Source organism: Quercus suber, unplaced genomic scaffold, assembly GCF_002906115.3.
Source record: "Quercus suber isolate HL8 unplaced genomic scaffold, Cork oak 2.0 scaffold_195, whole genome shotgun sequence".
Classification (NCBI taxonomy): Eukaryota; Viridiplantae; Streptophyta; class Magnoliopsida; order Fagales; family Fagaceae; genus Quercus; species Quercus suber.
The window spans coordinates 1,061,614-1,117,070 of NW_027069653.1; the positions used below are offsets into that span (position 1 = coordinate 1,061,614).

The window sequence follows — 55,457 nt, forward strand, 5'->3', positions numbered from 1 at the left end:
TTTTTTTTTTTTTTTTTTTTTTTTTTTTTTTTTTTTTTTTAAGTGTGAAAAAATAACCAGAGCCGAGAATGTTCTTGATGTCTTCAGCAGAAGGGGTGGTGTTCCCTCCCAACACAGCAAGCAAATACGCAGCGATCACCTTCATCTTTCTCTACTCAACAACTCACAAACCCTAGCAATCCAAATTTTTAGAGGCTACAATTTAAAATAAAGGCCGAGAAAAGAGGGTTTTATATGTGTGTAGAAGAGACCTAGGGCTTTTGTAGTACGACGTGGAGTACAAGAAACGTGTCTGTTTGGTTCGGGTCCAAATTCCAAATCGGGTCTGGGCTTAACATGCAGGCCTATCACGTGATCTCACGGTCGTCTTCTTCTTCTTCATCTTTTTTTTTTTTTTTAAACGTTTTTTTTACTCACCCTTTTATTTTTAATTTTCCTAATTTTAATATTCAAAACTCTTCAAATATTTGATAGTTTCTTGTGTAGTCCCTTGTTTCTCATACACAAGTAATTACAATGATTTTTTTTTAGGAGTGGCCCTGCGCATTCACATTAGGAATGCCATATATAGGCAAAATTTAGCATGAAGGCCCAAAAAAATCCCCACATATGGACTTGTAAAAACAAGCATTGCAAAAAAAAAATTGCAATACTGCTACAGTGCAATTCTAAAGGTAGAATTGCACTGTAGCATTATTGTAAAAAAAAAAAAAAAAACTAATATTTTATTCAGTTTTTACTTTATCAATTCCTCTCTCTCACCAGTCACACTCTCATCTTTTTTTTTTTTCTAGTTCACTCATTCTATCCCTCCCCTCTCTTGTCTTTTCCAGTTCACTCATTCAATCCCTCCCCTCTCTCGTCCCTCTCTTCCTTTTCATTTTTGATGTGGTGGAGCTCATGGGTTTGATGTGGTGTAGGGTTTCCGTGATGGTGGGGACGGGTGATTGAGGGTGACGATGTGGGTTGTGGGCGTGGGTCAAGTGACAGTGTGGTTCGTGGGTTTGCTGGCGTGGAGGTGGGTTGTGGCGAGGTCGTGCGTGGCGAGTTGGGTTCTAGCGTGAAAAAAAAAAAAAAAAAAAAAAAAACTATTGGGGTTTGCCTTGCTTTCATAATGTTTATGATTAACTTCGCAAATTTAGAGATAAATTATCAATATTTGAATTTGAGTTTAAATTGGACTTGTTAGAGAGATAGAGTTTCACTCATTATAAAGTTTGGATTAAACAAAAATATTTAAAGATATGATGACTTCGAGTTTAAGTTGAACTTATTAGAGATAAAGAGTTTATTTTTTATTAAGTTTAAACTAAACAAAAATAATTTTGTCGGCTTTATATATATATATATAGATAAACTTTTTAAATTTATTTTTTTGGTTTTAATAGGTATCATTAGTCCTATAGTATTATTTAAATTTTTTCATCTTTTTTTTCCCATGGAATTTTCTTTGAAGTTGATCATTCTTCGTGCCGCATCAATGGCTAGTGGGGTCTGCCATGGTCTTTTACTTTTTGAATAACAAGAAGTTCCATTCTAAATGCTAAATAGCACATAAACAATAGTATACGATGTGCTCGATAATCGGCACGTAGACATTGGCACGTAGACATCTTGTCGTTGTCCAAATCCAATATCGCTTGAATTTGTTGAGCAACAACCGTTGTTATGCAAACTTTATTATGGACTGTCGCTTGAATTTGTTGAGCAACAGCCGTTGTTATGCAAACTTTATTATAGACTAATAATGATAATGATGAGTTTGAATTTAAATTGGACTTGTTAGAGAGATAGAGTTTCACTTTTTATTAAGTTTGAACTAAACAACAAAAATAATTTTGTTTAACAAAATGATAATGATGAGTTTAAGTTTAAGTTGGACTTATTAGAAAGATAGAGTTTCACTCATTGTTAAATTTGGACAAAACAAAAATAATTTTATTTAAATATTATGCTGACATGAAAATTTATGATAGTTTCAGAGGTTTAGATTTTATATATTTAAATTTGGACAAAATAAAAAATAATTTTATTTAAATATTGTGCTGACGTGAAAAATTATGAGAATTTCAGAAGTTTCGGCTTATATATATATATATATATATAAATAAGAGGAAATATATTTTTTATTATTTTGTGTAATTATTTTTATTGTTAATAATATTTTTTTGGTATAAGTTGCTTCTTCTTTTTTTTGATAAGGTATAAGTTGCTTCTTGAAGTCACGTTGTCCCACAAATATAATTAATTTCTGATACTAATGTATAATGTCTCGTACATTGTTTAAATGATATTATAGTAATATTTTGTGCCAAGAAAAAAAAACACATATAAATATACAATTTTCCCTGCTCCAGTACTTGACGACTAGTTAGAAATTATAGACTAAGAGTTTCGAACCCCACCTCCCATTTTATAAAGAAACCTTTTTGTTTTTCCTCTTTGGCATAGCATTAACCTGACGTAGATAAAATATTAATAATAACCTGACGAGATTCACGTTGCCTTATTAACAGAGAAAATAGCAAATCTCAGGTCTCATCCAAAACCATGACCATTGTGCGAAAGTGTGAAACCATTTCCACGAGAAAGGGTAATAAAAATCAGATTATTATATATCATTAAAATTATTTAACCACGCTAAGAAGGCCACTAATGTAAATAATAAAAACTATTCATGTAAATAATAAAAAAAGAGTTTCAGTTAATTTAATTGGTAAAATTTTTTATGATTAAATAAGAGATTTGGAATTTAATTCTCGTCTACATAAAAAACCGATTGATATTTTCGTTTGATAATAAATAAAGCAATTATCAGAAGCGGACACGGGACAAGATAGGTTGAAACTTTATTATTAAAAAAAAAACTTTATAAAATAAAATGTAAACAATAAAATTATTATGTCAATGTCATTGGAATTATGGATGTATTTACTCATCCATATATTCTAATACTATTTAGGTCAACAAATCCCAAACACGTGAACCGATCACTGTCCCTAAAAGTCTTAACAATGCTAGTGAGGAAAATATTGTGAAACTTACAAAAAAGGTAAAGGTAATGACTAAAACTACCACTATATGCTATAGCGCCATTAATAACGACCGGAAGACTAATTTTTGCCTCTAATTGAAGAAAAGGTTCTGAGAGAATTTGCATTACTGGCTAGGTCAGAGTTTGTGTTCAATTAGAGTATATATTCCCTATTATAGAATTATTAACTTAAGTGTTAAAAAGTTAAGGCTACCTTAAAGTTAAAACCGTTTTATAATAATATTTTTTTAATCAAATCTCTAATTGATTTTTGGTATAGTTGGAATTTTTGAACCTCGTGTCTTTTATTGAGTGACAAATTTTTTTACCATATTACTTGACTTCTCACTAGCTACACAATCTTATAGGTGGTATCCTTCATCATTTGGAAGTACACCCTCAATTCAAGCGGGTTGCTGGAGGATATTCATAATGGTATTACCAAAAAGCAATTCTAAGAAATTATCCTATTATCTTTTACCTTTTAAGGTCTCATGATATAGGTCCATGAGATCATATATATTTAAAATTACTTGCATAGTGTACGTGGGATGGGAGAACTATATATACACCTAAGAAAATAATTAGTATTCTAAGAGCTCTAAATACCTATGTTAACAAATAAACAAATGAAACTATGAAGAAGCGTTTGAAATAGCCCTTGGCTATGGAATGTAGGATTGAATTGAGTTTAGACTCTAGCATCTAAACCTCCCTTTTATTGAGGCAACATGGTTTAGTTATGAAGGTATATATCATTATATCTATCGAGGGAGAAAATAAATAATTACTTCTAAATAATTCTAATGGTGAACTCTAGACTCATCCATAAGAGTCGTCCAGGTCAAGAAGACAAAAGCAGCTATGCTTAATGATACAGTCGTCCATAGGCTTATGATCGTCTGTGGAGGATTGTACTAGGACAATCCTCAGGACTTGGAAAAATTCCAGATGAGTTTTACATAAACTAGTAAATTGAACCACGTGTTATTGTTCCAAGGCATGAATAAGGCCCCGGTTCATCACTATAATTTCCTACGGAATACTTAACTGCCAATAACAGTTATAGAAAATGAAATATAATAACTCCCATAGCGGTTGCGGAAATTATCTTTGTACCCTCGGACTTTCTCAAATATAGGGGAAGTTACGAGTCAAATATTCGCTCCAAGAGCATGCTATATAAAGACCCCATTCGGACTAGATAGAGGTAAGTTTGAAACATTTCCCAAAAAGTTGGAACTCCAGAATTTGAAAGAAACTAACTTAAGCATCAGAGGGTTCTTGGCCGGTCACCATCGGTCTCCTTTGATTGTGTTTTTTTTTTTCAGGTCTTCTAAATCATTCAGCCTATTGATTTCCTATGCATCATCAAATTCAATTTGAGTGGTACCTCTAAACATCACCCATAGGAGACATCTGGGGTTCTATCCACCACAATAGAACTCTTGATGTAGAAAAGAAAAAGTTAAATAATTCATTACATTTCTTATGTGCCGTTTACAATGAGCTATCTTTACGTTGCACATCTTTGAATTTTTTTTTTTTGGTCAACACAAGAACTAATTAATTATTGACCTTAACAATTACTACAAGCATGCATGTTTTTAGTCCTTTTAATGCTTCTTCAAACTTTTTTAGAGAATTTCAACCTACGACGTCTGTTCCTGATGATAGTTCTTTATTATCAGACCAAGGCACCAATTGGTTTTTAGTGTAGGTAGAAAATGAACATTAAATCTCTTATTCAATCATCAGAAACTTTACTAGTTGAGCTAACTGGAACCCACTAATGCTTCTTCAGACCTTAAAATGGAAAATGAGTTTCATTTTCTATTTCAAGTTAAAACTTGTTTAAAGGAAGCTAGAGAAAAATAAAGACGATAGAGAGAGAAAAAAGGGTGCCTGTGGAGGGATTTAGGATTAATAATTTAAAAAAAAAAAAATTCAATGACCCAAAGATTATTTCAAGTATATGTAAGGACCATCATGATATGGTTGATACTAGCTGGATCAATCAATCACTATTATAGAGAATTCTCTCACTTTGAAAACAGTTTGTCTTATACAATAAAAACCATTTATCATGAAATGGAGATTCAAATCCTAATATATATATATATATATATATATATTCTATGTTGTCCACAACCTAGCTACACGGGAAGCTTCTTCTCATATCAAGTGACCTAATCTTATTAGTTATTCCTTTCATGTCTTCTCGGGTCTTTGTTAGAGGTAAGGAAGCTAGGCTAGTTCCCTGTGAATTGGTCTTTGTTTTTTGGTTTCTTTTTTCTTTGTCGTCTGATGAAGTATTCTTATTTGGGGGAAAAAAAGAGAGATATTCTTGGTAAAGTAATTATGCATTCAAGCACATAAAAGACTTTTACTATACTTGATGTACTTTTTTCAATTAACTGAGGGCACGCCGGCCACCTCTCTTTTATTGTTGTTTTTCCATCTTTGTTGCATTATTATCAATGTAACCCACTGTAATTGATGCCATTTATATGATATATCCACTCAAATGGTTTGTCACCACAATTTTCTTGCCCAAAAATTCTAATGTCACATAAAATGCTACAATTATATATATAATAGATGGTGAATTGTAGAGAAAAAGTGATAAGTTTATGTAAAAATAATAGACTGTCAATCATTATATAATATATGAGATAATTATGGTAAAAGTTATGACATTATATGTGGTACTAGAAATATTTGACGAGAGATTTATCGAAAAAGGAGAAAAAAAAAAAAAAAAGCCTAGAGGAGGTTATTTAAAATTTAAAGCAATCTATAGGAGTAAATCATTTTTATTTTTTGAAAGAAAAAATCAGAGGAAAACATTAAAGATTAAATATAAGTCTTTATATCTTCCACATGAACACCGACACCGTTGATTGATTCAAAAAGTGCATAGCATACTCAAATGACACTCTTTCTTAGTCTTTCTTAATTTTGAAAGGTCAAATGCAAATGTAGGTAAAAGTAAAACACGTACTTACCCTTTTTTTTTTTTCTGATGGAACACGTACTTACCCTTATTCGTATATTACTCTGTTTTAAGACGAGGCTTTTTTAAGGGAACAAAAAACCATTGAAAATATTATTTTAATAAGGTGTGTTTGGATAATACTTATTTTGTTGAAATTGAAAACTTATTACTGAAAGTACCGTAGATAAATGTAAAAGTTAGTTAAAATGATACAGTAGAGCTTATGAATAGTACCAAAAAGTGCAGTGAAGCTTATAAATAGTAGCAAAACTAAGCTAAAAAGTAAAATAATTTTAATTTTCTGTTCCAATCCAAATGCACACTAAATTCTGTTTTTGTTTTCTGGGTAAAAGAAAAGGTTTACTAAAATGTAAAATCACAACAAAAACGGAATTATCATGTTTAAACTTTTTAAAATCTTCTTCATGTTCTTTGAAAAAAACAGTTCGTAAAAAATTTTATTTTCTTAAGATACAATTAAAGAATCTGATAAACAAAGTGGTCTCAAGGTGCCAGCTATGACCAAACAAATTTTGCTTTTGTTTTCACAAAGTCATATTGATTATATGACTTTGACTTCGTTTGCACAAAGTCTTTGGATAAACTCGTCGGGGACTTCGAAGAAGGAGGGATACATTACATGTTCTTTGAATTCCTTTTTATTTTTGTTTGTTTTTACTTTTTAAATTAAAGAAGAGTATTAGCTTGGACAGTGTTTGGTTTGAAAAAATAAAAAGGTGTTTTGTTTATATTCACTTTCAGTTTTTTGTGAGATCGATAATATTTAGTTTTCATTTTTTGTATTCTAAAATTTAGATTTGAAAAAAAAAAAAATATATATATATATATATATTCTGCTTTTTCATTTTAAGTGAAAACAAGTAAAGTGAAATTTTCGTTAATTTCTTAACTAAAATTTAGATTTGAAAAAAAAAAAAAATATATATATATATATATTCTGCTTTTTCATTTTAAGTGAAAACAAGTAAAGTGAAATTTTCGTTAATTTCTTAAAAATAATTAGGACCCATCAACTATTAAGTCCCAGCAAGTCACAACTGACCAGTTGAAAAAAATGTGATTTTCCTAAAATAGAGAATAATAGCCCAACCGAAAAAGGGTATATTTCGTACACAGAATTATGTATTCAAAACAAATTTCTAAATAAACTCAAATTTGAAAATGTGTCATTTTTTTTTTTTTCTATATTCAAATTGAATAATAAAACACTATTTATTTTGTAGAACCAAATATCAACTCGCAGTCTCCACAATTGACTCGATAGAGTTTTGTTCTCCAGAAGAAAAAAAAAAGTGCAAATGATGTGTCTGTGATATCACTCGTGACTTTTGGACCCAACTGTACGTTGTACTACGCGTACGTTAGGAATAATTAATTATTTTTATTATTGATTTATTTTATTTAAAAAGAAAATTAGATAAAAGTATATCTATACAAAAAAATAAGTGAATTTTGATTCTTTTGAAAAGGTTGTATTTTAAAAACAACCTTTTATGAAAGTACATAGGATATACTATTGAAAAAGGTTGAAGGTGAGTTACTTAGGGTGCGTTAAACAAATATTATTATTTTTAATTTATTTTATTATTTAGTTTATTTTTGTTATTATTTATGAATCTTACTACATTTTTTGATATTATTTATGTATTTCATTGTACTATTTCAACTAACTTTTACTTTTATCTATGATACTTTTAATAATTTTTTTTTTTTTTAATTTCAATAAGATAAGCGCATCTCAAATAGACTTTTAATGTGTGTCTTTGCCTTTTCGGTGCATTTGGATGTGGCTAGCTTTTGATTCGGTCAATGCGTATAAATTGATACGGATAAGTACTTCATACCCCATATCTTGATGAATACAGAATAGAGATATTTTATCTTATTTTTAAAATTTGAAGGTGAACCCCAAAATTTGACTAAGAAGTCAACTATGGAATCAATGGGCCATGCATCATTTTATCCCTACTTTATAAATCCTTTTGAAAAGCCATTTGAAGTTATCAGCTTATCTAAGCTCAAAAGGATGCTTAGGTTTTAAATATTTCTCAAACTCTTGAGGATGTCGAGGTTTAAAGTTTAAACATCCAACAACAAGGTAACATGGTGAGACATAAATAAATCTTTATAAGATGGATTTATTTGAATGATGATCCTTTTATACGAGAAATTAAAAAAATATAATGTCAAGATTTTTCTAACTCAATCTCGAATTACATTTTCCTTTTTGTTGTAATTGGTAAGAAAAATATCATTTTATGTTTCCTTTTGATGATAATCATGATATATATATATATATATATTGACTGTACAGTCCTTTTGTGGCCATATGCATTTATAGATATCAAACCAAACACATTTTAGTCTAGTACATGCTCTTCTCCAAAATGTTATTTGCTTTGTCATCTGAAATGAAATTCATAAGGGTGTTTGGTAGAGTAGTTTGAGATGAGATTTTTATAGTTTTTTGAAATTTGTGTAGGTAAAAAAGCGTGTAGAAATGTGTGTAAAATTGTTTAAAATGTAAAAATATGAGTTTGAGATTGTGTAAGAAGTCTTTCTATAAAAAAAGAAAAGAAAAGAAAAGAAAAAGTGCACTAGTACATCATCTACTACAATTATCTCTACTACTAATCAGCCCAATTCTTTAAGTAGTTTTCAACTGTAAATTTAATTACAGAAAATGTACAGGAGCATTCTTCTGTGGACTAATTGTGTGACATTGAGTCAACAAAATAATTATACTTTTTGATCATGATAGTTATTTGATTATTTCAACACTTTTGACTCCTTCAAGCTTAATTTTTTATTTTTAGAGATAATTACAATATACTGCTAGTTTGCAGTTTAAATTTTTTTTTCTCTTAAATTTCTAAACATTTTATATGTGAGGAAGTGTCAATTTAGTTACAAAACTTTTGACAATCCTTAGCTTAACTCATGTGAAAAAAGAATCTATTTTCATTGATTTACTAAGTTCAAAATCAAATTGGGCAAAAGATATAAATTGTACCTAAAACACAAGGAGAAATGATATGTCCATAACATTTTTATAACAAATCATAAGTGGCAGGTTATTACTGATTGTTATTATTATGACAAAAAGATAATCTTAGTGTTAGGTTTAAATTCGAATCAATAACAACTAACTATTTATAATTTATTATAAAAATATTATAAATGTAACACCTCTTAAAACATGAGGCAAGCACTTAAGTAGATCTTACTTCTTACACTAAAATCCAGGGCCATATCTTAACCTCCTTGAACGTAATCAAACTCAGCAAAAAAAAAAAAAAAACCCAATATTACCTTTTTAATATTAAATCATTTTTCTATTAATTTCTTTCTAGTTTTGTCATTTTAATTTTCAATCTCTGGCCATTATTTCACGGTTTCTTACATTTCCACATGGCTCATGCCTTGGAAAAGCCAAAGCAATGACCCTCCAATAATGCTTTAACTCTCACTAGTGTACCACGTCAACGATGCACAAAGTCAAAGTCTTTCTTATTTGGTTTTCATTCTTCGCAAAACACCAACTTGTCAAAGTAGCTTTTTCATTCAGGTCTCTCTTCTAGCTGCTTAACAATTTCAGTTCTTTTAACAAGACAAAAATGTTGCCTTTATATTTTAGAGAGTATTTGTATCGTGTGTAATAGAAAAAAATGTGACTTTTACAACTAAGTCCCAAAATTATTCACATCAACAAAGTTAAAATGTGTAAATTTACATAATTATTATAGTAATTATGTAAATATACAAAATTATTGTAATTTTGTATATTATTATTTTAATTTTTTTCTCTCACCTTTTGTCTTATCAAATTTCTCAATCTTTTACTCTTTTTTTTCACTTTAAGAAGATAATAATAAATAAAAATAAAAAATAATTATTTGATTAAAATAAAATATAAAATAGATAATTTGATATGGATTTCTTTTTCACTTTATGAAGATAATAATAAATAAAAAATGAAAAATGATTATTTGATTAAAAAAGATAATTTGATGTAAATAATTTTAAAAAATAATTTGTATAAAATAAAAAAATAGGTTTTTATCCAAAAAAAAAAAAAAAAGTTCTTATTCTAAAATAGGTTCTTATTCTCAGGGTTTCGGCTCAACAAGTCGTTTCTGTCTGCAACAGCGAGTAGCCTTAGCTCTACAAAAAAGCGCGTAACAAAACCGCTACTTCCAAAAACAGAGAAAGGGAAAAACATTAATATAAATTGACAGGTGGGTTTCCCGGTGAAACCATATATATAGTATCAGACACTCCGAAACTCAATGCTTGTCTCCGAAAAATTATTATTCATTTGATTCCAAAGAATTTGAGGTTCTCTGTGTCTCTTTCTTTGTGTTCTTGTTTGGTCTTTGTTTATAGCATATAATCAGAGACTCTTCATAGCTCATTATTTTGACACGGTCTTTGAGTTTTGAAATTAATGAAGGTTCAAGTTCAAAGCTTGGAGCTCCAGTCAAAGCCAGCTTCTTCTTCTTCTTCATTTCCTTACTCTCTCGACGAAATGGGTGTGTCATCTTCGTCGTCTTCGGGTCTCATTCACCCGGACTTTCGGAGCTCCGACCCGCCTGACTCACCCTCCTCCACCACCGACGAGTCACTGAAGAAGAAGAAGAAGAAGACGATGTCTGACGTGGAGTCCACGCTCGCAGTGGTGGAGGAGGAGGAGGAGAAGTCTGAGGCTCACGCGCCGGGAAGCGCGGGTCCCGCGTCCGACGCGGCGGTGAGGTTGCAGAAAGTGTACCGGAGTTACCGTACGAGGCGTAGGTTAGCGGACTCCGCGGTTGTCGCTGAAGAGCTCTGGTGGGTGCACCATATCTCTGTGCTATATATATATATATTAGTTGTTGTTGAATTGAGTATTTGACTGAAGGATGAGACTATTATGAGAGTGTGATTTTGTGTGTAACTGTGTGTGTAGGTGGCAAGTGATAGACTTTGCTAGACAGAGCCACAATACGATATCTTTCTTTAATTTCTCCAAGCCAGAAACTTTGGCTTCCAAGTGGAATCGGATTAGTTTGAATGCTGCAAGGGTAATTTGTTTTTGTTTTTTTTTTTTTGTTTTTGAATAAAGGTTTAATTTTTAAGTTTTCTTATTGGATCAGAAAAGAACAAGTTTTGTAGATACTGTAGGGAATACTTGGCATGTGCTTGATAGTAATTTGGGATAAAGACGATTTGGGTGCGAGTGAAGTGAGTTCAATTTAATTAAAATTTGGACTTTTATTGGGCAGGTTGGCAAGGGTTTGTCCAAAGATGCCAGAGCACAGAAATTGGCTTTTCAGCATTGGATTGAAGCTGTAAGTACTATTTACTTTCATCTCTCTAAAGCCTCTGCAATTTATCTGATAATTAGAGTTTTGTTTTTGTTTTATAATTTGTATTCACTTATGTTAATGTTATTACTTGAAATTGTAGATTGATCCGAGGCATCGATATGGGCATAGCTTGCATTATTACTATGAAGAGTGGTGCAAAGCCGATGCCGGTCAGCCATTTTTCTACTGGTAAGCAAATTTTTTTTCCAAAATAAGTTGGCATTGCAAAAAGTTATTCTTTTATGGTATTGGGATTCATGATATTGATGCTTTGAGTCAAAATGAGCATAATTCTTAGAAGTCAAACAAATTCGTCAAGCTTTACGGAGCGGGTTGTCTTACATGGACAAATTTGTCCTAGTATGCATTCTGGGTATATAATGTTTCTGATGCCTTTGTAACATATGGCGTGGATATGGCAAGAATATCTTATGTACCTTAAAAGAAGAATATTTTGCTAAAAAAATATTCTATTTTTATATTGGATTGTGCTAGATATTGATAAGGTGCTCTTCAGTTATCACAAACTATGTAATTATTTGACGGTAGTCTTGTGAGTTTTGTGTCTCTCATTTATTTATCATATGTAATGACAGCTCAATGTCATGGAAAGGTTCTTCATCCATTTTGTTGATGTTGGTTTCTAGTTTATTGCCCAAGTAGGATTATATTCAATCAGAAGGTTATGGTCATACAGTATCTCCATGCCATATATGTTTCATATGATCTGAAAGTCACATATTCCCTTAAAATGTTCTAGAGATGATAGATAAATAGAGCTTTTATAGAGTTACATTAGGGAAAATTTGGGGAAAAGGTTTTGGGGGGGGGGGGTTTAGAAAACTTACAAAATGTGTGGGGGAGTAATTACTTTTTACCTGTTGTTGACTTCTTGATACAGCCTTCATGTGGAAAAAACTGTTTTTTACTAGTTGTAAAGGCGAATAGTTGCTGAAAGTTTTGTTGTTTTAACTTTCTGCAGGTTGGATGCTGGAGAAGGCAAAGAACTTGATCTCAAAGAATGCCCAAGATCAAAGCTGCGACAACAATGCATCAAGTATCTTGGACCTGTATGTGTTTGCATGAATTGAATTAAATTAGAAGTGATTTTAATGCAATTTGCTGCGTAATAACTGAAATTGTTAAGGATCTAGCATTTTTTATTATTATTATTATTGTTTCTCCTTCCTTTCCCTTATAATTTTTCTGCCTTTCTCCTGGTGGCTTTTATTTGCTGAAATTAGCAAGAGAGGGAACATTATGAATACATCATTATTGAAAGGAAAATAATTCACAAGCAAACTGGAGATCTCCTTGATACTACCCAAGATTCACAATCAGCCAAGTGGATATTTGTCATGAGCACCTCCAAGAAACTGTATGTTGGTCAGGTAAGAGATTTAAAAAACTGGGAACCTATTTCTTTTTGACAAGTTATATACTTCCATTGCTCTGATAATATTCCAGAACAAACTAATACATTGTTAATCCTCTACAGAAAAAGAAAGGAGTATTTCATCATTCTAGCTTCTTAGCTGGAGGAGCTACGTTAGCTGCCGGAAGGCTAGTGGCAGAGCAAGGAATTCTTAAGGTAAATTTCCTACAGATTTATACAAGGCATAAGTTGTCAGCACTGGAATGGGTACTGATTTTTACAACAAAATTCTGAGCAGTAGTTGTCTACATAGGGATACCTTTGGAAGACTGCTCCAGGTGTCCTTTTTTAGAGCTTATACATGGCTCTACTCATTGATAGTATGCTTAATTTTTATATTTGAACTGTGGCTGCGATATTCAGAAATTCTAAACTAAGTGCTCATATTTGTTGTTTATACCTGGAAAACAGTGTAATTCACAATAACTGTACACTGATGCATTGTTGGATATAGTAGGTGGCTGTCTTCTTCTTTTCCTACACACATGCGCACAAAAGTTACATGTTAAAATGCCAAATCAAAGTTCTGGTTCTGGTAAGATGTGCTCATCTTGCATCTGATCGTTTGCTTTAATTTTCAGTCTGTATCTCCATACAGTGGACATTACCGACCAACAGATGACAGCCTTGACAGCTTTTTATCCCTTCTCAAGGAAAATGGGCTGAACCTTGATGAAATTCAGGTAATTGTTCATTTGTCTGACCACATTGCTCATAATTGTCATTCTAAAAAAGCTTGGTGCTTACTTGGCAAAGAAAAGTTTGGATAGTGTAAAAGATTTTTTGTTTGGGGGGGGGGGGTTGTGGGATAAGAAAAATCAAATCAACCTAATACCAGGAAAGAAGATTTTCAAAAACGATGCAAAAAACATGGCATTTCAATGGGCTGAGTGTTCTTTGTTGTTAAATTTCAGATTACAGAGCAGTCAAATGGATTGGTTTTTTATTTTTGATAATTAAACTGTTACAATGGGGGAGGGAGGGTTTAAAATCTGGATGTCTCTTTTGGAAACACTAGGAGGTGCGGATTGAGCTACAACTGTACTAGAACTGGAGTGTATCTTTTCTGATCACATTACTTGTATGTGGTCTGGTTATTTCTAAGTTAAATTGCCTGACAAAACTTTCGGAACCTTGATTTCAGGTATGCAAAGCCAATGAAGATTCGGATGCCTATGATGAGGGCAAACTCAATGGGAATGGGACTTCAGTTGAAGGTTCGATGAAATCAAAAACTCAAGAACTCGAAATTCCAGATGAAGAACAGAAACCCCCATCCCCAGAATCAACTGAATTTCCTCAAACTGAAACCAAAAACATTTACGAAAGGACACTGTCTGGTGGTCTTCAAAGCCCGAGAGCTGAGGTTCCCAAGACTGCAATATTGCAACGAATCAATTCCAAGAAGGCAGCAAAATCATACCAATTAGGCAATCAGCTCTCATGCAAGTGGTCAAGTGGAGCTGGACCCAGAATTGGTTGTGTTGCTGACTACCCCGTAGAACTGAGGCATCATGCCTTGGAGTTTGTTAGCCTGTCTCCAAGAACTCCACCCACACCATCAGCCTTCAGGCGAATGGCTGGTCTTGCATCACCTACTGCATCATCTATACCTCACCACGAGTTGGATATCCGTAATGGGGATGGGACCTCTGCTGATTAAATTCATATATCACATAGTTTTTGCATCCTGCCTATCGAATGCTTAGTGTACACATCTGTTCTTTATGTCACCTAAAACTCTTTTGAATGGTTAGAGAATAATGCTTTTTAGGTCTTAATCATGTTCCATAATCTTTGCTTATTCTCTGTTTAACCCACTATATTGGAATTCCAATTGGTGGTCAAAAATTTGAGGCAAATCGTAGGGCGTAGAAGCTGTATAATCTCCTGTTGAATCCAACTACTATATTCAAGAGTTCACTGCCCATAGAAAGAGAAAACGTGCCCTTTTATCTTAGCCATACGTTGAAGGTGTTCCTTCTAGTGCTCTCTCATCATGTGAATTATCTCGCTTGGCCTATTTTGTCACATCTTGACATCCTAGATTGTGTATAAGTATATTTTGTCACATCTTGACTTTCCTAGTGTGTATAGCACATGGCAAACACAAGCAAATAAAACATCAAAAAGGTGATGATGAAATTATCTTATTTTTTGTAAAATCAACAGAGTATGATTTTGGATAGAGTAGAGTGACAAAAAAATTAAAGTGATTGACCTTGATTAATTTGTTGAAGATTTATAACTGGCCTCAAAATTTTTGAACTAACCATTTTTGAACTATAGGTTGGTTGTTGTTTGTAAAATCAAAATCACCATGGGTACAGAATTTGTAGGATAGTCCTAACTCCTAATGGCATTGGAGGGTCGTGGTTGCTTCTGAAGGGAAAGAAAATTGGTGGCAACATCCAAACCAAACACATTAATAGCCCAATTCATTCCCGTTCCCACTCTAGTTAATTAAACCCTTACCCAATTCATTATAGTACAGGTTGGGTTAGGATTGAAAATAGAAATCTACTAATGAAGGGTTACAATGATTTTAATTGTTCATAAAATATGAATTAAATAACTAACTGAAAAAAATGTTATTAAGAAAATCAATATAACTGAACTCTCATTTAGAAATGAAGCATTGTTAAATTCTTGATGCTCTCATCTACAAAGTGGCCTTCCTCACTTAACACGTTGTATTTTATTATGTTATGCTGCGTGTGTGAGGATAGAGACAACGACTAAATGCCACAAGGCACCATTGGACAAGACTAAGCATTAGTCAACTCTATGTGCTTCTATAACCAAAAACACAAAGATGACTTTGAAGGAGGAATTCCACTTATTCACAAACACGACTTTGAAGGGGCAAGTCCACCCATTATCATTTTAATAGTTTTTCTTAGGAGGCATTTAAACTCGAAAGTTCATCAAAATATTATTGCATACTCCCAGTATATTATATCTTGCTCTCTCACATGAAGTGTGTGTCACATGTGTGGAATTTGCAGATGAGATCCACTTTTATATAAAACAAGAGCATAATATACTGAATAATTTCAAGATAATGGCTTTACATTTATCTTCAATAATCAAATTGCATACAAAAACTTAATTCATATCTCAAATAGAGAATGTATAGTCATGTACACCTATGGATATTGAGGGGGTGTTACATTGAGAAACCATGAAACAAATTTAGTTTGGATCTAAACTTATTTGACCAAATTTACCAAATTAAAAGTATTAAAAATCAGGATACATTGTTCCTAACTGATCAAGTTTTGTAATTGTTCACCCTTAAATCTTATTTCATTAGAGATGTCTAATTTTTTTTTTCTTTTGCAAAATTTTTGATGTGACTGACACTGACTACATTATTCTTCTTTTGTAAATTCAGATTCTAGCCCTTTTTAATTTTTTTTCCCTTAGGTATGTATGTGTCAATGATAAAGGCAGTTGAATATTTCTTTGCTCTTTACCATTTGAAGCTAAAGATTCCTCTTTGGTCACTCACAATCCACTGAGTCTTGCCGCGAAGGATACTAGTGAGAATGTGCTTTGGAAGTGGACCACGTGAAAACTAAGGAATAAATAAATTTATCTTATATTTTCTCATACTATAAATTGACATGTTAGATTTCCCGCTAAAGCCACAACTGAACCAAAGTACTTAGCTCTCTCAACTCTCAACGACACAAAATGGCCATTGATTCTCTGCAGGCTGCAACTCACGCAGCTGTGAAGTTGCAGAACATGTATAGGAGTTTTCGTGACCGGCGCAAGTTAGCTGACACCCTTATAGCCGAGCTCTGGTATTTCTCTCTCTCTCTCTCTCTCTATATATCATATGTTCTTGGAATATCTTTGCTTATTGTTTATCTTGCTATCTGGTTTTTTACTTGAATGTTGGACTGAAAAAATGGTGTTGATTATGAAGGGGACATGCAATAGACTTTGCTATACTGAACATCAGTACGACTTTCTTCTTCGAGTGCTTGAATGAGAGGAGTTCCAATACTCGCTGGACTCGGATTGGCTTTAATGCTTCTATGGTTTGAATATCAATTCTTGGAAATCTTTCTTTTATTATTGTGCCTATTGTTTTGATTTTACTTTTTTTTTGGTTAGGATTTGAAGAATGGAAAATTATAACTGTTTGTATATATATAGTATCTACTTGATTCGAGGAAGATTCTGTTGCCCAAAGCCAATCCTATAGAATAGTGAATGTGAGCACTATTTATGAAAAATTCTTATATGAGACAGTCTCATGAGACCGTCTTATACAATACTTACTCCTTATCCACTTACGGGTTTTCACCTATGGTAAAAGACAGGTTTTTATCTTGAGAAGAAAAATAAGTCATAGTTACTTTTGGGGTTTAATGGATTTTCTTATGTTATTTTTGGGATTTGATTTTCTTAGGATTTTTTTATTTTTTTTTTATTTTTAATTGTCTTTCCCCTCATCTCCCTTTTTGAGAAGTGGGGTAAAGTGTTCATGGGTCCATCAAGTGGCACGCAGTCAGGCAGGTTTGAGTTGACACTCAACCCTCCACTCGATTCGAGAACATCAATGAGTTTAAAAACTACACCTATTGCTAACGGATACCAATTAGAGTGTTGACCTAACATAACCTCTAAGTTCTCGGTTGAATATTGTGATTATTATTTTGATTTTAAATTTTTTGGTTAGGATTTGAAGAACAAAAAATTTATAACCATTGTATCTTGTGACTCCCTCAGACCCTCACAACATGTGAACCTTATTCACCTATGGGTTCACCTATTGTGAATGGTAAGATACTACCTTTAGAAGTACAAAAGAGCAAATCATGGTTACTTTTCGGATATAATAGATTTTCTAAAGTGATTGTTGAGATTTGATATCAACTTAAAAATGACAACTCAATTAACAATGGGAGAAAGGGAAAAGGTTGACCAAACATCATAGTCAATGGCAAGGAAGGGATGGCAAGAAGGGGAGAACGGATGCTTGATCTGGCCTCCCGTGGATGTATCTCAATAGATTTTTGGCCTCCTTCGACCATAATCATGATTGGTCAATCGGGTCTATAAGTTCTCTTACCTAAACCCGATATTCGACCAAATTAGATCGGAGATCGGGTTTGATGAGAAGTAATCCAATATTAACCAAACCATTGATTGAAATAGCCCAAAATAGAATGGATTGGCCCGATTGAATGAGTGGATTGGATGCTTGAGCAACCCTAATTGCCTTTACAAGTACATTTGGTTAAAACGAGTGATATTTTAATTGGATAAGAAATAAGAGTCTTTCTCTCATATATATAATGTGCAAAGGGTATACTATTAAATAAGTTGGATTTTATTAGATATTCATCTGTTGTGAAGTCAAATTTTTTTAAAGGAGACTAAGGAAACTTAAATATGAGAGATACTATCGTTAAATTACATATTTAGATGAGAGGGGTTGCTAAACATGTCATAAGCTAATTCAATCCATCTAGCTATGTGAAGTGGAGGAAGTGGTAGTGGAATATTACAAGGACTTGTTCACTATGAGTCATCCAACAGAGTTCTCAGAGATGATCCAGAAAAAAAAAAGCTACGTGAAGTGGGGAAGGTTATTTGTAGAAAGTTTTGATTACATTTTCTCCCTTCAATTATGGTACAAATTAAATAGAGAGATGCTACGTCTACAACAATTTTACAATATTTTTACAATAAATCACAAGTAAATATCCTCTCTAAAGTTTAAAATTTGGTAATATCCTCCTTTAATTGTTGCTAATAAACACTTTATATTGTTAGGAGCGTCAAATTTAACATAAATGTTTTCCCAAAAAAGGCATCTAATAGAAAAATAAATTTTTAGTTTATTTTGAAATTCCACAGATGCAAAATACTTATTGTAAATAGTTATGGAGGTAATTGTTCACACTTTATTTATTTATTTATTTTATCTAATATAGAATTCTACTTTAACATAAACTAAGTGTATATGTGTGTGACTACTGTATACCCTTGGTGCGATGGTTATTTCACAAGTATTAGTGTTTGTGGGGTGTGAAGAGTAAGAGTCAGGATTTAAGTCTCCAAAAGAGAACTTTCACATACATATACACTTAAATTAGGTTAAAGTAGAATTTCCATCTTTTATTAAAAAAATGTATATGTGTGTGAAGTTTAAGAGCATTAGTATTGGTGATACTAAAAAGTTATATTGCTATTTTTTTAACACCACCAAATGCAAATTTATGGCTAAAGTGGTTGTTCACCGTAGCTCATAGGTAAAAAAAAAGGTATTATTAAATTATGTGTTCACATTACTTTATATTAAATATATTATTTTATTCATATGTTTACACGTAATGGATATACTAAAAAGTTATATTGGTTTTTTTTTTTTAACACCACCAAATGCAAATTTATGGCTAAATGGTTGTTCACCGTATCTTATGGGTAAAAATAAAGTATTGTTAAATTATATGTTCACATTACTTTATATTAAATATATTATTTTATTTATATGTTTACATGTAAAAGATATATTATTTTATTATACTATTTATATTATTTTATTGTGTTGAAAGATAAAATAAAAATACCGATATTGGATGTTTTATAAAGTGAGAATGTAAAATAAATAAAATAGTTTTTTGTGGAGCCATATTATTAAGTTTATAGCTCTACCAATGTGGATACTCTTAAAGACTTAAATCTTGACCCTTCTCTTCCTCAAAAAAAAAAAAAAAAAAAAAAAATCTTGACCCTTCTTGCCCATTTCCTCTACCTCACTCAGACAAACGTAAGCAACTCCCATAACGATGCCGTGGATCAATCTATGTGGTTCAAAATACAATGAAGAGTAAAGTTAAAGACATAAAATGATAATAATAATAAAAATAGGATACAGTTAAAATTAGCAAAAAAATCAAATTAACAAGATATATTATTAAGCAGAAAGGTTTTGGAGAAGAAGCTAGTACTGCTTCAATCCAATGCTGAAAAGCCAATATTTGTGCTTCGTCGTCTTCCGAGAAACCTCTGCCCACCTGCCCAAGAAGTTAAATTTTCCGTGTTAGCAAAACTTAAATTAGATTTCTCATGATGGTTATTTGTTATATGTGAAAAGTTGATAAAAGTATAGTTGTATTTTAAAAAAAAAATCAAAAGTTTTAAAAAGTTGTTTATAACCAAATAAAATAACAATAAAAAAAGCCATCTAAACACATTTTAAATCGGTTTTTGTTTGAAAATAAAATATGCGCATTTTAAATTAAGACATCTTGAAATCAATTATGAACTGTACTATATATGAGTTTTAAAATTTTCATCAATTGATCATTTTTTACATAATTTTCTGATAATTTTATGACATCTCTACCCTATATAATAATTAAAAAAGACTGAAAAAGTCTACTTCAAATTCAAAGAAGGGTACCGTTTCAAAATATATCACTTCCTATACTTTAAATATAAATTCAAAGAAAGTGCTTCTTTATGAAAGCTTCCCTCCATGTAATGAGTTATTATTTGAATTATGAAAAGAAAAAAAGGAATAAGATAAACTTCTAAAAAATGTTGTGGTTATGATTGAAAAAATGACTACATAGACGACAAAAAAGGTTGTGTTACCATTATAACGTTGTTTTGGAACAGGTTGAACTTTTTAAGTCTTAATGATATTGGTAGGGCCCCTTGGTTTTCTCTTTTTTCCTTTTTCTTTTTTTTTTTTTTTTTTGGGCTTTTCATTGTTGAAAGGAAAATGTACTCTCTTTTTTTCGCTGAACTTGCAATATTTCCTCAACTTCAAAAGGGAACTGTGAACACTAACTATGCCATGATAATCACTTTACAAGTATAAGTTCTTGTGAGGTAGAGGAAATGGGCAAGAAGGGTCAAGATTTTTTTTTTTTTTTTTTTTTTTTTGAGGAAGAGAAGGGTCAAGATTTAAGTCTTTAAGAGTATCNAAGACATTAAACATGAATCATATATAAAACAAAGGAAAAAAAAAATAGTAATTGCAAAAGAAGTGATTGAAGAAAGCACATGAAATGAGAAGCGAAGAGACAAACCTTTTCCCACGAGACTCATAACCAGACCCATTTTGGTAGAAGGATAGAAATATAATCAGGTCCAACAATAAGGTGCGTATATATATTAAGAGAGAAAGAGAGAGTTATAAAAAAAGAGATAGGAATGACTTGCAGTGTGCTTGCATAGACTAAGCAAGGTATCAAGGATTTGATGATATGTTTTCCTTAAGAAAATCAGATTCTTGGCTTGGAACTACCCTGTTGTTTTAGAACCATTACGTGGGGTTGGATTCCATTTATTTCACGTCATATTTCAAATATATTTTCGTGAGTTACTGTATTTCATATTTGATTGAAAAATTGTATTTACAAAAATGTATTAAAAATACTGTATTTTTTGCTACAGAAACTGCATGTCGTTTTCTATAATACCTCATGGTTCATTTCACTTCTGGAAATAGTAAGGCTTTAATTACAGCTATTCATTTTAAATTATGAAAGTATTTGTAATGAGCAACTAATCTTCAAAAATTATCAATTCCAACATTTTAATTCAAGATTAATTTGTAATATCCATCACACTATCCTCATGGTCCATTCCATCTCTCTAATTTCATGAAAAGAATACCATGGGTTCTCTTCCAAAATTTTAACTCAAACTTCTCAAAACCTCTGATTGTATGGCTAATGAATGGTGAACAACTAGATAATATAACAGGAATAAAAAATTTCTTTGCGCATCCCGGAAGGAAAAAACAATAACAAACTTTGTTCCAAAATTTTAGGGTCAGATATGGATCCTCAATATAGGATCAAAAGGAAAAAGAAGAGAAAAAGAAAAGGAAAATTAAATAAAAAGAAAGTTCTATACAACTCTTAATATCAAGAGATAATAATTCATTTGTCTGAGACACTTGTGCTATGGCCCTTAAATAAAATCATAGGCATGGCATCTTCATCCTCTGTTGCTTTTTGATCTATGTACAGATATTTCTGAAAATTTTCTTGAAGAAACCAAGATTCATGGAATTTTATGTGACGGAAACTTGTATTAGCTTGTGCTTTGCCCAAGCCTACCTCAGAATCAATTCAACCCTCCCCCTGTAATTTTAATAATTTGTCCTTTCATGTGCTTCTTCAACTGATCCAGTGTTAAATTTATAGCCTCCAAATGTGGATTCAGCCTCTCTCCAGCTAGAAACTCCCTGACTCTACCATCAACCTCAATAATGCTACATGCTACCTCTTTATTTGCTCCATTCTTTCTCATCAACCCCTTAATTTCCTCTACATCTCTCCACCTTTCCTCTGTTGCATACAAATTTCTTAACATGACATAGTTTCCATCATTGTGTGGCTCCATTTTGACTGCCTTGTTTAGTACTCGCTCAGCCCTCACAGTATCCTTAGAGCATCCACATGCAAATAGAAAAGAACTCAAGATTGTCCCATTAGCCTTGTAAGGCATTCTCTCAATCAACTGCTCAGCTTCCTCCAAGCATCCAGCCCTTCCCAGAAGATCTACCATACAACCATAATGCTCAATCTTTGGGATAAGCCTAAATTCCTCCATCGCTTTAAACCATTTCTTCCCTTCCTCCACCAGACCACTATGGTTACAAGCAGACAAAACACCAAGCATGGTTATGTCATTTGGTTTATATCTTTCATGTTGCATCTTTGAGAATATATCCAATGCTTCCTTGGCACAGCCATTGACTGCAAATCCATATATCAGAGCATTCCATGAAGCTGTTTCTTTTTCAGGCATCTCGTCAAAAAGTCTTCTGGCTTTGGTAACTTCGCCACATTTCGCATACACATCAACAAGCGCAGTGCATACATTAGTTGCTCTATCAAGCTTCTTCCTCCGGATAAACCGGTGAACCCAGCCACCTAAATCCAGAGCACCCAGATCAGCAATAGCCGGAAGAATGCATACGATTGTTACTTCATCCGGTTCCAATGATGTGGTTGATTGCATTTCCTGAAATAATCTCAATGCTTCATATGGTTGTTTGTTTTGGCAATATCCACCCATCATTGCATTCCATGAAAATAGGTTCTTCTCTGGCATGGTGTCAAAAAGCAACCTAGCAGATTCAACATCACCACTGTGGCAATATCCATAAATCATAGTAGTCCAAGACACCACATTCCTATCCGGCATCTCATCAAACAAACTTCGAGCTGAGCCCATATCTCCCAATTTGACATAACCATCAATCATTGCATTAAACGCTGCTGAGTCCTTATAAGGCATCCTATCAAAAAGCAACCTTGCATTACTCATATCACCAGACCTCACGTATCCACAAATAAGAGCAGTCCACGACACTTCACTTCTTTGCGACATTTCATCAAACAGCATTCTTGCATAACCCATCTTTCCAAACTTTGCATACATATCAACCAGTGCAGTTGATACGTGCAAATCTAAGCAAAACCCAATTTTCACAACATGGCCATGTACCTCTTGGCCTTCCAAAATTGCCAAACTCAAACCACAAGACTTGCCCAACGTCGTGAACGTGTAGCTATCGGGAACAAAACCCGTGTTTCTCCTAAGATCTCTATAAAGGGTGAATGAATCAACGAACTGGCGCATACCCACATGGCATTTGATCATGGAGTTACAAAGGAACGTGTCGTCTCTGTGGGGACGATTATCGAACACACTACGAGCATGGTGGATGCCAGCAAGGGACGCGCAGGTTGTGATGAATTTTGTAAGGAGATTAACATTGGTTTCAAGCGCGTTTCTGAGCATAAAAGCGTGGATTTGGAGGACAGAAGCTAAGGTGTTTCTTTGTTGGAGGAGGTATAAGCATTTTCTTTCTATAGAGTTCCAAAGGAATAGCTGCTCTAGCTCTCTCATTGATAGATGTCAAGATTTTCTGTCACTCTCGTTGCTAAATTGTATTATTTTTGGCGCTATTGTTAGTTATGTCTTTTTTATTTATTTATAATTTTTTAATATAATTTTTAAACTAGCTGCAAATCACGATTGCATGGGAATACTGATTATTTTTTAACAAAATATAAAATACAATTTATATTCTAATATATTCAAAAACTCATATATTGGGATTGGGACGGCGTGTTTGACGGTGATGGTGATGGTGGTGGTGGTGATAGTTATGTGTTTGATGGTGATGGCTTAACTTTCCTCATAGATGGCATTAAACTGATGAAATAAAAAATCATCAGTTAAGTCATTCGATTAATTTTGAGCTTTTGACGGGTTTTGAAGATCTGCAAGAATAAAAAAGTTATTCAAAGAGTCTCAGTAGGGGAGTCTTTAATGCTTGAATCAGTATCAACTCATATATTTTGCATATAAATTATATTTTGTAGTCTTCTTTATATATACCTTAGTAAGTGAGTCCGATTGTCCATTTTATAGTTGATTTGGGTAGCTATTGTACATAATTGGAGGTAATTATTACCCATGTGTAACGGTTATCATACTGATGAGAGTTTAAGGTCGATGAGTAATGGTTGTGGCTTTTAATGTGATGAATGTGCTTGAACAATTGTTTTTTTTGATGGCTTACTAACAACAAGAGGTCATCCATTAATGAATGGCCTTAATGATTTTTCTGGACTCATCAGGATGCAACCATTCTCTTCTATATTCATCCTTTTTTGGATCACATGTTTAGCTAGGATTGTCTGCACGCTAAGTAGTTTAAAAGTCTTTCTTGACTCTTGACTTTTCACAATTTTGTCTGCCACAAAATGTATTTGACAAAATAGTCTGTCTGTTTGATTGCCCGAAGAGGCCAACATGGTGTTGTTTCTCTTCTATTTCCTTCCTTTTTTTGGATAACATGTTTAGTTGGGATTATCTGCAGCCACGCTATCTTCCAAAGAAAAATTTGAATGTCTTTCCTGAATCCTGACTTCTCACAATTTCCGCCCTCCTTTGCTTTCAATTAATTGGACCAACGTAGTGTTCTGTTCTATTTCCAAGAAGGTGTGCGTTTCAAAGAAGGTGTGAGTTTATAGGATACATTAACCCATCCATAATCTTCCAACAGATTGTCACAAAGCATCATATCAACAAACAACAAATCAAACACGGAAGACATGTTGCTATACTCATCCCTCTCTTCTCTTCTTCTCTTCCTCCTCCTTGCAGTAGCTTTCAAGTTCTTGCTTCAAACAAGAACAAAACACAAAAACCTCCCACCAAGCCCACCTTCTCTACCAATTCTAGGCCATCTCCATCTCATTAAGAAACCCCTCCACCGTACTTTCCACCACTTTTCACAAAAATATGGTAACATCTTCTCTCTGCAATTTGGGTCTTAACTCGTGATCATTGTATCATCCCCATCTGCAGTTGAAGAATGCTTCACCAAAAACGACATCGTTTTAGCCAACCATCCTCGTTTATTATCGTGCAAGCACTTAGGCTACAACCACACCACCATGACAGCAGCTTCTTATGGAGACCATTGGCGCAACCTTCGCCGCATCAGTGCCTTAGAAATCTTCTCAACAAATCGTCTCAACATGTTTCTAGGCATCCGGAGAGATGAAGTGAAGCACTTGCTACGCAAACTGTCACGCAACTCGTGCCAAGGTTTTGCTAAGGTAGAGTTGAAATCTATGCTCTTGGAGCTGACATTTAACATCATAATGAGAATGGTGGCAGGGAAGAGATACTATGGGGAGGACGTGAAAGACGAGGAAGAAGCAAGGCAATTCAAGGGGATAATGAAAGAGATAGTAGAGGGAGGAGGAGCCTCAAATGCACAAGAGCTTGTGCCCTTGTTGCGGTGGATTGATCATGGGCGTTTGGAGAAAAGATTGAAGAAATTGGCCAACAAGACAGATGCATTCTTGCAGGGTCTTATTGATGAGAAGAGGAGTAAGGAAGAGAAGGGGAACACTATGATTGATCATCTACTTTCTTTGCAAACTTCACAGCCCGAATACTACACGGATCAAATTATCAAAGGGCTTATGCTGGTATGTATAGGTCATTTCTTCTTTGTTCAAACATTTTTTTTTAAAGAGAGTTTTAACGTATAATGTCAGCTTTTAATAATAACTATTTATCATCAGACCAAAATATCAATTAGTTTTCAGTGTGTAGGCGGGAATTGAATTCCAAATCTCTTATTCAACCATTAAAGATTTTACCAGTTGAGCTAACTAGAGTCCATTATTTGAATTAGACGCTAATTAAAACGTTGAAAACATCAATACTCAAGATTTTTTAAAGAACATGAGAATATATTGGATTGATCAATTATAAGGGAAATTCTGTAATCAAATAATCAAATCTGATCCAGTTGTTTATTTGACAAGTTAGTATAAAATATGTAGAACACGAATTTGAAGTCAACCGCAAGTCAACCTCGTAGTCTTCATTTCTAAGCAAGAAGTTGTTTATATAACTATATTCTTCTCACTATCTCTATATTTTTTTAAGAACAAAATTCTCTTGCAAGGTAGAGACTTGAGACTCTAATTTCATATATAACAGTATAGAGAATTATAATTTGTTTAAAATTTCAAATTTTGTGGTACTCATTAATCTTTAATCATATCATATTAATTATTTTATTTTTTTATTGTTCTTTTTCCCAAATATAAATTTGATTTTTACCATCTAGAGGTAAGCTAAAGTTGGGGTAATTCTTTTGTCTAGTGCTCTTCCATACTCACCAGATGAAACGCTAGGCTAATACATGTCTTATCCCTACCTCTAAAGCTATCATAAAGGGCAAGATTTAGGTAAAATATTTAGGTGCTATTGCTTAAGTTCCAATTTTAAGATTCTGCCATGTAGATTTTTTCTAATGAGATGAAATGCATTTTTTGGTTTAGTAGCCACATGACAAAATCTCAAGAAGAGAACCTAAGAAACAATACTTAAAATACTATACCTAAGTTTTATCCTATCATAAAACTACGTGTGCTATCTAGCATGACTATCTATTGCATTGGAGCCCACTTGGTTGTGTCGATAGTGACGTAGAAATTTGGAATGAACCAAAACAATATCTCAACCTTTTGACTCAGTGATATTTTATTAGAAGCCTTTGTCAGAATACCAATAATCAATTCGCAAAAATAAATATTATCTATAAATCCATTTTTACTTTAAAATTCTTGGCGTGATTTTAAGAATCGCTAAAATAAATATAAGCTATCAATCCATTTTTTACTTTTAAATTCTTATCGTGATTTTAAGAACTTATTGAATGTATAATAAGCAGGTCTTGTTAATTGCGGGGACTGACACATCAGCAGTGACGTTAGAGTGGGCAATGTCCAATTTGCTCAATCATTCTGAGGTGTTGAAGAAGGCTAGAGTTGAGTTGGATAATCAAATTGGACAAGAAAAATTACTCAACGAACTGGATGTCTCTAAATTGCACTATCTACAGAATATAATCTCTGAGACTCTTAGATTGCATCCTGCAGTCCCATTGCTTTTACCCCACATGTCCTCTGAAGATTGTACAATTGGAGGATATAACGTTCNAAATCAAAGCATATCGAGATCCGCTATCACTTCATTCGGGACTTGGTAGAAGACAAGACAGTATGTCTAGAATTCATCAATACTGACAATCAAAAGGCAGACATATTCACCAAACCTCTTGATGGCCCAAGGTTTGAATCCTTGCGTAAGACAATTGGTGTCGGTATCATTCCTTAAACTCAATCCTCCATGATATCTTATTGTGTTTTTAGTTGCTTTGTGTTTTTTTTTTTTTTTTTTTGGTTTGTCTTCTTTTTGTTGATTTTTTTCAAATTTGTTTTGTGTCAAAAATCCGAAAATACATAAAAAGTTGAAAATCCTAAAAGTTTGATCACTTTGTTGAGTTTTGTCTCCAAGCATGTTTTGCCTTGTACATTTGTACTTATGGTTGTGTGCATTTAACGAGCTTAGCTTGTCTCTCATGCACTCATATCATTGCGGAAAAAATTCTGAAATCTATGTGATTGTTGTAAATAGATCTTCAACCTTGTCATGAATGATTAGTGAATGATTTTGTTGATCTTGAGACATGCATAGACTCATGCCTATATATCTTTCCACCTTTTATTTTATTTTATTTTTTTGCTTTAAAGAGCTCTCTAAATGTAAATCTCCAAATGAAAAGAGATATAGAGCTGCAAAAGCCTGTCGCACATACTAGTATTTGACTAGGAAAAAGGAAAAGCGACCAAAATAAAATGTATGAAAGATGCCCAAAAAGCCAAAGGCTAACTCATTAATTGAAATATCAAAAATTTCAAGCATCTATCTCACAATGAGAGTTTCTTTGCTCAAAAATAGCAAATGATATGTTGAATATGGAGCCAAATGAAAAGCTTCAAAGAATTGTTATCAAGTTCTTGTGGGAGGTCATATATGCATGTTTCTATAATTGAGATAGGTCACATTATCTAGTGCTAGTTGTGTATGCCTTGATTGAATTGATCATTGAAGCTTCACATTGGACTAAGGACTATCTCATTTTTGATATCCACACACAACACATAAGTCTATGTTCAATGAATGCCATACTCATTTGTGTGATTGTACTTGATTAAATGTGTTTTCACATGCTCAATCTTTGTTAGTCAAACACAAAAAGATTTTTGAGTGTTTTGTTTTGTTTTTGGAAAGTACTTTGCTTTTACAAAAATGTAAAATTTTTTCAAAAACAGTGTTGCCCTGTTTTGGCGATTAAGTCGTGGGTTGCTTCAGTCGCATGTACCAGTCGCGATCTCACTCAGAGATTTTTTTCGGCTTACTAGCGAGTCAATACTCTAGTCACGAAAAAGACTTAGAAAATTTTTTCAAAATTTGTGTTTTGCACTTTTCGCGCGTCAGTGTGGCGATTGGTTCGCGGGTGGAAGGTCCAGTCACGAGAGGTACTCAGGGATTTTCGTGACTCATATCGTGACTATCTCGCGGGTAGACCTTCTAGTCGTGAAAAACACTTAGAGAAATTCTCAAGTCTCTTTTCTTCACAGTGTTTTGCGGCTTAACCTGGCGACTTACTAGCGACTTGATCTAGTCGCGAAAAACACGTGTTTTGCATTTTAAAGACAATTTAATTTTTTTTTTTTTTTTTTAGTTTTCCCTTGTACTTGTGTGACTGTTCATTGTCTTGCTCATTTTACTCTTACAAACACTCCGAGTTTCTCGTTGAAAATCTTCTATTTCTGCATCATTTTCTCTCAAATCTTCAACAAAAAGGTATGGGTTTTCTTCCTTACCCATCATTCTTCCTGATTTGGGCAATTTTTTTTTTTTGTTCTGTGAAGATGTTGTTGTGAATTGTGATTTATCATGTTCGAACATGGGTTTCTGATTTTCGGATTATACTGTATGTTTGTGCTGGTCCATACACTGATCATCTCTATCTTGTGTACCTATTGAGGTGTTGGTTGTTTACACACACTCATTGTCATGTTTTGAACCTCAATTTCAAGTTTTTAGGGTTTCCTCCATTATCCATGGTCTGGCACTGACACAATGCTAATAATGTCTACTGTCTTGTTTGGTGTTTGTGTGTGTATTAAATCATAGTGCAGAGTGAAAATGTCTCCATTCAAGAGATCAGCTGTGAAAGGAGGAAACAGCAAAGGGAAGGAACATGTTATTGAAATTGATGATTTCTCTCCTAGACCAAAGCGGGCTCGTTCCCCATCTGGTGTGTTCGATCCCAACAGGTTTCGATCGTATGCTGCCTTTCAGACTCATAAAAATTACTTCAAAAAGGCGACACCTCTGATTGAAAGAGTCTTTGACCAACATTCTCTGTTTGACACCAACATTCCTCAATGGTTTGCTCGCAAGGACTGGAATTATCTCCTTTCTGACCTTGATGATGCATTTGAAGATCTGGTAAAAGAGTTTTACGCCAATGCAATTGTTGAAGGAGATGAACTTAAGTGCTGGGTTAGAGGAAAAAGTTTATCGATCTCTCCCACATATCTAGCAGAGATTCTGCACATCAACATGCCAATACTTGGGATCTCACTGGTCTATGATGATCTTCATCCGGATGAAGAACTACTTAAAGTAGCTCTTGGGGACAATCTGGAATTTTCCTCAAATGGGAACTCAGTCAGTGTTTCATCTCTTCCTCCAACATTGAGGGTGCTCACGATCGTCATGTTTCACAACATGTATCCCCTATCCAGCACAGGGTATATGAATCTCGGGCGTGCACTGTTTCTTCATGATCTGATTTCTGATGTCGAGATTGACATCTGTGCTCATATCTTTCATATCCTTCACAAAACTGTTCTAAGAACAGAATCAAGGATGTGCATCCCATTTTGTTGTCTCATCTCACGGATTCTGAAGCGTAAAGGGATCCATCCGTCTGAGAATGAAGTTCCCTGCGCAAAACCATGTCCAATCAACATGCACACATTCAACGCTAGCATTGGTCATAGCAAGAAGGGAATCAAAACAGAAGCTTCCGAGTCCCATAGTGGCTCGCGCTCCAGTTCACTCCCTGCTGACGAGAAGCTAAACTTTATTGTAGCTTCTGTTCATGAGCTAAGTTCAAAGATGTCCAATCTTACTTCCATCTTGCATCATCTCAACTCTCGATGGGATATGAAGTTTACTTTGATTCAAACTCAATTGGATGAAATTCAAAGAAAGCTAGAAGATAATGATGACTAGCTATTCCATGACAAAAAGGGCGAGATGCTGTTGGCAGGCGGAGAGCTCAACGAAAGGGGGAGATTTCAGCTAACAGATTTTTGTTTACTGTTTTTGTCTATCTTTAGTTTTTATCATAGTTCTGTATCCATCTTATATCTTTCAGCACTTTATGATGTTGTTTTGTACCCATTGTTGCTTTTGTAAGTTTTGAGGGTTGTTTCTTGTACTTATGCACTTTTGTAGGCTTTTATGGTTTGTGCCATGTATTTGCAAAACTTTGCATATGCAGCCTTTGTGCTTTATGCTTTGGTAATTGTTAATGCCTTGCATTATCTTAAGTACAACACTCTTGTGCCCGTGTAGGATTGTTCCTAGATGCATATATATTTATATGCATTGGTTGAGTGTTGGACTTGCAAATGATACTCTTCAATTGAGTTTATCATTTTTGCATGTCCAGATGTTCATTCCTTGTGTGAATGAACATAGTAATCACTTTTACTTAAGTGACTACTGTTGTTGATCTTGCCATGAATTATTGCTTTTATGCTTATGTTCATTTTTGCTTGATCATGCTTATTTTGCTCTATATGCATATTAAATTTTCTGCATACAATGATATTGCTATGTTACTGTGTTTCAGGAGTTACTTATTCATATGTTCAAGAGTTTTACAGAATCTAGAGTTAGGTGTAAGTGAGTTTTCCAACTGTTCCCAACTCACGTTTAAGTCTAGAGTCTGTTGTAGGGTTTTATCACGGAATAGCCAAAGGGGGAGATTGTAAAGTTGAATTTAATCAACTATCTAATTGGCTTTATTCCGTGACCAATTGGCTTGTAATTTAGCACTTAGTAACCTTGTATTTAGGTGGAAAAATTGTAAGGGTAGTGTGTGAGAAGATGTGAAGAAAAGCTCAAGAGTGTATAAGAAAAACAGAGGTTCGCGGCTAGGGCTCGCGGGTGGATCGCCACTGGCAAGCCGCCAAAAGCTGGCACGTGAGAGGCACACTGGGAAGCTGAAGGGTCGCGCTAGCTGTCACGCTACAGGACAAAAGTTCCAGGCTGGCCAGGCCGTTACGTCGCGACTTGAACTTGTGACTTGGACAAGCCGCGAGACCAAGTCGCCAATTTGCCCTGTTTGGCAAAAACTAACGTTTTGCATTCCCTTCTCACCCTACTATATATAAACCCTTATACCCATCATATTGTGAGCGCTTCCAGAGAGAATTTTGTGAGAGAAAACCCTAGAGAAAAACAAGATTGCCTCATCCCCAATCTTCATCTAAGAGACTCTACAAATTCCTCTACTCTCTTCCTCTCCATTGTCATACCCTTGAGAGGTTATTTACCAAACCCTTATCTCACCACACCCACGTCTGTGAGAAGGTCCATTTAGTGCTTAGGGAAGCAGTTTGGGAAGAAACCAATGGTGATTGGTTGATGCTATGGGCTATAGCGGAATCCGGTAAGCTAGAAAAGAAAAAGGTTCGACGCAACCTCGTTGGAGCAGGAAGCTTGGAGGGCTTAGGTACCTGGGTAGATTAGGCTTGGAGAGTCTATTGCTGTTCATGTATCCCAACTACATTTTCTAGTGGATTATTGACCGCTTGGAGGGCGTCGGAGAGGTTTCACGCCGAGGGCTTCGGTTTCCTCTTCAATAACACATCGAGTGTTGTCCTTGTGTTTGCATTTCTCTTCCCTTTATCTTTACCATTTAATTACTACTGTGTGTGTGATTATTTATGGTTTAGATTGTTTCTCAATTCCGGTATAAGCTATTTATCATTTTCCGCACATACGTTGTTTGTTATATAGCTTGAATTGGTATTTTTGTTTTTGGGGGTCTAAATGTTCAAGGGTGTTTCATACCCATATTGAACTTTCAACCTTAGTAAGTGAGTCCGATTGTCTATTTTATAGTTGATTTGGGTAGCTATTGTACATAATTGGAGGTAATTATTACCCATGTGTAACGGTTATCATAATGATGAGAGTTTAAGGTCGATGAGTAATGGTTGTGGCTTTTAATGTGATGAATGTGCATGAACAAAAATTTTTTTTTTTTTTGATAGCTTACTAACGACACGAGGTCATCCATTAATGAATGGCCTCAATGATTTTTCTGGACTCATCAGGATGCAACCATTCTCTTCTATATTCATCCTTTTTTGGATCACATGTTTGGTTAGGATTGTCTGCCACGCTAAGTAGTTTAGGAGTCTTTCTTGACTCTTCACAATTTTGTTTGCCACATAAAATGTATTTGACAAAATAGTCTGTCTGTATGATTGCCCGAAGAGGCCAACATAGTGTTGTTTCTCTTCTATTTCCTTCCTTTTTTTGGATCACATGTTTAGTTGGGATTATCTGCAGCCACGCTATCTTCCAAAGAGAAGTTTGAATGTCTTTCTTGAATCCTGACTTCTCACAATTTCCGCCCTCCTTTACTTTCAATTAATTGGACCAACATAGTGTTCTGTTCTATTTCCAAGGTGTGCGTTTCAAAGATGGTGTGAGTACATTATTAACCCTTATATAATCTTCCAACAAACTGTCACAAAGCATCATATCAACAAACAACAAATCAAACAGGCAAGACATGTTGCTATACTCATTTCTCTCTTCTCTTCTCCTCCTACTCCTCCTTGCAGTAGCTTTCAAGTTCTTGCTTCAAACAAGAACAAAACACAAAAACCTCCCACCAAGCCCACCTTCTCTACCAATTCTAGGCCATCTCCATCTCATTAAGAAACCCCTCCATCGTACTTTCCACCACTTTTCACAAAAATATGGTAACATCTTCTCTCTGCAATTTGGGTCTCAACTCGTGGTCATTGTATCATCCCCATCTGCAGTTGAAGAATGCTTCACCAAAAATGACATCGTTTTAGACAACCGTCCTCGCTTATTATTGAGCAAGCACTTAGGCTACAACCACACCACCATGACAGCAGCTTCTTATGGAGACCATTGGCGCAACCTTCGCTGCATCAGTGCCTTAGAAATCTTCTCAACAAATCGTCTCAACATGTTTCTAGGCATCCAAAGAGATGAAATGAAGCACTTGCTATGCAAACTGTCACGCAACTCGTGCCAAGGTTTTGCTAAGGTAGAGTTGAAATCTATGCTCTTGGAGCTGACATTTAACATCATAATGAGAATGGTGGCAAGGAAGAGATACTATAGGGAGGACGTGAAAGACGAGGAAGAAGCAAGGCAATTCAAGGGGATAATGAAAGAGATAGTAGAGGCAGAAGGAGCCTCAAATGCACAAGAGCTTGTGCCCTTGTTGCGGTGGATTGATCATAGGCGTTTGGAGAAAAGATTGAAGAAACTGGCCAACAAGACAGATGCATTCTTGCAAGGTCTTATTGATGAGAAGAGGAGTAAGGAAGAGAAGGGGAACACTATGATTGATCATCTGCTTTCTTTGCAAAATTCACAGCCCGAATACTACACGGATCAAATTATCAAAGGGCTTATACTGGTATGTGTAGGTCATTTCTTCTTTGTTCAAACTTTTTTTTTTTTTTTAAGGGAGTTTCAACATGACATCTGCTCCTGATAATAGCTCTTTATTATCAGGTCAAAATACCAATTGATTTTTGATATGCAGATAGAGATTAAACCCAGAATCTCTTATTCAACCATAAAAAATTTTACCAGTTGAGCTAACTATAACCCATTGTTTGAACTAGATGCTAATTAAAAAGCTGAAAACATCAATGCTCAAGATTTTTTAAAGACAATGAAAATATATTGGATTGATCAATTATAAGGGAAATCCTGTAATCAAATAATCAAATCTAACCCAGTTGTTTATTTGACAAGTTAGGCTCCGTTTGTTTTGGCTTCAAACTGTTTCCGAAAATTATTTTTCGGAAAATTGGGTGTTTGGTTGTTACTTCAAATTTGGTCAAACTGAAAAACATTTCTGGTTGACCGAAAATGATGCCAAAAACGGGTGAAAATGATTTCCGGTTTCATTTTCACTTCAAATGAAACTTTCCAGAAAAGAAACAGAGTGCACGAAGAGAGAGAGAGAGAGAGAGAGAGCGAGACTCAGACCGGCGAGAGAGACCAAGCCAGCATGAACCGCCGGCGAGAGAGATCAAGCCAGCACGAGCAACCGCCAACCCATGAACTGACGAACCCAGACCCACGAGCAACATCACGAGCAACCCAGAGCAACCCATCGCCTTTGACCCACGAACCGACGAACCCAGACCCATCGCCTCCTCGAGCTCGCCCATCCACGAACCAGACCCATCGCCTTCGACCGCCGACCCATCGCCTCCACGCTCTCTCTTCCTCGATCTCTCAAATTTTTTTTTTTTTTTAATTTGATTGTTGTTGTTGTTTAAAAAAAAAAAAAAAAATTTGATTGTTGTTGTTGTTTTTTTTTTTTTTTTTTGATGAACTGATTGTTGTTGTTGTTGTGGTGGTGTGGTGGTGATGTTTTGGTGGTTGTGGCTTTTAATTGCCGGAATTTGCTATCGGAATTTGTTGATGAATTGGCTGGGATTTTGAAATTTTTTGTAACAAAATTTGTTTGGATGCTGAGAAAATAGTTGAGAAAATGTGAAAAATTGTAGGAAAATAACATTTTCAGAATAGAACCAAACACATAAAAATATTTTCTACAACAATTTTCATAATACAACCAAACACTTAAAAATATTTTCCTTTTCCAGAAAATAGCATTTCCAGAAAATAGATATTTTTTGGAAAATATTTTACGGGAACCAAACGGACCCTTAGTATAAAATATGTAGAACACGAATTTGAAGTCAACCGCAAGTCAACCTCGTAGTCTTCATTTCTAAGCAAGAAGTTGTTTATATAACTATATTCTTCTCACTATCTCTATACTTTTTTAAGAACAAAATTCTCTTGCAAGGTAGAGACTTGAGACTCTAATTTCATATATAATAGTATAGAGAATTATAATTTGTTTAAAATTTCAAATTTTGTGGTACTCATTAATCTTTAATCATATTATATTAATTATTTTATTTTTTTATTGTTCTTTTTCCCAAATATAAATTTGATTTTTACCATCTAGAGGTAAGCTAAAGTTGGGGTAATTCTTTTGTCTAGTGCTCTTCCATACTCACCAGATGAAACGCTAGGCTAATACATGTCTTATCCCTATCTCTAAAGCTATCATAAAGGGCAAGATTTAGGTAAAATATTTAGGTGCTATTGCTGAAGTTCCAATTTTAAGATTCTGTCATGTTAATTTTTTTCTAATGGGATGAAAATGCATTTTTTGATTAAGTAGTCACGTGACAAAATCTCAAGAAGAGAACCTAAGGAACAATACCTAAAATACTATACCTAAGTTTTATCCTATCATAAAACTACGTGTGCTATCTAGCATGACTATCTATTGCATTAGAGCCCACTTGGTTGTGTCGATAGTGACGTAGAAATTTGGAATGAACCCAAACGATATCTCAACCTTTTGACTCAGTGATATTTTATTAGAAGCCTTTGTCAGAATACCAATAATCAATTTACAAAAATAAATATTAGCTATAAATCCATTTTTACTTTAAAATTCTTGGCGTGATTTTAAGAATCGCTAAAATAAATATAAGCTATCAATCCATTTTTTACTTTTAAATTTTTGTCGTGATTTTAAGAACTTATTGAATGTATAATAAGCAGGTCTTTTTAATTGCGGGGACTGACACATCAGCAGTGACGTTAGAGTGGGCAATGTCCAATTTGCTCAATCATTCTGAGGTGTTGAAGAAGGCTAGAGTTGAGTTGGATAATCAAATTGGACAAGAAAAATTACTCAACGAGCTGGATGTCTCTAAATTGCACTATCTACAGAATATAATCTCTGAGACTCTTAGATTGCATCCTGCAGTCCCATTGCTTTTACCCCACATGTCATCTGAAGATTGTACAATTGGAGGATATAACGTTCCGCGTGAGACAATGTTATTGGTTAATGTATGGGCCATACATAGGGACCCTAATATATGGCATGATGCAACTAGTTTTAAGCCTGAGAGGTTTGAAAATGGAGAGAGTGACGAGAACAAGTTAATGCCATTTGGACTAGGAAGGAGGGCTTGTCCCGGGGCAAGCCTTGCCCAACGTACAATGGGCTTGACATTGGGGTCATTAATTCAGTGCTTTGAGTGGGAAAGGATTAGTGAGGAAGAAGTTGACATGGTTGAAGGTAATGGGCTCACCATGCCCAAGGCTGTGGCATTGGAGGCCATGTGCAAAGCACGCCCAATTTCTATTATTGTATTTGTACCTTTCTAACTTTTTTTTTTTTTTTTTTATATAATTTTTAGCTTATCCTATATAATAATTTATATTAACTTTATAGGTATAAGGAATGAGAAAGGTTTTGGAAGATTAACATATTTGATCCTGGCCTGAAAAAGTGATTGATCGACTATGGCCCTATTAATAAATGATATAAAGGGTTTATAAGCTCTAGCCATGTAAGCCCACACCTATGTAGAATAGATCATTCAACATCTACTACATGAACCCAATTTTGACCTATTGGTGCTAGTAACGGCTGCAATAATAATGATTTGAATCTATGGTGTCCATTCCATAAAATTCATACCCATTTTTAATCTATTGGTCCTAGTAATGTCCACGATAATACTGATTTGAATCTATGGTGTCCATTCCATAAAATTCATTGCTTAATAGAAGTTTATATTAATGTTAATTTGAATTTTTACGTTTGGTTCAAATAAAAACTAAAATGAACATGATTTTAACTGTTGTTGTCTTGTTTATCGATTCCACATTTTTTATAGTAATTATTTTCCTTAATAGTTAGTGGACATTTTAAAATGAGTAATGCTACAGATACAAATTATTTTACAATATTTTTACAAACTGTTGATTTGGTTTTAGTAATTTTCAAATAATCATTAATAAACATAAATGTGATGTTAGTGGTAGACCCATATTAAAACTAATAAGAATTTGCCACATCAACAGTTTGTAAAAATGTTGTAAAATAATTTGTGTCTGTAGCATTACTCTTTTAAAATATGTAGGTAATGATATTTAATATCGTATTATTATATATCCACCCTCTCCCATTTGGCAAATTAATTAATAAGGGAAATTTGGAAAAACCTTTTTGCATTTGAACAGGATATATAATTAGATTGCCACTAAATGATTCTAGGCAATCACATTCCTCAAGATTAAAATTTGTATATACTATTTTCTTCTCACCATTCTTTTAATTGGTATTGGCAACACTATAAGGTTTTTTGCCTGCCAGTCAACAATGGCCAACATGCTTTCATGCCCAATGCACTGTGTAGGTTGCTCACTTGCGAAGCTCATAGCCTTCAAGCTTTGTTGGACATGACCATTAGCTTCAATGCTGATCCTTTCTTCATTCTTACCATGTTTGACCCTCTCATACACAATCACTGCAACCTTGTCTTTGCATTTATCATTCCTACCTTGCTCAACAACTTGCTTATATTGTATCACTTCAACATTGTCTTCAAAATGTGGGCATTTCTGATGCTGTTGTTTATGGTGTGCTCCGTGAATTTTTTCATAAGTGAAAATAAGTACAGGAAACAGACCAAAATTAGTATATGAAAAGAAAATATATCGAAATAGGTAGGGTGCCAGTGCCAATGGTTGGTAAAAAAACAATTAATTTTGTGACTGAATGAAAAAACACATAAAAATTAATATAAAAAAAAAATTTTGAGTTACCTTGATTGGTTGGCTACCTTCTAGAAACATAACACCATTCATATATAGAGTATATATAGTATAGACAGTGGTTTTCTAATTCAAAGCGTATATTCTTTAGATTAGATCATAAGAAGTTTAATGGCTGGCTAGAATGGATGGTGAGTTCTTCAGACATGCGTCAGAGCCCATTAAGCCATTATTGCATCAGTGTACACACAAGTATCATGGAAGAGTCAATTTAAGCAATTTTCTTCTTCTTTTTGGATATAGTACATAAATTGGACAAATTTGTAGATCGGAATGGGAAAACAAACATGCCCTGCGTAGGTTCTTAAGGGAAGAGGAGCTTTTTCGGGTTTTTATGTTTTAGTAGTAGCATATAATAACGTAGCGTGTCTATTTCTTTTTTTTTTTTTTTTTTTTTTTTTTTTTTTAAATTTTTTTTTTAAGTAGTAGTGTTTTTCTTTTAATTATTATATAACTTTAAATTTTATTAACTAAAATCATTTACACATCAATAAAAAAAAAGGTAAGATATGTAAAAATTAAAGGGGACATATATAAAATGATGAAAAAGTATAAATCATGTTTTGGATTAGGTCTCACTTTTTTGATTTTGTCAATTAAAATTCCAAATTTATGAAATTGTTTCAATATAAGGTTTTTGTCCATCTCCATTATTCATTTCTATAATTCTAGGTGATAACAAAGCGTATTGCTATAGACGAAACTCAGCGTTTTACCTTGGGTTTGTTCATAAATCAATTTAATTAGTACCTATTGAAAAAAGAAGTTAGAGAGAAAAGGCTTTGTTTAGAGAAAGAACATGATTATAAGAAATAGCAAAATTATTACGTAGGTGAAACCCAAAACAAATTCAACAGTTTACTCATTTTCACTACTTATCAAGGTTTATAATTGTTAGAACATATGTGTTTCACTTGTTAAGAACATATGTCATTCTTTGATATAATTAGCTAACCCTTTGACAAAACGCACTTTACTTGTAATTGAGTAAATCTAGGATGTGTTTAATACTTCAAGAAATTGTGTCTCAAGATCAAGTGTTGAAGTCATCAAGTTTGTCCAAGAAACAAACTGAGAAGTGCAAGTTTACTAAAACTCGACAGTTAGCATGTGTCAAAGTTTAAGAAGTTGTTCAGCCCGTGTGCTTGACACCTCCCATCTGTCGAGGTTTATGAAAGAAATAGAAATTCTGATATGTTTTCTAGGGATCCGTGAATATGTCTTTGGGCCTTCTTTTCTCCTAACCCTAGACATATAAAATGATTATTTTAAGGGCTGTCAAAGAGTACGCAAGTTGCACAAGTTTTGAGAAAAAGTTTGTTCAAGCAAATTGTGACCGGAGACAAAGTTTCGCCCTTGTTCATCATTCTTGAAGAAGTTACTATGTATGTGCACCATAGAGTTTTGTAACCAAGCATCTTCTTGATCTTCATCGTGGATGAATTGAAGAACTTTGCAGCCAACAATCTTCTCTATTTGGTGATTGAAGTCGCGTACTGGGATCCACGTAATTGGTTAGTCACGTACTTAGAAGCCGTGCATCAAAAGGGGAAATTGTCACTACAGAACAAGTCCAATTGGGTATTGGAGTAAGGGTTTAACTGTAGGTTGGTATAAGGTACTGAGATTCCTTTACTTGTAACCGCTTGTTGTGATAATAGTAGAATTTCGGGAGTGGTAGCCTGAAAATCACCCAGTGGGGTTTTTGCCGTGTAGGTTTTCCCCATTCGTAAACAAATCACTGTGTCAAATTTATTTTCTGCTACACTTAGATTAATTGGTGATTTGTTTGTGCTACCATGAGCTTTACATGCTAATTTGATTAATTAATAACTTGGCTAATTAATCAATTAATTTAATCACAAAGGGTCAATATGTTTTTGGCATATCAATAATAACGTAGATGAATATCGGATATGAATAGTTGCTTCAAATTGAAACGATTTCATAAGTGTTGTACTTTTATTGATAAATAAAAATATGAAACAATGTAAAAACTTTGGGCTTATTAATATAATTTCTCTAAATTAAAAATAACCCCCTCATTCAAAATTAGATCCACTTATAGTTATTATGCATTAGTTGATATTCTTTTGAATGACACAATATAGCGATACAACTGAAAATGATTGAAATTAGGAAATTAAGATCTTAGTCAATTGAAAATGTATTTTAAAAAATAGGCAAGCTACAATTTACACACATGTGGTTTGGTCAAAATTTAAGTTGCTTACCTATGGTTTGAAATTTGACACTTTACCCACCTGACGTTAACTCAGTTAAATTTCTATAACCCACCTCTATTAAAAATAGAATTAAATATGTAATTTTGCTCAACTTTTATATCTTTCTTCTCCAAAAACACAAAATACATAAAAATACAAGATCAAATAAGATCAATATCCATCGGAACACTTACATCATGAAATTTCAAACCATAAGTAGTTACTTACCTATGGTTTAAGTTGCCTATAGGCAACTTAAATTTTGGTCAAACCTCAGGTACGTAAAATGTCAAATTTTAAATCACAGGTAGACAACTTAAATTTCAGCCAAACCACAGGTAAATAAGTTGTAATTTGCCCCCAAAAAAAAAAAAAAAAAACAGCAAATGAATATGTTTATCCCTTAAAAAGTTCAATTAAATGACATCATTTCCCAAAAATTTTATTTGAATACCCTATTAAATTAACAACTGTAAACAAGTTTACGATAATGTCACATAAAATAGTAGGAAAGCAAATATGCTAATATAAATTATTATATAGGGCAAGCTAAAAATAATACAAAAAAAGTTAAAAATATACAATATAATAATACAATATAAATACTAGCAATGTACTTATATATTACAATAACATTTACTAACTAATGTTAACTTAGTCTCTGCAAATATAGCTAAGCTATTCTTGCAAACCTCAAGAACTTTGCTCAAAACTCATCCTCAGACATAGAAAGAACCTTAGTTATAATTGGGCGAGCTCTGCACATGGCCTCCAATGCCACGACTTTGGGCATGGTGATCCCATTAATTACCTTTAACTATGTCAACTTCTTCCTCACTAATCTTTTCCCACTCAAAGCACTGAATTAATGACCCTAATGTCAAGCCTATTGTACGTTGGGCAAGGCTTGCCCCAGGACAAGCCCTCCTTCCCAGTCCAAATGGCATTAACTTGTTCATGTCACTCTCTCCATTTTCAAACCTCTCAGGCTTAAAACTAGTTGCATCATGCCATATATTGGGCTCTTTATGTATGACCCATGCATTAACCAATAACATTGTCTCACGTGGAACATTATATCCTCCAATTGTACAATCTTTAGAGGACATGTGGGGTAAAAGCAATGGGGTGGAACATTATATCCTCCAATTGTACAATCTTCATAGGACATGTGGGGTAAAAGCAATGGGGATGCAGGATACAATCTAAGAGTCTCCAAGATTATAGTTTGTAGATAGTGCAATTTAGAGAGATCCGATTCACATATTTAATACTATGAAATAAAAGTATGTCCAATTCTCTCATTGTTTTCTACTCATTGATAGTATGACATTAAAACATGGTGTGGCCAGTGTGTATGCACGTGTCTTATAGATAATTTAAAACCATGGTTAAATATGGCTTTACATTGCGTACCAACTATTCTCTCTACTTATATACTCAAAACAAAAACTATCCAACCAAATTACCCAAACTTAAATCATATTTAATCCCCTAATTTAAAAAGAAAAAGAAAAATACTCGTAGGGGTTTCGGCGTCTTGATAGTGGTGGGAGGCCAATATGACGGAGGCGACATCCCCTCAGATTTCTCTTTCTCTCTCTTTTAAATGTTTTGTTAGTCTCAGGTCTTTTATAATGAAACAATACGTTTTGATTTTGTAGTGAAACAATGCATTTTATTTAACAATTCACAACATTTTTATGTCTCTCTATCTCTCTCCAAGGCCTTATTTGGTTAGTTATTACTATTAGTCCTTAATTATTAATTTTTTGCCTTTTTTTAAATATTAAAATGGTGGGTATGCTAAAAGACATGAAAAGAGAGAAATGTGTGATGTAAGCTTAGGCAATTAATGAGAGACTAATGAGATAATAGTAAAATAAGTTAATGTAAACTTTTGGTTAACAGTAAAAAAAACTTAATGAAAGAGGTAAAAAAATGCTAAATGCAAAATTAGAGCGTCGCTAGGCAAGACCTCACGCACTCCCGCATGAGATCTCTGCTTATATATATATATATATATATATTGATGATTATTCCTTTTTAACTTCTAATCACTAATCAACATAAGCCTCAAAAAACTTTGTGATAGGACTTTATCATACGTACAAAATAAATAAGATTTTTTTATCTTTACTTTTTTTAAAAGGATATTGCTATTGTGTTCATCCTTATAAGAATTTAAGCATAGATTAAATTTTCATTATTTTTGACAATTTTTCTTTGATTCCTTTATAATTTATATATTGTGTTGGTTTAAATGAATATTTTCTCAAGCTTTCAGATGATGGACTTTAGATAAGATGTTCAACTTTTATACGCCAAGCATTGACTATAAGTCTTGTACATGGAACAAATAGAGATAAGCAATTAAGAATATGGTCCATTTTGGTCGGCCTTAGCTTGATTTGTCTAGACATCAATTTTCTCTCTTGCCAAAAATCCGACTTATTTTAGGTGGAAGTTTTCTTGGTTATTACTTGTATACAAAATTCCAGGATCATTAAATTGAAATAGGTCCCTTATTAACCTAACCAATTGGAATAGGATGAAATTTCTTCCCATCCACACTAAACGTTGTGTACACTCCAAATTTTTTCTGCATCTCATAATGATACGTTGTTGATAGGTGTCATCCAAGTCCAACACTATGGCCCAAAAGCTTTACTATTCAATACTTTGCGAGAAAAATTAAACACTCATTTGATGTAATAGGAGACTATGGAATTTGATATTGTATACACTGGGGTTTGTTCTTGATATTGTGAAATTGCTGTAGGTCCTAAAAACTCTAGTTTGATTAGTTGGCAAGTCATCTTCTTTAATCGTGAAAAGTCTACAATGGAAAACTTTTGTATTCCTACAATAAATGTTTTGGAGAGAAAATTGTTAGTCCCCTCATCACATTGGGACTCCCCTATTTATACGAAGGGAAAAGGGTCCAATATTCCTAAGTGTGACTTAATTACATGGAATTTTTGTGCAAATGTGCCTAGATTTCTTTTAAAAATTTAATTATAATATTAAACTCTAATTTGGTGATTTTAATATAATTTTTGTGGTTTGATTTTGATTCAATAAAGACATATTAGCCAAAAGAAACGAAGGTGGAGTTATTAAAGAAATCTGTACTTTCAAAGTAGCAATTACAGATGGCTAATGCTGCATTGTATATGCCTTTTTCACATATGCTCAGAGTACCCATTAGGATTTCCCTTAATTATGATAAACATATTAATTTTTTTTAAAAGAAATTTTATATTTATTAAATGATATATATATATATATATATATATGTCGGGGGCCATAAATTGGTTTTTTTTTTTTTGTTTAAATTGATACTAAGATGCTCTTTTACTTACTTATACTTTTCATTTGATAATTATCATTCTTATGGGCATTTGGGGCTTTATAAAGTGATATAGTCATATAATAGGATGCCTTTATGCCATTTTTTATTTGCTAATTATGATTTTTATCAAGTTCTGTTAATAGATTAAGATTGTCAAAATTTATTTATTTTTTTGGGTTAATTTTTTTTAATAAAAAATTATTTGTGTTTCTACACATTTTTTTGATAGAATAAAACTTTTTAACTCATTAATGTATTGCTCAATGTGTAGAAGGATCTATCATTTCAACTTCAATGGAATGAGCTTAACTGTTGTTTTCTTGATCCTTTTCCTTTTGGTTTTTCAAGTTAGTATAGATGTTAAGCCAATGCTTCAATTTCATTATACACAATTTGATTCTATTGTGTTTGTTGGTTGATCTTATACATTCAAAAGAGTAACTTTCATAAAGATAAATTAAAATTGAGGTTGTTATGTGCTTCATATCATTTTAGGTTTAAAAAGTTTACATTGTAACTAATACTTTTAATTTGTAGTTTTGAAGTTTTTGTGCTCAAGATCGATTTTGGTAGGAAGAACCATCAAGGGCAGCTTGGTAGTGTCATATCTTGAGATATGTAAGTTGTTTTATTAAAGAGAATTTATTCAACAAGCACTTATGCTTATTGAAAGTTTGCAACATACTCTAATAGATTAAAAATATAATTAGTGTAATCAGTTAAATTAGTATCTATTGATTTGTTGTTCCATGAATGTGAGAATGCATTAAGCCATATTCAAAAATGTTTTATTCATTTTTGTTTTTTACTATTGATTTGAATTATGATATTAGCTTACTCATATTTAGTTTCTTCGGCCACAATTGATACACATGCAATCAAGAGTATAACAAAAATTATGTTCTTCCCATTGAATTCCAAACAATGGGCTGATGTTTTATATTAGCCAATCAACTTAAATCTTTAATATGCCTTTATTACTTTAAATGCTTTAGATAGAGTCAATGATAACTTTTCTATTTGATAGGCCAAGAATGTATTGACCCTTGTGATAAATTAACTAATTAATTAGCTAATTAATTAATTAATTCAATTAACATGCAATACGCGTGGTAACACAAACAAATCACCACTAAGTTANCAAATAATTTTTTTATTAAAAAAAAATTAACCCAAAAAAATAAATAAATTTTGACAATCTTAATCTATTAACAGAACTTGATAAAAATCATAATTAGCAAATAAAAAATGGCATAAAGAGCATCCTATTATATGACTATATCACTTTCTAAAGCCCCAAATGCCCATAAGAATGATAATTATCAAATGAAAAGTATAAGTAAGTAAAAGAGCATCTTAGTATCAATTCAAACCAAAAAAAAAAAAAAACCAATTTACCATATTGAACCACGACCATTATGACATGAAGCAAGTGGAAGATGAGCATTATTGTTATTTATTATCCCAGGTGAATAAACATATGTTTTTTTTGGAAGATTCATGTGTTCTTAAATAATCTGAATACTATTTTTGTTTGTGCAAATTATAGAACATAGAATTGGTAATTTAGCAAGATAGGCATAGGAGAAGGCATGTAGTGGTTTAGGAAGAAGAGTAGGCATTTAGTTATAAGGGAAGAGGAGTAGGCATAAACATAAGAAAACCTTTGGATGGAGGAATAAGGAAAACAAAGAGTTTTTGATGATTAACATCCCTCTATCTTATCCATTAGTCTTATTTATTACTAATTAAAATCTATTGAGTTTAGTAAATAATTGATGTGGCATCTAATAAGTGTAATAAATTAAAAATGATGTATTTTATTTCAAAAAAAAAAATTCAATTATCTTTTCAAAGAGAGTGCCACTTGGCAAAACCTCATACCCTCCTGCGTGAAATCTTTGCTTATATATATATATATATATTAATTGATTTCTCTAAATTAAAAATAAACCCCTCATTCAAAATTAGATCCATGCATAGTTATTATGCGTCAATTGATATTCTTTTGAGTAACACAATATAGTGGTACAATTGAAAATGATTGAAATCAGGAAATTAAGATCTTAGTCAATTGAAAATGTATTTTTAAAAATGGGCAAATTACAATTTGCACATCTATATTTTGGTTGAAATTTAAGTTGCTTACCTATGGTTTGAAATTTGAAACTTTACCCACCTGAGGTTAGCTCAATTAGATTTCTAAAACCCACCTCTATTAAAAATAGTGCTAAATATGTAATTTTGCTCTACTTTTATGTCTCTCTCCTCCAAAAACATAAAAATACAAGATCAAATAAGATCAATATCCAGCGGAACACTTGCATCATAGAATTTCAAACCACAAGTAGCTACTTACCTATGGTTTAAGTTGCCTATAGGCAACTTAAATTTTGCTCAAACCTCAAGTAAGTAAAGTGTCAAATTTTAAACCACAGGTAGACAACTTAAATTTTAGCCAAACCACAGGTAAGTAAGTTGTTCTTTGCCCCAAAAAAAATAGAAAAAAGCAAATGAATATGTTTATCCCATTAAAAGATCAATTAAATGACATCATTTACCAAAAAATTTTATTTGAATACCCTATTAAATTAACAACTGTAAACAAGTTTACGATAATGTCACATAAAATAGTAGGAAAGCAAATATGCTAATATAAATTATTATATAGGGCAAGCTAAAAATAATACAAAAAAAGTTAAAAATATACAATATAATAATACAATATAAATACTAGCAATGTACTTATATATTACAATGACATTTACTAACTAATGTTAACTTAGTCTCTGCAAATATAGCTAAGCTATTCTTGCAAACCTCAAGAACATTGCTCAAAACTCATCCTCAGACATAGAAAGAACCTTAGTTATCATAATGTCTCAAATAGATATGGTAAATGTGGTCATTTAATTGGTGCGTACCTGAATACGGAGGTAGTTTTTCTTGCAACCAATGGCTTGGAAGAGTGTGGACACATGAATGTCGACCATATCAGAACTTGCGTCTGCATAAACGTCGAGCAATGGAGTTGCACCATTGTCATAAACCCAACTAAGCAATCCCCATTTTGAGGCTTTGGCTGCTGTGTACTTCTCTTCATGCTTGGCCTCACCTGTGCCCAATGATAGAACTAGCATTCTCTTGCTGTAATCTATTGGTTTTATGTCAGGTAACTCAAAGCTTTGCATCAATATTTCTTTCCTAATTTGGGTTATGGCCATCATCGTCTGTGGATTTAGTTTAAAATGGATAAGAGAAATTGCCAACTTGATCCAAAATAAATCAAGAAATATCTAAATAGAACAACCAAACTTCCAAATTAAGCTTCGTCACCAAATGCAACTTATATTATCAAATTAGGTACTCACAGGATTATTTGCAGCAACCCCACCATCAATGAGATCAAAACTGCGAGTTTTTCCCTCTGCATTTTTTGTCTCGAAATAGTGTGCTGGAAGAAAAGTGGGTGCTGCAGAGGTGCCGATGCAAATATCTGCTAGCCTAGCGTTCTTCAATTCATTTAGCTTTGCCTGTACAAATGATTATAACGGTTGAGACCATGTAATGGCCAATTGGCCATAATTCCAACACCACTTTATTTAAAAGTTTTAACGGGTAATTTTATGTTCAATTATGTAATACCAATATTTCTTTTTCCTTTTTCTTTTTCTTTTTTCCATGCGAGATTTTCACCAATGGAAAAAAGTTTTTCTCCAAGCTTCATGACATGGCAATTAAAGGCGGTTTAAATGAATCATATAATTTATTTAAATATAATATATATAAATAGCCTTATAAATGGTTGAGTTGAACAAAATAACTTGAAACTAGTTTGAAGTTAAGCCATTACTTTTCTCTTGTGTGTGTATGGTTTCTCAAAAAAAAAAAAAAAGAGAGTAAAACTTTGTTCCCACCAATAAGTCTAAACATTTATTATTGTTACAATGATATGTTCTGATTAATGTATAATAAAAAATGGTGTTAGGGATAAAATCAGGGAAAAGTAATGTTATTATAATTACAAAATTTGTAAGAGATATTGTATGCATATATAGTATTACTCGACTTCTATATGTACAACACTTTCAAGTATACTTATTATTGTCATACTCATACATCATCGGTCGAAAAGATCACTGGCTGAAGGAGTTTGATATCAAAGGTTGGAATGATCACATCTGTTAGAGTCTGTTTCACAGTTAGGTTGCCAAGTAGCTCGTTTGTCAATGACCGCAGGTACTTCCCATCATACTTGGGCCCCACCACGGCACCAAAGAAGCTTGTCACTGAACTCACAAAATTTTTCTGCCTGCTTCCATGGAATCAACTTTAAAATGGAAAATATATACCTTTTCTTGAATTCACTTAAAAATTGTAAAAACTGAAAGAAATTAAAGGCTTGTTTTTGGGGTATTGTGATTTCATTGAGATTTACCTGCTCTGGGGAAAAATCTTGGGACAGTTCTCCAAATAGAAGTTGATGATGTCCTTTGCAGCATACATGGGCCGTTTGTCTTTGTCTGGAGCTGTAAGCATGGCTGTTACTAGCCCACCTGTACTTGTTCCTGCAACTACGTCGAAATAATCTGCAATTCTTGCATTGGGCCCGTCGAATTCCTAAACATAATATAGAGATACACAGAAATTATAACAAAGAAAGAAGAGGTTCATGGCTATGGTTAGTGAAGTATACTGTATACCTGAAGCTTGGATTCAAGAAAGCCCAAGAGGGTTCCAGGAATAATGCCTCTAATGCCACCACCATCAATGCTCAACACAGTCACCATCTTTCCCTTTGCAAAACCAGTCGCCATCTCTATATTCAAGAGAGCTTTTCGTACTGTAATTCAAGTGTTTTTTAGCAAATTAATGTCAATTAATGTTGTGTATCAAGCATATACATAATATATCTATAGCCAGATCAACTTCAAGCTAGGATATTTTATGTGGACTCAAAAGAAGACTTTAAAAGCATTCCATGGCCATTATAACCAAAACAAAGAAAAACAAATTCAATGGCCCACCCACGTGTGAATACGACCTTATTAGTTATCACATCCTCATCCGTCCTGTCGGCACACCTTTGTGGATCGAGTTCATTGCTCTTATTGATCTCACAATTGAGTGGGGGTAAGTACGAAAATAAACGTGTTTTTTAGATCATAATTGAGTGGGGGTAAGTACGAAAATAAACGTGTTTTTTTTTTTTTTTTCTTATCACATAATTATGGATTTCATTAATTAAATTTATGGTAGAACTTAAATTTATGTGAGAGAATATAATTATTAGGTCGATCAGAAAGACTGCTGACGTGTGTTCTCTCCCTAACCTCTCAACCAGTAAATGCTGACTTAAAACATTTATTATTGGTTCTCAGCTTTTGAACTTGTACCGGAAAACCCAAATAAAATTGAACTCTTTTAAGAAGAACTTAAAAAAACTGAACTTGTTATAAAAATACCCAACCCATTCCTTAGCACGTGACCCTCCAATTCTCTCTCTTCCCTCTCTTTCTCTCTCACCGTATGAAAATGTATTTTTATTTTTACAACTCATGAACAGTAGAGTTGTATATATACAACCTTACTGTTCATAGTTGGCAAAAAAAAATTTTGGTCTATAAACCCAACTAAAGCCCTCTTTTAGTGTCTTGTTTAGAAAACTAGCAACTGGGGGGATTTTTACACCCCCAATGCTAATGCTAATGTTCTAACAATCTCAAATCACCAATATTTAAAACAAACAAATTAAACAAAAAAAAAAAACAAAAAAATCCAAATTCCTATAAGGTTACTATGTGTATACCTGCCCCATGCTGCCTCCTCTTACCACCAATCTATCACCTTGAATCCGGCCATGACATTGTCCACTTGGCTCCAAGCTCATGATCCAAATCAAGCCAACCACCACTACTTAACTTTTACCTTTGGTTGACTTCTAACTTGCGTTGGAACTTGAAACCCAATGATGTCTGCACCGTCTAATTATAATTTTTAAATAATATATTATAATATATAATTTAATGGTTTTGTTTGTTTTCTTTTCTTCTTCTTTTTTTTTGTTTTTTTGTTTTCTTGTTTAAAAGAAGAAGGGTTTTGTTTATCTGCACGCTCTGTTTTTTCAACAACGATATTTTCTTAAAAAAAATGAGTTATTTAAAAAAAAAAAGTAAGTATTTTCTATAAAACTATCTCCTATAAAACTATCTCATTTTCTTATGTTTAGTAGCAACTTTAAATGAGTTAAAAACAATCTCTTAACTTCTTTTAGTTAACTTGCTGTGAAATAGAGTTGTTTTCCAAAAAAAATTAGTGGAAAACAATTTATTAGAGAGAAGACAACAATAAGCATAGTAGCAAGCAACAAGAGCAACAAGAGCAACAAGCTTTGTGGTTAGAACAAAACAGAGCACAAAAACGACAGTAGCTTGTAGTGAATTTCTTTGTACATGTGACTTGTAGCTTAGTAGATGAATTCTTTAAGTAATAGCACATGAGAAAGTTAGTTATTATTATAGGGACACGTGTGTAGTTAGTTTTTCTCTTTTGTTTTGCAGTTAAGTGGTTAGCTTGGTTCAGTCACTGTATATAAAACTTTTGTACTCATTCTTTCTAATTAATTCGATTGAGATCATTTTTCGTCCATTCCTTGATATGGTTCAACACAAGAATCTCCAATGGATGACCGTTTGTTTCTTCATCATGGAGAAAGCACCAGCACTGTTCTTGTGACTCAGCCATTAACAAAGTGGTGAGCTTAAGGAGAGCTAAAACCCAAACAAAATGGCTAACAAATCAAGAGTTTCAGAGGGAGTAGCTATGTCTTTTGGGCTGAGGTGCTTATGTTTTTATAATGGAGTTTTAGAGAAGCATTAATTAACAATAATCCAAAAAACGTAGGTCTAATTAGAGGCAGGGAATCAAGGTTAATCTCTCTAGGATTTGGCCAAAAGTAGGAGATTTACTTTTGCGGCTACCTTGCTTCTTTGGGCAATATGACACATGGTGGGTTTTCGGAGTGTTTTGCATTAAATGTCAGAATTTCTGGAGCTGAGTTTAACCAATGGGATTAAGGCAAGTATCAAGGACGAATCATAATGTTGTAACTGAGATTTAGACCCCAAGAAGTAGGATTCAACACCCCAAGCCAGGTGTCAAACTCTAAGTCCACTTCAGGGGGTTCTGCTGGAGATCCCTTTATGCCCTCCAAACCACATGCTCCCAATTTTACCCCTTTAGGATTCATGGGCTTGGCACATGAATGATGTCTTCAACGTTTTTGACATTTATAGCATCAATTTGTTGAGGTTTGGATAAATTGGTTTCAGCTCCCTTTCAGCTAGAGATACAATTTTGAGGAAGATAATGGAGATTTATCACCCTTTAGACTTTAGCTGATATCACACCCCTCGGGCACTGTTCACATCAGGTAGAGGATGACAGAAAGTTGATGGGACAGCCCCTTAATCATCCTCAAAGACTTGGCTCTCTTGTAGGGGCCTCCAATTGTACCTTGGTCAGGGATGAACAAGGGCTGGTTGTCCAGTTTCAATCCTCCGCCTCTTGCTAGGGTCTTTTTGATTGAGCTTGCTCACATGGGCTAGTTCCTTTGGGCTGAGTTGTGTGCATCCTACAAAATGGACATCAAAAACACATGTTGTCATGGGTCTTCATTCCTCATGGACTTTTATTATTAAATATTTTTTAGGTTTTCATAGATACTTTTTTTTTTTTTTCCTTTCCGTTTGATAAAATAAATAAATATATTGTAAACTATCCACAATATAAGTCAGAGCTTTATGAGACATTTACAAACAATACAAATAACAAATGATGCCTCCAAATATACATAAAATTCCAAAACTCCAAATGGATCAACATATAATCAAATTCTTCCTAGGATAGGCAACCTCAATGACAAAATCTAGGCCTACTATGCCCAAGGCTAACAAATCTCAAGAACCCAACCTCCGATAGAATTAGCTATGGCCTCAATAAATTTATTAAGTTGAGTCACAAACCAATCATAGCATAAATCTCTTAATTAGCATAATGCTCTAGTCACCACCAATAAAATAAGCTCCGTGCTCGAGGTATAGCAAATTTATCTGTAAAACTATTGGAGAGTGGAATGAGCTAAAACCTAGTAAGTAGCATAATTAATAGGGTAAGGGAAATGCAAGTTTCATGATAATAAGCATTTTACAAAGCATGCTATAATTTGGAAATTTTCATTTAATTTATGCAAAATCAATTTCATTAACAATACGACAAGAATGATAGAAATAATATAGCACCAAGCTTTCCAAAATAACTATGAAACTATATTTGATTCACTGTGAGCCATAAAAGTATCCAATACCATTTCAAAACTAGAAACTTCACCCAAGGTGCCACCAAGACGGAAATGTTACTAAGACATCATACCGCCACAGACAAGTCGGAACCCAAACACACTAGCATGATATATACCTCTTTTGGCATGTGGTCTATTGGTGCTGCCTAGCCTCACCCACACCCTCAAGGATTTACCTATCTCCCCTATGGGCAACAGGGGATAACGCGCCTTGTAGTACCTCTTTTGCATGTGGTCTCTTGGCCCTGCCTAGCCTCACCCACACACTCAAGGATTTACCTCTTCCCCTATGAGTAGCAGGGAATGACGCGTCACACAGTACCCTTTTTGCATGTGGCCTTTTGGCCTTATGGGTAACAATCTCACCCACACACTCAAGGATTTACCCGTGTCATGCAAAGCGAGAGCCTCCAACCTGGCTTATAGTCACGAAAACGGGGTAATCACACGTCACAAAGATGTCATCACAAAGACAGGGTAATCACATGTCACAAAGACGTTGTCACAAAGACGGGGTAATCACCAACATAATAGCATAAGGGCAAACCCACATCAAAAGCTCACAAGTTAAATGTATTCAAATATATAGTTTACTTTCAAGTAGTTTCATAAGATATTTCAATAACCAAATATCCACAATATTCTCAAAGTCCTCAAAACCATTTCTTGTCATAAATATTTTACATAAATTTCCCAAATAATACAATTTAAGACAAAACATCTTTAGTATTTCCAAATAATACTATAAATCCATGTAATCCACTATCAAATGAATTCAATGATACTTTTCTTTTCCATGCCAAATATTCATGCATTTCCCCATATGCAAATATTAAACATGATGCATTTTTCATATATAATCACATATAGCAGGGTCACAACACAACTCTTTTTAGGAAACATAGTTTCAAGAATTATTTTCCAAATTGTATTTAACCCAAAACAACATTTATGCAACATGATTATTTTCCAAAATCCCATGAAAAAGCTACTTACCTCAGTAGTCCAATCCAAATTTACCTCAACCTGGCATTGCATTCAACCAATCAAGTTACTAGGTCCATTGCCAAACACCTTGGAACCAAGAAGCACAAGTATCAAGCCTATTAATAATAAGGTCTACTACAAAATAACGCCATCAAATTTGTCTCCATAAAACAGAAAGGATTCCCTCAAAAATCAAACCTAAGGCCCTAAAGCCTAGCTTGACCATCCCAAGACAAGTACCCCTACCCAAGCGGGAACCAAACAAGCATCCAAGAAACTCATAGTGTTGACACAACCAAAACATTTTAAATTCATCACCGCAATAATGTGCATCATAAGATAATGTAGCATACTCATGAATCTCTTTGGGTACTAAATAATATATTTAAGCTAAGATAAGATCAACCAAGGTTTGGGATTAATTCCACAATTTCTAAGCGTTTTAGTCTTACTTTCAGATTTAGTACATAACAGGGCAGCCATTTTGTAAAGAAATTTTGGTCAATGAAAGTTATCTGATTAATTCAAAACTTTAGGGGAACATTCCCCCATATGTATACAATGTACCATAGAAAATTCAGCCCAAAAGGATTTTTCGGTAATTTATTAAAAATCATGCATTGTGGCTGACTCAAATCTGTCATGACAGCTTTAGAAAATTGCTATAGTTGTAAGACGAGCCCAAATTATTTGAGAATTTACTCACATTAAAACCACCAGATTTAAAGCATATTAAAAACAAGGAATCAAACCCAAAATCTCATATAAACAACTTATCAAACACTTGGTACGCAACAAGCAAATGCCCACATTCACATATGTCAAAGTCACTCAAATGCAAAGGAAACACACTCTAAAATCAACTCACATCAACATATGCAACAACAAGACCCGTCTAGTTGATCTAGCAAACCAACCCTCAAATACCCATTAGAAAACTCATCAACCAAAAACCTTTTACCAAAGCAAGAAATCTCAAATGATATGAAATTTTCAAATTTTAACAAAACCATTGCCACCCAAATCATCTTAACCCTCTAATCTTCCATAATATAGTTAAACACACAAATAAAAAGATAAACTCTAATTTAGATATTATTCCCTTTCAAAAGAAAATTGCTTTAAAAATATTTGGGGTGTTACAAGTTCAACCTCGATTGGACCATAAAACCAGTAACCAGTCCCTTTTCCAATTCTTTGACCATACAGGTTTTTAAAACCACGGTGGCTAATAATCCCAACTAAACATGTGTTCCAAAAAATGATGGAAATAGAAGAGAATGGTTGCATCTTGATGAGTCCAGAAAAATCATTGAGGTCGTCCATCTTAATGGATGACCTTGCATTAAAGGAAAAACTAAAACCGTTCATGCACATTCAACACATTAAAAGACAACCATTTTTCGTCGACCTTAAACTCTCATCAATACGATAACCGTTACACATGGGTAATAATATCACCTCCAATTATGTACAACAACTACCCAAGTCAACTATAAAAGGGATAATCTGTCTCACTTGCTTAGGTATATCCGAAAAAGAATACAAAATACAATCTATATGCAAAATATATGGGCTGATACTGACTCAAGCATCAAAGGCTCCCTCACTAGGGCTATTCAATTAGCTTTTTTATTCTTACAGATCTTCAAAGCCCATAAAAAGCTAAAGATTGGATGAGTGACTCATCTGACGATTTTTGGTTTCATCAATTTGGTGCCATCAGTGGGGAAAGTTTAGCCATCACCATCAAACACACAACCATCACCAATACCACCATCACCATCAAACCCAAAACTCATCACCACCATCACCCAACCACCACAACAAGCCTTCACAAAACCCAAGTCAAATAAAAAAAATCATTGCAAAACATAACTAAAACACCTCATCACCCAAATCTAAAGAAAAAGAAAAACCCAAAATCTAAAATTATAAAAATTAAAAAAAAAAAAAAAAAAAAACCGCAAGCAATCTGATTCAACTTTCTTCTTTGATTAATGAATTTTATGTCAAAATTTTTTATATTGTTATTATTAATAAAATTTCAATTCAACATATGTGGATATTTGTTTCTATATATTTTTATTAATGAATTTTATTTTTTATTTCAAATTTTTTATTTGCTTTCATATGTGCCTGAGATTTTTTTTCTATCTTATTCTTTTGTTATGTTTAGAATTGATTTTTTTTTTAGTATTTGGGTTAATCTCTATATTTATATTGACATTTTTTTTCATGAGTTTGGTTTTTGGATTGAAATTTCTACTTTTTTTTTTTTTTTTTATATT

The 55,457-nt window shown here is 33.4% G+C and overlaps 7 protein-coding genes across 7 annotated transcripts in view; 3 read left to right on the forward strand and 4 right to left on the reverse strand.

Annotated features, from left to right (window-relative positions):
* The window catches only part of LOC111997479 (large ribosomal subunit protein P2), a 7,844-nt gene extending 7,699 nt beyond the window's left edge, over window positions 1-145 (reverse strand). The window contains exon 1 of the mRNA XM_024029574.2: window positions 58-145. Within this exon, the coding sequence (XP_023885342.1) occupies window positions 58-145 (88 nt within the window). The remainder of the gene's footprint in view (window positions 1-57) is intronic.
* A 10,179-nt stretch (window positions 146-10,324) lies between these two features.
* On the forward strand, window positions 10,325-14,614 carry LOC111997480 (IQ domain-containing protein IQM3). The gene is made up of 10 exons (XM_065778985.1): window positions 10,325-10,391; window positions 10,507-10,880; window positions 10,999-11,113; window positions 11,315-11,380; window positions 11,499-11,587; window positions 12,381-12,468; window positions 12,643-12,789; window positions 12,897-12,989; window positions 13,415-13,516; window positions 13,978-14,614. The coding sequence occupies exons 2-10, from the start codon at window positions 10,582-10,584 to the stop codon at window positions 14,494-14,496; spliced, it is 1,518 nt and encodes a 505-aa protein (XP_065635057.1). The 5' UTR covers window positions 10,325-10,391; window positions 10,507-10,581; the 3' UTR covers window positions 14,497-14,614.
* A 6,992-nt stretch (window positions 14,615-21,606) lies between these two features.
* On the reverse strand, window positions 21,607-24,012 carry LOC136069896 (pentatricopeptide repeat-containing protein At2g44880-like). Its single transcript, XM_065778986.1, has one exon. It carries the CDS (start codon window positions 23,733-23,735, stop codon window positions 21,942-21,944), a length of 1,794 nt encoding a protein of 597 aa, XP_065635058.1. The 5' UTR covers window positions 23,736-24,012; the 3' UTR covers window positions 21,607-21,941.
* An 870-nt stretch (window positions 24,013-24,882) lies between these two features.
* On the forward strand, window positions 24,883-27,411 carry LOC112011652 (cytochrome P450 81E8-like). The gene is made up of 2 exons (XM_065778999.1): window positions 24,883-25,837; window positions 27,094-27,411. The coding sequence occupies exons 1-2, from the start codon at window positions 25,295-25,297 to the stop codon at window positions 27,409-27,411; spliced, it is 861 nt and encodes a 286-aa protein (XP_065635071.1). The 5' UTR covers window positions 24,883-25,294.
* A 5,593-nt stretch (window positions 27,412-33,004) lies between these two features.
* On the forward strand, window positions 33,005-36,785 carry LOC112015863 (cytochrome P450 81E8). The gene is made up of 3 exons (XM_065779000.1): window positions 33,005-33,009; window positions 33,090-33,984; window positions 36,171-36,785. Exons 1-3 carry the CDS (start codon window positions 33,005-33,007, stop codon window positions 36,783-36,785), a joined length of 1,515 nt encoding a protein of 504 aa, XP_065635072.1.
* A 9,666-nt stretch (window positions 36,786-46,451) lies between these two features.
* LOC112011650 (cytochrome P450 81E8) overlaps window positions 46,452-55,457 on the reverse strand; it is a 21,565-nt gene continuing 12,559 nt past the window's right edge. The window contains exon 3 of the mRNA XM_065778987.1: window positions 46,452-46,684. Coding sequence (XP_065635059.1) covers window positions 46,655-46,684 — 30 coding nt within the window. The 3' untranslated portion in view covers window positions 46,452-46,654. The remainder of the gene's footprint in view (window positions 46,685-55,457) is intronic.
* LOC112032504 (patatin-like protein 2) lies at window positions 46,700-48,795 on the reverse strand. Its single transcript, XM_065778990.1, has 5 exons — window positions 48,524-48,795; window positions 48,259-48,440; window positions 47,940-48,132; window positions 47,192-47,353; window positions 46,700-47,050 (listed from the first exon to the last, which is right to left on the reverse strand). The coding sequence occupies exons 1-5, from the start codon at window positions 48,635-48,637 to the stop codon at window positions 46,730-46,732; spliced, it is 972 nt and encodes a 323-aa protein (XP_065635062.1). The 5' UTR covers window positions 48,638-48,795; the 3' UTR covers window positions 46,700-46,729.

Excerpts from the sequence above, each read along its gene's own strand:
- LOC112015863 (XM_065779000.1), top strand. Across the intron at positions 33,985-36,170 it reads TTATCAAAGGGCTTATACTG|GTCTTTTTAATTGCGGGGAC; the intron begins GTATGTGTAGGT and ends TATAATAAGCAG.
- LOC136069896 (XM_065778986.1), bottom strand. The coding sequence starts at position 23,735 with ATGAGAGAGCTAGAGCAGCTATTCCTTTGGAACTCTATAGAAAGAAAA.
- LOC111997480 (XM_065778985.1), top strand. The coding sequence starts at position 10,582 with ATGGGTGTGTCATCTTCGTCGTCTTCGGGTCTCATTCACCCGGACTTT. Across the intron at positions 10,881-10,998 it reads GTTGTCGCTGAAGAGCTCTG|GTGGCAAGTGATAGACTTTG; the intron begins GTGGGTGCACCA and ends CTGTGTGTGTAG. Across the intron at positions 11,114-11,314 it reads TTAGTTTGAATGCTGCAAGG|GTTGGCAAGGGTTTGTCCAA; the intron begins GTAATTTGTTTT and ends TTTATTGGGCAG.
- LOC112032504 (XM_065778990.1), bottom strand. The coding sequence starts at position 48,637 with ATGGCGACTGGTTTTGCAAAGGGAAAGATGGTGACTGTGTTGAGCATT. Across the intron at positions 48,441-48,523 it reads TTCTTGAATCCAAGCTTCAG|GAATTCGACGGGCCCAATGC; the intron begins GTATACAGTATA and ends TATTATGTTTAG. Across the intron at positions 47,051-47,191 it reads GGGTTGCTGCAAATAATCCT|ACGATGATGGCCATAACCCA; the intron begins GTGAGTACCTAA and ends CTAAATCCACAG.